A 62,153-nucleotide genomic window follows, 5' to 3' on the forward strand; every position below is an offset into this window, starting at 1 on the left:
CTGTGGCACATGGGATCCTCCTGGACCAGGGCTCGAACCCATGTCCCCTGCATTGGCAGACAGACTCCCAACCACTGTGCCACCAGGGAAGCCCTTGTTGTCTTTTTGATGAAAGCTATTCTGACAGATGTGAGGTGATATCTCATTGTGGTTTTGATTGGCATTTCCCTGATGACTCGTGATGACTATACGTTCTTGATTACAACACAAGTATGGCGAAGATTTTATTTTCTTTCTTTGCTCAGAGCCCATTTTGTGTTTGACTGGCTTCCATGCTCTCGGGCAGTGTTTCTTAAACTTTATTGTGCCTACAAGTCACACAGGGATCGTTTTAAGATGCAGATTTTGGTCCCTGGGTCTTGGGCGAGGCTGGAAATTTTACATACAAGCTCCCTGGTGATCCCAATACTGTGGGCATGTGGTCCATACTTGGAGGAGCAAGACATGCAAACAGACAAGCAAACAAGACCAGAAGACCCAGTCTCTGCCCTCTATAATCTGGTTTCTAAATAAGGGGGAAAGAAATATCTAATTTCATGACAATGCTACTCAGTGTTTTTGTGTTTTTTTCTAAATCCATCTTAGAGTCTGTCATACAGAGTGAAGTAAGTCAGAAAGAGAAAAACAAAAACAGTATGCTAACACATATATATGGAATCTAAGGAAGAAAAAAAAAAAAGGTTATGAAGAACCTAGTGGCAAGACGGGAATAAAGACACAGACCTGCTAGAGAATGGACTTGAGGATAGGGGGAGGGGGAGGGGTGAGATGTGACAAAGTGAGAGAGTGGCATGGACATATATACACTACCAAACATAAAATAGATAGCTAGTGGGAAGCAACCGCATAGCACAGGGAGATCAGCTCCGTGCTTTGTGACCACATAGAGGGGTGGGATAGGGAGGGTGGGAGGGAGACACAAGAGGGAGGAGATATGGGGATATATGTATATGTATAGCTGATTCACTTTGTTATAAAGCAGAAACTAACGCACCATTGTAAAGCAATTATACTCCAATAAAGATGTTAAACTAAATAAATAAATAAATAAATAACTCCATCTTTAAAGAGCTGTTTTCACTGCCCTTTCTTTCTGAATCACGTTCAGTTTCTATTTCCAAAGACGCTGGAACTCCTTGCTTCAGCTAAATGAGTCATCTGAGATTGGAAGTTTGTGTGTCTGAGTGAAACTCAACAAAAGGTCCATAACACCCCAGGGCAGTCGATTGGGCCAACAAATATTTGTGTTTGTATAAGTCAAGAGCACATTGTGTTCTAAAAGCTGTGAAGGTCACAGCTGGGGTCACCCAGACAATGGCTACTTTGGGGCTAGTCAGAACATGCTGCTTACTTGAAGGAGAGCCTTAAGCCAGGTGGCAAACACGATGAGAGGGAGGTGGTTGCAGTGAACAAAGCTTACGTCTCCAGACAGCCATAGCGCGGAGCAAAGACTCAGGGGATTAGCGTTCCGGTTCTGCCACAAACTTGCTGAGCCTCAGCTTCCCCATCTGTAAAATAAGATGACTGCACTCCATTCTAGTTAAGGGTGCTTCTAACTCTGCATTCCTTCTTTTTATTCTAAGCACATTCATTCCAAATAAGGGCCTGCATCTTCCTTTTCCAGGGCAAAGGCTTCAAGTTTCCAGTTGCATCCTCCACCCCGTTCCGCACTGCCCCACCTTGCTCATCCCACCTTTGGTCCATTGAGCAGCAGACAGATGAGGGTCTGGCCTTCCAGATGCCTGACTTCATGTCTCAAAAGCAAGGGGAATCCAGTCCCGGGACAGGTGGCCTCTCCTGGGCAGACCCCAGGATGCTGATCGCAGATAGAATACCTCCAACCACATTTTCCACTGACCTCAGATGGCCTGAGGGACATCTGGCTGGAGAAGTTCCTGGGTCCATCCTGGAACCAAAGAAGATTTTGCTACAATTGAATAGATTCAGAGAGTCAACTGAGGAAATGACGGGAGAGGCAGCTGGCTCAAACCAGAGCCCTTATTTGCTATGGGGAAATCAAACTCTTGACTTAAACCAAACCATGGCTTCAAGAAGCCATGAGCGGGCATTTCCTGAACCTTCCTTGGATCTTCTCAGCTGCCTCAGGTCCTGGGCCTCTAGAAACTTCAGACCATAGTTCTGTCCAGGTGTGAGCCAACTGTGACCCAGACAAGCAGCTTATCAGTCAGCTCAGAGCCTCCCTCAGGCGGGGCCTCGAGTTAATCTTGTTGCCCTACTACTTGGTGTCTGGGATGGGCCCTCTGTACTGTTGACTGAAAAAAAAATGCACAACCTAAAAGTTGAGAGTTATGTTTTATTTGGCAGACAAAACTGAGGACTTAAGCCTGGGACACAGCATCTCAGATAACTCTGAGAGACTGCTCCAATGAGGCAAGGTGGGGAGCGAGGATAGACAGGAGTTTTTGTAACAAGGACCAAGTAGTTGGAGCATCAAAAGATTACTGTTAATTAAAGAAAACCAGATATCTCAAGTTAAGGAATTTAGCGAATTTAGCGCTTTTCTATGTAAGGGAAGATGCAAGAGTTGGGCTCACTGGAATCTTTTCTTTGATACGCACCTCAGCTATCTGGGGCCAGTATCTGGGCTTCTCACTCTGAGTCTCCACAGGGTACACCACTGGGGGTGGCTGCAGCAGCTGACTGCTAGTTGGGGGGGCAACCTGCCTCCATCCTGGGTTCCCTCAAGGCTGCTGTAATGTGATGGCTTGACGGCTGCAACGTCCTTTGTTTATTGATATGGCAGGCAATGTTTTTCATTCACAGTACCCACATACTTACTGTTCATTCATTCATTCACTCAACACATGTTTATGGACCCAAATTCAACAGGTCCTGTGCTATGTGCTAGGGGAATGAGATCACAGTAGCTGACCACCTCACCTTGTCAGCCCATAGCAAGTCCCCTCTGAGTTTTCAGCTCAGGAGAGAAGGGTATGCTCAACTTGATCTCCCTAATGCTGACAGAGGTTTTACTCTGCACAGGACTTCCCTGCTCACTCTGGTGTCCTGGCATTCTTCATGTGGTTTGAATGGAAGGGACAAGTTTCTTACACCTCCTTGGAGCACGACACAAGGAAATATAAGACTATGAGATGCAGGGAGTTTCATGTCTGATGGGAAAGTCATTCCATATTCCCAAGGGTTTCTCAGTCATCAGGGAGATACACAGCTCTGTGCTTGGAGAGCTCCCAGACTTCAGAGAGCTCTTTGTTTGGTGGAAAGATTGGATACATAAATACTAAAATCCAAAGATTTGCAACACCTTATTAAAAAGCAGTGGGCTGGCTTACTGCTGAGGGAAGGAAAGGAGGTGACTAATCCCTAGGTGAGGTCCTTTGACATAAGATATGTGAAAACAGGGTTTCTTTTAGGCCCTGCTCAATTCAGGCATGAAGGAGAAGCCCACAATCATACTTGTGCTGAGAGATTTATAAGTGCAGCAGGCAGGCCAGGGTGGAGCAAATGTGAGATGACCATTCTAAGTGCCAACATTTTAAAGTGGAACACAGAATGAAGTACGTTCTCTGGAAAAGAGGTGGTTTTATCTGTGTCCCTGGATCAAACCCCAGAGAGAGGTCTGAGCAATGGAGAGATGTAACCAACCCAGAAGAGAGGTAAGGAAACACCAAGCTGCAGGGTCCATGAGGGGTCATTAAATCCAGCCCCCTGCTATAATGAAAGACTTGCTTTATCTATCTCCCAAATGGGCTCTTGGCCTCTTTCTAAATGTCATTCCAACACTAGCCATCTCCAAAATGAGAGTCACATCTAGCTTAAACCTGTCATTATACTGTATCTGCCTCTCTCTTGAAAATACTGAATTGGTTGAAGATAAAGGCGGATCGATAATTCCATCTTCTACAATAATTCTATCTTTTACAGTATGGCTTCAAAGTGCCATAGGTTGAGCCAAGAAGGCCAGAAGAGCGGCAGTAATCTGGCCCCTTCTGACCTCTCCACCATTATTTTTCTCTCTGAGCTTTGTCCATCTGGCCTTTTCTCACTTCCTCCAACAGCATACTTTCTCCTGAACATAGTCATAGTGCTTACAGCTTCCTCTGCCTAGACTGGCCCCAACAAACCACCCTTAGGGCTCCACTTAAGATTGGAGGTCTAATTTATTTAGAAACCTAATTCCAGAAGGGCAGTGCATCCTGCAGTCATTGGGAGTGGTGCTGGAAAAGCAGGTTGAGTTTCCAGAAAAGACTCCCAGAGTCACACCACAGAACTAATCTGCCAAGGGAGCTGCTGCTTCTGCCACAACAGGAAGCTGTTTGTCAAATGGTGAAGCTGTCATCACAGCTTCCATCATCATGCCTTCACTAGAACACTCTGCCAGCAAATTGATGCCTTACATCTTGCTCTTTTCCCATTCATTCAGTTCTGATTTCAAATCTCAGACAAATATATCTGATAGGCAGAATCTTAAAACACATGGAATCTTACCTGCAAGGAAGTCTTATTTAAGTTTTCCAGCCTCTGCAGTTCACTAGAAGGAGATGAAATAGATGCTGAACAAGCCAGTTCATAGATATCTTCTACAGTCTGTCTTTTTGTTTATTCAAGTGCTATACACACCCTTCTTCCCATATCTGTACCTCACTTTCAACTAAGTGGTCTCCCTTTGAGCCTATTGTTCCAGTGGCATAAGGACCCCAAAATGGCCATGTGGTAATTCCATATGCAATTAACTTCCAGTTTAACTGAACCAATTTTTTTTTTTTAAAGACAGCTTTCCATCTTTTTTTTTTAAATTATTATTATTATTATTATTTTATCTTATGGCTGTGTTGGGTCTTCGTTTCTGTGCGAGGGCCTTCTCCAGTTGTGGCAAGCGGGGGCCACTCCTCATCGCGGTGCGCGGGCCTCCCACCATCGCGGCCTCTCCTGTTGCGGAGCACAGGCTCCAGACGCGCAGGCTCAGTAATTGTGGCTCACGGTCCTAGTAGCTCCACGGCATGTGGGATCTTCCCAGACCAGGGCTCGAACCCGTGTCCCCCGCACCGGCAGGCAGACTCTCAACCGCTGCGCCACCAGGGAAGCCCACTGAACCAATTTTGCATACCCTAGTGAAGGTACTCCTTACCTGGACACTAATATCTTTAATCTCCCAACAAGGCCACAGAGGGAACTGCAGCCCCAGACACAGTCAGGAAACTGACTTGTCTGATCGAGAAGCTGCTGCTGGAGCTACAGTTCCCAAATCACAATGCCCCTGCTACAAGCTGCTCCAGCCACATGGTTGCCACAGATCCCAGCTCTCTCTCCCATTAAATCCGCTCTGAATTAAAGACTCATATGATTGTAACTTATTTACAGAACCTATATCTAATTCAGAAACCTAGCTGCAAAAGAGACCAGGAATGTTGTCTACAAAAACCCACTTTAAAGACATACAGGTTAAAAGTAGAGGGATGGAGAAAGATACACCATGCTAACACTAATAAAAAGAAAGCAGGAACAACTATATTAATTTTAGACAAAGTACACTTCAGAGCAAGGAAAATGATCAGGAATAAAGAGGGGCATTTACACAATAATAAAGAGGTTCGTTCTCTAGGAAGATATAACAATCCTCATTGTATATGTCCCTATCAACAGATCAGCAAAACTGAACAGCACCATCAATCAACTGTATCTAATTGACATCTATAGAGTACTTCACTCAGCAACAGCAGAATACACATTCTTCCCAAAATCCTGTGAAACATTCATCAAGATAGACCACATTCTGGGCCATAAAACACACCTTAAATTTAAAAGAACAGAAATCATACAACATATGCTCTCTGGCCACACCAAAATTAAACTAGAAACGAACAACAGAAAGTTAGCTGAAAAATCTCAAAACACTTGCCGATTAAACAGTGCAGTTTCTAAATAACACATCAGGAGAAGTTAAAAGACATTTTGAGCTAAATGAAAATGAAAACACAACCACTCAAAATTTGTGGGATACAGTGAAAGCAGTGTTTGGGGGAGAATTTATAGCATTGAATGCATACATTAGAAAAGAAGAAAGATCTAAAGTCAATCGTCTAATCTTCCACCTTTGGAAATAGAAAAAGAAAAGCAAATAAAACCCAGAGTAAGCAGAAGAAAAGAAATAACAAAAATGAGACAAATCAATGAAACTAAAAGCAGGAAATCAGTAGAGAAAAGCAATGAAACCAAAAGCTGGTTCTTTGAAAAGATTAATAAAATAGGACTTCCCTGGTGGCACAGTGGTTATGAGTCTGCCTGCCAAGGCAGGGGACACGGATTCGAGCCCTGGTCTGGGAAGATCCCACATGCTGCGGAGCAACTAAGCCCGTTTGCCACAACTACTGAAGCCCATGCACCTAGAGCCCGTGCTCCGCAGCAAGAGAAGCCACCTCAGTGAGAAGCCCGCACACCGCAACAAAGACTAGCCCTCACTCACTGCAAGTAGAGAAAGACTGCATGCAGCAACGAAGACCCAACACAGCCAAAAATAAATAAATAAATAAATAAATAAATAAATTTATTTATTTTTAAAAAAAGAAAAGATTAATAAAATCAATAACCTCTAGTGAGGCATCTAAACAAAGAGAGAATATACAAACATTAATCTTAAATGAGGAGGCGGAGTCAAGATGGCAGTGTGGGAAGACGTGGAGTTAGCGTCTCCCCAAAACTAGGGTGCCTGCCGGCCGCTGGTGAGGAACTCTGACAGCCAAGGAGATGCGAGGAACCCCAAGGTAAACCGGTAGGATGTAGGGGGACTGAGGGGGGAGGAGAAGTGAAGGCCAGACAGGATTGGCACCCCTGAGGCTGGGGAGATCAGGAGAGGCAGGTGGGAGGGACTCTCTGGGAAGAGCAGGAGAGGAGCTGAGGGCAACAGCCCCACCCACTCGGGCCCGGGGAGCCTGCTGGGCTCCCAGGTGAGGTCCCCTGTCCTCTGAGACCAGGGGTGGGGGGCACGCCTGGGCCGCTTCTGTTCCTTGAGCCTAAGCCACACCCCCCAGAGCCCCCAGGGCCTTTTCCAGCCCTGTGAGTCCTGAGCATTGGCCCCGCCCACCACCCAAACCTCACCCTTGCTTAGGCCCTGCACTCCACAGCCAAGGCCTTTCCCCCCCCCACACTTTTTTTTTTTTTCCTTTCCCTCCTCCTCCTTTTTACTATTGTGGTACTGTTGTACCTTCCAGTGGTTGATTCATCTATATTTTTATTTTTATATTCTTCCTAACACATCTGTTAGTTTCCTAGTCTAATTTTATTTTTTACTTTGTTATTGTTTATTTTGTTGGTTTTTTTGGTTTTTTTGCCACTGCAGGTGGCTTGCAGGATCTTGGTTCACAGGCCCGGGCTCAGGCCGAATCTCCTGCGGTGGAAGCTCTGAGTCCAAACCACTGGGCTAACAGAGAACCTCAGACCCCAGGGAATATTCATTGGAGTGAGGTCTCATGGAGTTCCTCATCTCAGCATCAAGACCCAGCTCTACCCAGTAGCCTACAAACCCCAGAGTTGGAAACCTCAGGCCAAACAACAAGTAAGACAGGAACACAATCCCACTCATCAAAAAAAAAAAACAACAAAAAAAAATTAGGACGTCAAAAACATATGTCACAGATGAAGGAACAAGATAAAAACCTACAAGACCAAATAAATGAAGAGGAAATAGGCAATGTACCTGAAAAAGAATTCAGAGTAATGATAGTAAAGATGATCCAGAATCTCAGAAATAGAATGGAGGCACAGATTGAGAAAATACAAGAAATGTTTAACAAAGATTTAGAAGAACTAAAGAACAAACAAACAGAGAGGAACAACATAATAACTGAAATGAAAAATACACTAGAAGGAATCAGTAACAGAATAACTGAGGCAGAAGAATGCATAAGTGAGCTAGAAGACAAAATGGTGGAAATAACTGCCAAGGAGCAGAATAAAGAAAAAAGAAAGAAAAGAATTGAAGACAATCTCAGAGACCTCTGGGACAACAATAAACACACCAACATTCAAATTATAGGGGTCCCAGAAGAAGAAGAGAAAAAGAAAGGGTCTGAGAAAATATTTGAAGAGATTATAGTTGAAAACTTCCCTAACATGGGAAAGGAAATAGTCATTCAAGTCCAGGAAGCACAGAGAGTCCCATACAGGATAAACCCTAGGAAAAACACACACAGACACATATTAATCAAACTAACAAAAATTAAATTCAAAGAAAAAATATTAAAAGCAGCAAGGGAAAAACAAAAAATAACACACAAAGGAATCCCCATAAGGTTATCAGCTGATTTTTCAGTGGAAGTTCTGCAGGCCAGAAGGGAGTAGCAGGATATACTTAAAGTGGTGAAAGAGAAAAACCTAAAACCAAGATTACTCTACCCAGCAAGGATCTCATTCAGATTCGATGGAGAAGTCAAAAGCTTTTCAGACAAGCAAAAGCTAAGAGAATTCAGCACCACCAAACCAGCTCTACAACAAATGCTAAAGAAAGTTCTCTAAGCAGGAAACGCAAGAGAAGAAAAAGACCCACAAAAACAAACTCAAAACAATTAAGAAAATGGTAATAGGAACATACATATTGATAATAACCTTGAATGTAAATGGATTAAATATCCCGACCAAAAGACACAGGCTGGCTGAATGGATACAAAAACAAGACCCATATATATGCTGTCTACAGGAGACCCACTTCAGACCTAGGGAAACATACAGACTGAAAGTGAAAGGATGGAAAAAGATATTCCATGCAAATGGAAATCAAAAGAAAGCTGGAGTAGCAATAGTCGTATCAGATAAAATAGACTTTAGAATAAAGACTGTTACAAAAGATAAGGAGGGTCACTACATAATGATCAAAGGATCAATCCAAGAAGAAGATATAGCAGTTATAAATGTTTATGCACCCAACACAGGAGCGCCTCAATACATAAGGCAAATGGTAACAACCATGAAAGGAGAAATCGACAGTAACACAATAATAACAGGAGAGTTTAACACCCCACTTACACCAATGGACAGATCATCCAAACAGAAAATAAATAAGGAAACACAAACTTTAAATGAAACAATAGCCCAGATAGATCTAATTGATATTTATAGAACATTCTACCCAAAAGTGGCAGAATACACTTTCTTCTCAAGTGCACATGGAACATTCTCCAGGATAGAGCCATCGTGGGTCAAAAATCAAGCCTTGGAAAATTTAAGAAGATTGAAATCATATCAAGCATCTTTTCCAACCGCAACGCTATGAGATTGGAAATCAATTAGAGGAAAAAAACAGTAAAAAATACAAATACATGGAGGTTAAACAGTGTGCTACTAAATAACCAAGAGATCACTGAAGAAATCAGAGAAGAAATTTAAAAATACATAGAAAAAAATGACAATGAAAACACGACAACCCAAAACCTATGGGACACAGCAAAAGCAGTTCTAAGAGGGAAGTTTATAGCAATACACTCTCACCTCAAGAAACAAGAAAAATCTCAAATAAACAATCTATCCCTACACTTAAAACAACTAGAGAAAGAAGAACAAAGAAAATCCAAAGTCAGTAGAAGGAAAGATATCATAAAGATCAGAGAAGAAATAAATGAAATAGAAATGAAGAAAAGAATAGCAAAGATCAATACAACTAAAAGCTGGTTCTTTGAGATGATAAACAAAATTGATAAGCCCTTAGCCAGACTCATCAAGAAAAAAAGGTAGAGGATGCAAATCAATAAAATAAGAAATGAAAAAAGAGAAATCACAGCTGACACTGCAGAAATACAAAGGATTATAAGAGACTACTACAAACAATTATATGCCAATAAAATAGACAACCATGAAGAAATGGACAAATTCTTGGAAAGGTACAATTTTCCAAGACTGAACCAGGAAGAATTAGAAAATATAAACAGACCTATCACAAGTAATGAAATTGAAACTGTAATTAAAAATCTTCCAACAAACAAAAGTCCAGGACCAGATGCCTTCACAGGCGAATTCTATCAAACGTTTAGAGAAGAGCTAACACCCATCCTTCTCAAATTCTTCCAAAACATTGCAGAGGGAGAAACACTCCCAAATTCATTCTACAAAGCCACCATCACCCTGATACCAAAACCAGAAAAAGATATCACAAAAAAAGAAAATTACAGACCGATATCACTGATGAACATAGATGCAAAAATCATGAACAAAATACTAGCAAACAGAATCCAACAGCACATTAAAAGGATCATACACCATGATCAAGTAGGATTTACCCCAGGGATGCAATGATTCTTCAGTATATGCAAATCAATCAATGTGATACACCACATTAACAAATTAAGGAATAAAAACCATATGATCATCTCAATAGATGCAGAAAAAGCTTTGGACAAAATTCAACACCCATTTATGATAAAAACTCTCCAGAAAGTGGGCATAGGGTACCTACCTCAACATAATAAAGGCCATATATGACAAAAACCACAGCAAGCATCATACTCAATGGTGAAAAACTGAAAGCATTTCCACTAAGATCAGGAAAAAGACAAGGATGTCCACTCTTGCCACTATTATTCAACATAGTTTTGGAAGTCCTAGCCACAGCAATCAGAGAAGGAAAATAAATAAAAGGAATACAAATTGTAAAAGAAGAAGTAAAACTGTCACTGTTTGCTGATGACATGACACTATACATAGAAAATCCTAAAGATGCCACCAGAAAACTACTAGAACTAATCAATGAATTTCGTAAGGTTGCAGGATACAAAATTAATGCACAGCAATCTCTGGCATTCCTATACACCAACAATGAAAAATCAGAAAGAGAAATTAAGGAAACACTCCCATTTACCATCGCAACAAAAAGAATAAAATACCTAGGAATAAACCTACCTATGAAGGTGAAAGACTTGTACTCAGAAAACTATAAAACACTGATGAAAGAAATCAAAGTTGACATAAACAGATGGAGAAATATACCATGTTCTTGGATTGGAAGAATCAATACTGTGAAAATGACTTTACTACCCAAAGCAATCTACAGATGCAATGCAATCCCTATCAAACTACCAATGGCATTCTTCACAGAATTAGAACAAAATATTTTACAATTCTTATGGAAACACAAAAGACCCTGAATAGCCAAAGCAATCTTGAGAAAGAAAAACAGAATCAGGCTCCCCCGACTTCAAACTACCACAAAGCTACAGTAATCAAGACAGTATGGTATTGGCACAAAAACAGAAATATAGATCAATGGTACAAGATAGAATGCCAAGAGATAAACCCACACACATATGGCCACTTAATTTACAACAAAGGAGGCAAGAACATACAATGGAGAAAAGACAGTCTCTTCAATAAGTGGTGCTGGGAAAACTGGACCGCTACATGTAAAAGAATGAAATTAGAACACTACCTAACACCATACACAAAAATAAACTCAGAATGGATTAAAGACTTAAATGTAGGACCAGACACTATAAAACTCTTAGCGGAAAACATAGGAAAAACACTCTTTGACATAAACCACAGCAAGATCTTTTTGACCCACCTCCTAGAGTAAGGGAAATAAAAACAAAAATAAACAAATGGGACCTAATGAAACTTAAAAGCTTTTGCACAGCAAAAGAAACCATAAACAAGACAAAAAGACAACCCTCAGAAAGGGAGAAAATATTTGCAAATGAAACAACAGACAAAGGATTAATCTCCATGATATACAAACAGCTCATGGAGCTCAATATCGAAAAACAAACAATCCAGTTAAAAAATGGGCAGAAGACCTAAACAGACATTTCACCAAGGAAGACATACAGATGGCCAAGAGGCCCATGAAAAGATGCTCAACATCACTAATTATTAGAGAAATGCAAATCAAAACTACAATGAGGTATCACCTCACGCTGGTCAGAATGGCCATTATCAAAAGAGCTAGAAACAATAAAAGGGTGTGGTTAAAAGGAACTCTCCTGCACTGTTGGTGGGAATGTAAATTGATACAATCACTATGGAAAACAGTATGGAGGTTCCTTAGAAAACTAAAAATAGAACTACCATATGACCCAGCAATCCCACTACTGGGCATATACCCTGAGAAAACCATAATTCAAAAAGAGTCATGTACCACAATGTTCATTGCAGCACTATTTACAATAGCCAGGACATGGAACCAACCTAAATGTCTGTCGACAGATAAATGGATAAAGAAGATGTGGCACCTATATACAATGGAATATTACTCAGCCATAAAAGGAAACGAAATTGAGTTATTTGTAGTGAGGTGGATGGACCTAAAGTGTGTCATACAGCGTGAAGTAAGTCAGAAAGAGAGAAACAAATACCGTATGCTAACACATATACATGGAATCTAAAAAAAAAATGGTACTGATGAACCTAGTTGCAGGGCAGGAATAAGGAGATAGACATAGAAAATGGACTTGAGGACATGGGTTGTGAAGGTGAAGCTGGGGCAAAGTGAGAGTAGCATCGACATACATACACTACCGAATGTAAAATAGTTGGCTGGTGGGAAGCAGCAGCATAGCACAGGGAGATCGGCTCAGTGCTTTGCAATGACCTAGAGGGTGGGATAGGGAGGAGGGGAGGGAGGCTCCAGAGGGAGGGGATATGGGGACATATGTATGCATGTGGCTGATTCGCTTTGTTGTGCAACAGAAACTAGCATTTTGTGAGTATTTTTTTACTTTATACTTTATTGGAGTATTGTGAAGTAACTATACTCCAATAAAGATCTATTTTTTAAAAAGTCTTAAATGAAAGAGGGGCCATCATTACTGATCCCATGGATATTAAAGGGATAATAAACAAATATTATGAACAATTCTATGGTAACAACTTGGATAGATTAGGAGGAATGGACAAATTCCTTGAAAAACACAATGTATGAAAACACACACAAGAAGAAACAGATCATTTGAATAGGTCAATATTTATTAAAGAAATTGAATTAATAACTAATAACTTCCCCCCCCCAAAAAAAAGCCAGGTCCAGATGATTTCACTGGTTAATTCTACCAAATATTTAAGGAGGAAATTATACCAATTCTCTACAATCTCTTCCAGAAACTTCTTCCAGAAAATGTCTTCCAGAAACTCCCTAACTCATTCTATAAGGCCAACATTATCCTGATACCAAAACCAGACAAAAGCATTACAAGAAAGGAAAACTACAGACTGACATCTCTCATAAACATAGGTGCAAAGTTCTTTAAAAAAATTAACAAATCAAATCCAAAATGTATTAAAAAAGAACTGTACCTCACAACCAAGTGGGATTTATTCCAGATATGCAAGGTTGGTTCAATATTTGAAACTCAATTAATGTGCTCCATCACATCAACAGGTTAAAAAAGAAAATCCACATGATCATAACAATAGATGCAGAGGGCATTTGACAAAATCCAACACTCATTCATGATAAAAACTCTCAGAAACTAGGAATAGAAGGGGACTTCCTCAGCTTGATAAAGAACATCTACAAAAAATCTACAGCTAAAATCATACTTAATGATGAGAAACTAGATGCTTTCCTACTAAGATAAGGAACACGACAAAAATGTCCCATCTTACCATTCCTATTCAACATCATACTGGAAATCATAGTTAATGTAATAAGAAAAGAAAGAAAAGTATACTTATTTGGAAGAAAGAAATAAAACTGTCTTTTTTCACAGATGACATGATTGTCTAAGTAGAAAATCTCAAAGAATCAAGAACAATAGCAAAAAACTATTAGAACTGATAAGCAGTTATAGTAAGATTGTAGGATACAAGGTTAATATACAAAAGTCAATTGCTTTTCCAGGGAATTATAGCCATTATCTTGTAATAACTTTTAATGGAGTGTAATCTGGAGAAATACTGAACCACTATGCTATACACCTGAAACTAATATAATATTGTAAATCAACTATACTTCAATAAAAAAAAGTCAATTACTTTCCCTCTATATCAACAATGAACAATTAGAAAATGAAATTTTAATATCACTTACAGTAGCACTCAAAAATGAATACTTAAATATAACTCATACTAAATATGCAGAAGACCTATGTAAGGAAAACTACAAAACTCTGATGGAAGAAATCAAGTAATTAAATAAATGAAGAGATATTTCGTGTGCATTGATAGAAAGTCTCAATACTGCTAAGATGTCAGTTCTTCCCAACTTGATCTACAGAGTCAGTGCAATCCCAATAAAAATCCCAGCAAGTTATTTTGAAGATATTGAAAAGCCGATTTTTTTTTTTTTTCTTAATACGGTATAAGAAAGGGCAGCTGGGCAGCAACTGAACTGAGATGATGGTTTTTTTGGGTTTTTTTAAAAATAAATTTATTTATTTATTTATTTATTTATTTATTTATTTATTTATGGCTGTGTTGGGTCTTTGTTTCTGTGCGAGGGCTTTCTCCAGTTGCGGCAAGCGGGGGCCACTCTTCATCGCGGTGCGCGGGCCTCTCACTATCGTGGCCCCTCTTGTTGCGGAGCACAGGCTCCAAACACGCAGGCTCAGTAGTTGTGGCTCACAGGCCCAGTTGCTCCGCGGCATGTGGGATCTTCCCAGACCAGGGCTCGAACCCGTGTCCCCTGCATTGGCAGGCAGATTCTCAACCACTGCGCCACCAGGGAAGCCCGAAAAGCCGATTTTAAAGTTTATGTGGAGACGCAAAAAAATCCTGAATAGCCAACACAATATTGAAGGAGAAGAACAAAGTTGGAGGACTGACACTACCTGACTTCAAGACTAACTATAAAGCTGCAGTTGGACTTCCCTGGTGGCGCAGTGGTTGAGAATCTGCCTGCCAATGCAGGGGACACGGGTTCGAGCCCTCGTCTGGGAAGATCCCACATGCCGCGGAGCAACTGCATGAGCCACAATTACTGAGCCTGCGCATCTGGAACCTGTGCTCCGCAACAAGAGAAGCCGCGATAGTGAGAGGCCCGCGCACCGCGATGAAGAGTGGGCCCCGCTTGCTGCAACTAGAGAAAGCCCCCGCACAGAAACGAAGACCCAACACAGCCAAAAATAAATAAATAAATAAATAAATGAAGCTACAGCAATCAAGACAGTGTAGTATTGCCAAAAGCATAGACAAATAGATCAGTGATACAGAATCAAGAGCTCAGAAATAGACGCATACAAATATAATCAACTGACCTTTGACAAAGGAGCAAGGCAACTTAACGGAGAAAAGATAGTCTTTTCAACAAATGGTGCTGGAACAACTTGACTTCCACATGAAAAAAAAGAATCTATACACAGACCTTACATGCTTCGTAAAAATTCAAAATGGATCATAGACCTAAATGCAAAACACAAAACGATAAAACTAGAAGATAACAGAGGAGAAAATCTAAATGATCCTGGGTTTGGAGATGACTTTTTAAATACCTTGGACTTCATTAAATTAAAAACTTCTATACTGCAAAAGACACAGTCAAGAGAATGGGAAGACAAGACACAGACTGCAAGAAAATATTTACAAAAGCTAATAATTTTTTTTCTCACAGAGGCATAGGTTTGCAATTCTGAAACTACTTGACTTGTCCTAGAATTGAACAAGTAAAGTAAATATGTTGTGGATAATGAGGCTCCTGTTAGAGAAAGGAGTTCTAAACAGGGAAAAGGGGAAAGTTACATTGAACCCTGTGGTGTCGGATTGAAATTGGAGATATCAGTGTAAACTAATTGTGTGAGTGCATGTGAGTGTGTGTGTGTGTGTGTGTGTGAGAGAGTGATTTCCCAACTTTGACTGCTGAGAAGGCCCAGAAGCAATGATATCCCAGTAGCAATGGTCACCCAGGTTATATGGAGGAGGAGGCAGTTTACCTGTCTTAGAAACAACAGTATTCCGAAGCTAAGGTGCTTATAAAAAGGCCAAGGTCTAGCCCATCACCTCTGAACCTTCATTTAGGCCTAAAACAAATGGCCATGGGAGCAAATATCTGTTGACTGAAAAAAAAATGCAGAACCTAAAAGCTGAGAATTCTATTTTATTTGGGGCATTACTGAGGACTTATGCTCAGGATACAGCCTCTCAGAAAGCTCTGGGGGACTGTCCTGAAGAGGTAAGGGAAGACCCAGGATAAATAAGAGTTTAAAAACAAAAGTAGTCAAACATCAGAAGATTACTGCTAATTAAAGAAAAACCAGACATCTCAAGTTAATGAGCTTAGTGCTTTTCTCTGTGTTAGAAAATACAAGAGTCTATGCTTAATGAAATCATTCTTGTGATATGCACCTTACCTATCTAGGGCCAGAACCCTGTTTTTCTCCATCCTGAATCCCCTCAGGATGCACCGTCAGGGGAGGCTGATGGCTTGATGCCCACAACATCCTTTGTTTGTTGAGATGGTCGGTAACATTCCTTGTCCACAAATCCCAGATTGTGAAGGCCCACAGAGATCCCCGGAAGTTGTATCAATTTGCTAAGAATTTGAACCAGGTGACAGGTACCACAAACTGAGTAGCTTAAACAACAGAAATTTCTGGTCTCACAGTTCTGGAGGCCAGAAGTCTAGGATCAAGGTGCCACTGGGGTTGGTTCCTTCTGAGAGCTGAGAGTGAGAGTCTGTTCCATGCCACTCCCCGGGCTCTGGTGGTTTCCTGGCCATCTTTAGGATTCCTTGGTGTACAAAAGCATCCCCACCCAGATCTCTGCCTTCATCTTCAAGTGAAGATGTGTGTGTGTGTGTGTGTGTGTGTGTGTGTGTGTGTGTGTGTCCAAACTTCCCCCTTTTAAAGACACCAGTCATACTGCATTAAGGCCCATGCTAATAACAGTATCTTAACTAATCACTTCCACAAAGACCCTGTTTCAAAATAAAGCCACATTCTGAGGTCTTACTGGATGTTAGGACTTCAACATAGGAATTTGGTGGGGGACACAAGTCAACCCATAATACAGGTCTAGCACTTCAAGGAAATTGTATCTTCAACATGAAAGCTGCCTGGGGTGACGGTTAGTCGGTGTAGATTAGGTTATTGTAGTGTAAACCCTGACAGTTGTTTTGGGGGTTTGTTTGGTTTTTTGTAATGTAAGGGCCTGACTTAACCTTTGATTAGTGCCTGACAACCTTGATTAGTGCCTGATAACCTCTGATTGCCAGGCATCCACTTCAAAGACGGCTATCTTGAATAAACACATTGCCAGCCACGTGACTACATAAGGAGCCAGGCGGCCTCCCCTCACTGAGGCTCCTTTGTTTTAGAGATTTTGGTTAATCTGAATATTTGGGCCACCTGTTTTTTTCTCATCCCATGCTTTACATTACCACTCATTTGTTTTAAATTCACCAGTAAAGAGAGAACACACAAAACCCTAGGCCCCCACTCTCAACCCCAATAAAAGCAGAACCCCAGGCCCATGATCTCCTGCTCTCTACCGAAGACCTCGGTGTGGGGAACCAGGTGTACCGTGTAATTTCCAGGTCCTGTAAGTAATAAACATTTATTCTATCAAAGCTTTTTGATAGTTATTGCTGAGGGGCATCTTGCAGTCATAACAACCATAAGGGCTGGTCCAGCCAAAACACTGGTTATTGATAGGCTGAAACCACCATGCAACAGTTTACTAGTCACTGATCTCAATATCAGTGGTTTAAAACATCCAAAGTGTATTTCTCACTCACACAAAGACTGCTGAACATCTGCGGGAATTTCCCGGACAGGTGTCCTCCATGCTGTGACTCAGGGATCCAAGCTGCCTCCATCTTCTGGTTCCACCATGAGGGGCAGAGAAAGACTGGGGCATTGCACGTGGTTTTTACCTTGTTTCAACCTGGCAGTGGACATCAGCACTGATGCATACGTTTTGCTGGCCAGATTCACTCTCCTGGGCCTTGTTACCTGGAGGGGGGCCTGGAGAATGTGGGGAGCAGGTGGAATGGTGACAGGTACCACCATAGCCTCTGCTACACTGGCTGTTTGGGGACGGGTGTTGGGGAGTGTTAACTGAGGGCCATGGGAGCTAAATTCTTAGCACTATTGAAGGGCAGGAAAAAAGGCATCTGTTTTAGAAATGAAAGCTAGAGTCACTGTCTCCCTGAGGCTGAAGAAGAAAGAGCAATAGATCCAAGGAGCGTCAATCAGCTCCGTCTCCAAACAGGTGAGGCCTGGGGATGAGGTGGCGGTTGTACATGGAGGGGAAACTCCAGTACAGTCTCTGGCTTTTTCCAGAAGGGGAGGAGGAAGAAGAGGAGAAGAAAGAGGAGCAAGAAGAGAAGGTGGAGGTGCTGATCCAAGTCAATGGGAAGGGACCCCATCTGCCCCATTGCAGTCCTTCCCCTGCTGGGGTCCCCGGGGTCCCCGGGGAAAGGGCAAGTCTCATCACCTCCTGAGAGGCTCTCATGGGTCCTGGCACTTTGTGGAGGCTTAGTATGTACTTCCTGTGAATGACTGATAGATTGAATAAATGAATAACACTAAATGCCCTGTTTCTTATTCCCGAATAAAGTTTAGCAGAAGAAAGGAACCGATCAACAGCAGATGGCCCCTGCCCTCTCCTGGAAGTGGGTTCAGGAGGGTCATACCCAGAACTGGTTACAGGGCTTTACTCACTCAGGAGAGAGGCCCACGGGAAAGATTACAAAATAATCTAAAATTTTGGCATCAGCTAACAGCACGTAAGGTTTTTCCGTCCTCAGCTCTGTCCTGCCAGCTGATGAGAGGGAAAAATGAGGATTGCCTAGGGGCAGAGGCATGCCAAACTCTGAGTCCACCAATGGCCATTCCCCCACCCTATTCCCCTACACTACCAACCCCTAAGATCCCAGAGGGATCAGCTATTTAACTGGAGTTCAGAAGAAACAAGGTAGTCGCTTGGAGATATCAACTTGGGATCCTCTGAGAAGTAAATACCCGGAAATTAATACCCAGTCCCTGATCACTGGCTGCCTTCAAGAGTGGCTGTGTCCTGGGTGAGGGGAAGAGGAGTTCCAGTGGGAGCATGTTGAGTTTGGAGGCTTCCAGAACACCCAGGGAGATGGGCAGCATGCAGCTGGATGAAGGAACTCGCAGCTCAAGGGAAGGGTCTGGACACACATTCAGGAGGCGGCAGCAGAGAGCTGAGAGTTGGATGTACCCATCTATTTGATGTTTAAAGGCCCAGAAAGGAGACAGAGGAGGGACAGTCAGAGAGAGAGGAGAAGAACCAAGAAGGTCAAGGAGTTGGCAAGAGGAGATGATTAACGGCGGCCAGTTTAACAGAGGAGTCCTCCAGGATAAGCGCTGGGCCGGCTCCTTGGATTTAGAGGCAGGAAGACCACTGAGGACCTCAGTGGGCGCTGTTTCCATGGAACAGTGAGGGCAAAGCCAGATTAGAGCAGGTTGGAAGGTGGGTGGGAAGTGAAGCAGAGGTAGTAAGTGTAGACACCCTTCTGGAGCAAGTTTGGCTGTGAAGGGGAGGAGAGAGATGGGTGGTGGCCAGAAGGGATTGCTCAGTGCCCCCAGACAGCTGACACATGAGTAGGATTTTGAGAAAGCGTGAGTTCCCCAACAGCCTGAGCTCTCTAAGATCAGACATAATGTCTCCCCATCATGACCTTTCCATAAGGTCATGTGTCTTTAGCAGGCTTTGGGTGGCAAGCGATAAGATGTCCAACTAACAGAGGCTCAGACATCGAGGAAGTCTGACTCTCCCATAACAGAAGTCTGGAAGAGGGCAGTGCCAGGGCTGGCGCACCTTCTCAACTATGTTGCCAAGGACCCAGCCTTTTCCCAGCCTTCTACTCTGCCATGTTGGCAATGTGATGCCAAGGCACAGGCTGCAGCTCCAAGGGTTATGGCTTCACCCTACAAAAGAGGATTTCCCTTTGCATATCTCTCTTTCTGAGGGAGGAAATTAATCATTCCCGGAAGCCCCCAGCAGACTTTCCCTTGTGGCTCAATGGCCAGAGAGCAAGGTCACATGCTACCCAGAGACTAATCACTGCAAAGGAAATGGGATGACCATGACTGGCTTACACCAACCAAGACCCATTCCCAGACCCCAGGGGCCAGGGGCTTTGCACCTGAACACATCTTCTAGGGAGAAGAAAGAGACAATGGCTAACAGGAAGGCTTTTATTCATTTATTTATTTTAATTTTTTTTTTAAATAAATTTATTTATTTATTTTTGGCTGCTTTGGGTCTTTGCTGATGTGCGCGGGCCTTCTCTAGTTGCAGCAAGCCAGGACCACTTTTCGCTGTGGTGCACGGGCCTCTCATTGCGGTGGCTTCTCTTTGTTGCAGAGCACGGGCTCTAGGCACACGGGCTTCAGTAGTTGTGGCTCGCGGGCTCTAGAGTGCAGGCTCAGTAGTTGTGGCACACGGGCTTAGTTGCTCTGCGGCATGTGGGATCCTCCCAGACCAGGGCTCGAACCCGTGTCCCCTGCATTGGCAGGTGGATTCCCAACCACTGCGCCACCAGGGAAGTCCCAGGAAGGCTTTTAACAGAAACCCAGTGCACGGCTGCAGGCGTCCTCATCAGACTGGGTGTGGGCTTCCTGAGGGCAGGAATTCTGTCTCCCCATCAGTCAGAAATATCTGGGACATAGGTGCTTGTCCCAGACTAGAAACCCTGGGAGAAGAGGGGCTGTGTCTTCTCCCCCAGAATTCCCACAAGAAACCATAGACTATTAACGAACCCCTCTCCCGTGTTTATTTTCTTGTGATTTCAGAGGATCAGGACTACTGTCAACTGTGTCAATGTGATAAAATAGCTGCCAATTGTTTTGTGAGAAACCAGAAGGCCTATAATAAAAAGCTCCAGTACTACAACCTGCTGTGCAAAGGGGTGGCCCCCCAGTGCTGAGAGGCCCCTGATCCCTGACACCTTGCCACCCAATGCTGAACTTCCTTCTCTAGCACCCCACTCCCCACCCTAGCCAAGTTCCCTGGCAAATGAAGGAAACCGTCTCTCCCATCCTAAAGACAAGCCAGGAGCCATTCTCTCCCCAGATAGAAGCCTTCTATCCAGAAGGAGAAGCCCAAATTCTGGGCATGTATGCCTGGCCCCTTCCCCCCGCTTCCTTGGGCAGCAGGAGATTTTTTTCCCCATTTCCACTCTTCTTCAAGTCCAATGTCATGTTTAGCAGTAGCAGCTACAGTCCTGGTGGGCTCGTCTGAATAAAGCAATTCATTTGGCAAACTGTATGTGACTCTGTGTGTGTGTGTGTGTGTGTGTGGTGCACACACTGCCCCAGGCACTTCTGGTGTGAGAACAAACTAGTAAAAGACAATAGAGTGTGGGGGGTTAAATATACAAACCTTAGAGTCAGACTGGCTGAGTCAAAACTGCACCACCTCCACTTCCCCAAGCCTTAGCGCCCTCATCTAAATGGAGATGGCTTTGGTACAAAGTGCACGGGCTTGTTGAAGAAGTAAAAAGGATAATGGTTGTAAAGCACTGGGTCTGGCATGTCTGCATCTGTCCTTATTATTACAAGTAAAACCCAGCCATCTACCTCTCCTTCCCTGGGCAAGAGCAGCTCCTGCTGGCCTGTTGGAGAAAAACAGCAGTGCTGTTCTTGACGTTTGGGGGTGCTATAGTCCACATGTTCTGTGTGGTACGTTCTTCTCCTATGTTGCCAGGCTGGTGAAGGTGGGTCAATGTAGTGCTGGCCACCAGCAGGACTCTCATGGCATTTATCCCCTCACCCAGGGCTGGCTTCCTGGGCTTGTGACCCATGCAGAGTCCCAGTGGGCACTGCACCTAGTTTACTGCTCTGCCCCAGCCATCCCAAAATTCTTCTTTTTTAAAAAAACTTATTTATTTATTCATTTATTTTTTGGCTGAGTTGGGTCTTCATTGCTGCACGCGGGCTTTCTCTAGTTGCAACAAGCAGGGACTACTCTTCATTGCGGTGCACGAGCTTCTCATTGCGGTGGCTTCTCTCGTTGTGGAGCATGGGCTCTAGGTGCGCGGGCTTCAGTAGTTGTGGCACAAGGGCTCAGTAGTTGTGGCTCACAGGCTTTAGAGCACAGGCTCAGTAGTTGTGGCGCATGGGCTTAGTTGCTCCACGGCATGTGGGATCTTCCCGGACCAGGGCTCGAACCCGTGTTCCCTGCGTTGACAGGTGGATTCTTAACCACTGTGCCACAAGGGAAGCCCTCAAAATTCTTAATGACGTAGAATCCTACATTTTATTTTGCACTGGGACCCACAAATTAGATAGCTGGTCCTACCCTTACCTGGATGCTACTTCCCCTCTTGTCATCCAGGGTTCCTCTGAGATATTCCCACTGTGACCAGCCACACCTAATTCTTTAATAATCATCATCAGGGCTGCTGGCTGTGGATCCCACAAAGGCACCCTGCTTACGGGGCATGGATGGGAGCTGAACTTTAGCAAGCTCTGCATTCACCCAAAGATAGTGCCTTTCTGTAATTCATCTTCTCAGAATGGGAGTCTTTTTTTTATTGGAGTAGAGTTGCTTTACAATGTTGTGTTAGTTTCTGGGAGCCTTTTTCTAATTCTGCAAAAAGAGGCTGCATTTGCTAGTGGTAGCCCTGATCACATTCACTCTCACTCATAATAAGAGAAAAACAAATGAAATCTCCACTGAGATACCATTTTGATTTATTAGAATGGATAAAAATCCAAAAGTGTGACTACCTGCTCTATTGGCAAGGCTGTGTGGGGAACCAGCCCTCTCATAGATTGGCTGGTAGCAGGGCAAGATGCCTACAGAGGGCAAGTTGGCAATATCAATCAAAATTTGAGATGCATTTATCCTTTGGCTCAGCAACTCCACTTCTGGAAATGTACCCTATGAAGGCACACACACACACACACACACACACACACACACACACACACAAGCACATGCACAGTGATTCATGAGCAAGTTTTATTATTGCCACATTGTTCTGAATTGGGTTGGAAGTACCGCAAGTGTCCCAGATGGAGAGAACAAACGTATGGACACCAACGGGGGAAAGTGGCGGGGTGTGTGTGTGTGTGTGTGTGATGAATTGGGAGATTGGGATTGACATGCATACACTAATATGTATAAAATGGATAACTAATAAGAACTTGCTATATAAAAAAATAAATAAAATTCAAAAATTCAAAAAACAATTTTTTTAATAAAAATAAAAAATACCGCAAGTGTCCATGTAGAGAGGACGAGTTGGATTAACAATAATACAACCTCAAAATAGAATATAATACACCTGTTTAATGAGGGAAGTTTCCTCTGTCACAGTATAGAAAATCTCCAGGATATGGCAGCAAGTGAAAAGAGCAGGGTGGAAGAGTATAAATGGTGTGCTACATTTATGTAGGAAAGGGTGGAAATATGAATACGTATTTGCTAATATTGACATAAACAGTTATAAAAGAGACAGGAAGTTCATTTCAATGGTTGTCTATAGGGAGCAGGGCTGGCTATAGGGAAATGTGGGGGGCACAGATGGGATAAAGGGAGATTTCTCATTATGTAGTTTTTCATATTGTTTTGCTTTTTTAGCCCTATGAATGTATTTCCTAGTCAAAAAAAATTAGGATCATCAAACACATACAAACATTCCTCTCCCTAAGACAGACACTAATTATTAGAGACAATATAGTCTAATCCAGGGACTGGAAAACTACAGCTTGCTGGACAAATCTATCTACTGCTTCTTTTTGTATAGCTTACAAGCTAAGAATGGTTTTTACATTTTTAAATGGTTGAAAAAAATCCAAGGAGGAATAATATTTGTCATACATTAAAATGATATGAAATTTAAATTTTAGTGGCAATAAATAAAGTTTTATTTGGTTTCATACTGTCCATGACTGCTTTGATGCTACAATAGCATAATTGAATAGTTGCGACAGAGAATGTGTGGCCTTCTGCAGGAAAATTGTGCCGATCCTTGGTCTAATCTGGTGTTTCCCAAACTATCCTTGGTGAAAGACCAGTTCTTTTGGTCTTTGATCTGCTCAGATCACTTCTTTTGTGAGATAAAATACACACAAAATATCAACCCAAATATTCTACTATTTGATTCAGTGAACATAAAATTATGCTGTCAAATTGCTAAGACCAGATAGTTTCAGAGGTGAATTCTACCAAACATTTAAAGAAGAATTAATACTTATTCTTCTTAAACTATTCCAAAAAATTGATGAGGAGGGAATGCTTCTGAACTCATTCTATGAGACCAGCAGCATCACCGTGATACCAAAACCCGACAAAGATACCACAAGAAAGGAAAATTACAGACCAATATCACTGATGAACAGAGATGTAAAAATCCTCAACAAAATATCAGCAAGCTGAAATCAATAATACATTTAAAAGATCATATACCATGATCGAGTGGAATTTATTACAGGAATGCAACGATGGTTCAATATTTGAAATTCAATCAAGGTGATATACCATATTAACAAACTGAAGAATAAAAATCATATGATCATCTCAATAGATGCAGTGAAAGCTGCTGACAAAATTCAACATCAGTTTATGATAAAAACTCTCCACAAAGTGGGTATAGAGGGAACATACTACAACATAATAAAGCCCATGTATGACAAACCTACAGCCAACATCATACTCAACAGTGAAAAGCTGAAAACATTTCTCTAAGGTCAGGAACAAGACAAGGATGCCCACTCTTACCACTATTATTCAACATATTATTGGAAGTTTAGCCACAACAATCAGACAAGAAAAAGAAATAAAAGGAATCCAAATCAGAAAGGAAGAAGTAAAACTATTACTGTTTGCAGATGGCATGATACTATATATAGAAACCCTTAAGAGTCCACCAAAAAACTATCAGAACTGATAAATGAATTTGGTGATGTTGCAAGATACAAAATTAATGTACAGAAACATGTTGCATTTTTATACACTAACAATGAACTATCAGAAAGAGAAGGGACTTCCCTGGCGGTCCAGTGGATAAGACTTCGCCTTCCAATGCAGGGGGTGCGGGTTCGATCCCTGGTCAGGGAGCTAAGATCCCACATGCTTTGGGGCCAAAAACCAAAAAGTAAAAGAGAAGCAATATTGTAACAAATTCAATAAAGACTTTTAAAAAATGGTCCATATCAAAAAAAATCTTAAAAAAAAGAGGAATTACTAAAAACAATCCCATTTACAATTGCATCAAAGAATAAAATACCTAGGAATAAATCTAACCAATGAAGTAAAAGACCTGTACTCAGAAAACTATAAGACATGGATCTAAGAAATTGAAGACAATACACACCCAAAGAAAGGAAAAAATATGGTGCTCATTGGATTGGAAGAATTAATATTGTTAAAATGACCATACTACCCAAGGCAACCTACAGAATCAATTCAATCCCTATCAAAATACCAATGGAATTTTTCACAGAACTAGAACAAATACTTTTAAAATTTGTATAGAAACACAAAGACTCTGAATAGCCAAAACCATCTTGAGAAAGAAGAACAAAGCTAGAGGTATCACGCTCACTGATTTCAAACTATACTACAAAGCTACAGTATGATAAACACTGTATGTTCCCAAAAGTATGATACTGGCACAAAAACAGATGCATATATCTATGGAACAAAATAGAGACCCCAGAAATAAACTTACACTTATATGGGCAATTAATCTACAACAAAGATGGCAAGAATATATAACAGGAAAAAGACAGACTCTTCAATAAATGGTGCTGGGAAAACTGGACAGCTACATGCAAATAATCAGACTGAACTACTTTCTGACACCATATACAAAAATAAACTCAAAATGAATTAAAGACTTACAGTTAAGACCTGAAACCATAAAATTCCTAGAAGGAAATAGAGGCAGTATGTACATGGACATACATACAGTCTTAGCAATTTTTTTGGCTATGTCTCCTCAGACAAAGGAAACAAAAGCAAAAACAAATAAATGGGACTATATCAAACTAGAAAGATTTGCACAGCAAAGGAAACTATCAAAAAAATGAAAAGGCAGCCTACTGAATGGGAGAAGATATTTGCAAATGACATATCTGATAGGGAGTTAATATCCAAAATATACAATGAACTCATACAACTCAACATCAAAAAAACAAACAACCTGATTTAAAAATGGGCTGACAACCTGAATAGACATTGTTCCAAAGAAGATGTACAGATAGCCAACATCACTAATCACAAGAATGCAAAGCAAAACCACAATGAGAGATCACCTCACACCTGCAAAATGGCTATTATCAAACAGACAACAAATCAAGTGTTGGTGAGGATGTAGCGAAAACGGAACACTTGTGCACTGTTGATGGGCATGTAAATTGGTGCAGCCACTACGGAAAATAATATGGAGGTTCTTCAAAATATTAAAAATAGAGCTACCATACAATCCAGCAATTCCACATCTGGGTATTTTTCTGAAGAAAACAAAATGACTAATTTGAAAAGATATTTGCATACCTATGTTTACTGAAGCATTGTTTACAATAGCCAAGATAGGGAAACAACCAAAGTTCCCATCAGTAGATGAGTGGATAAAAAGGATATGGTATATATGTACAATGGAATATTATTTGGCCATAAAAGAGAGTGAAATCTTCCCATTTGTGACAACATGGATGGACCTAGAGGGTATTATGCTAAGTGAAATAAGTCAGACAGAGAAAAACAAATACCATATGATTTCACTTAAAAGTGGAATCTAAAAAACAAAACAAATGAATAAACATAACAAAAACAGAAACAGACTCATATACAGAGATTGCCAGAGGGTAGCGGTGTGTGTGTGGGGCGGGGGGGGATGAGTGAAATAGTGAAGGGGACTAAGAGGTACAAACTTCCAGCTACAAAATAAATGAGTCATGAGGATGAAATATACAGCATAGATAATATAGTCAATAATACTGTAATAACTTTGTATGGTGACAGATGGTGACTAGATTTACCATAGTGATCATTTAGTAACGTATAGTAATATCAAATCAGTAGGCTGTGCACCTAGAGCTAACATAGCATTGTAGGTCATTGTAGTTCAATTAAGAAAAAGAATTTTTGATGTTCTTAACTTTCACTATAATATGTCTAGTTGTCAGTTTTCTTTTATCTGTCCTGTGTGCATTCTTAGGTCCTTTCACCTTTTAAATACAGGAACTTTTTTTTTAACATCTTTATTGGAGTATAATTGCTTTACAATGGTGTGTTCGTTTCTGCTTTATAACAAAGTGAATCAGCTATACATATACATATATTCCCATATCTCCTCCCTCTTGCGTCTCCCTCCCACCCTCCCTATCCCACCCCTCTAGGTGGTCACAAAGCACTGAGCTGATCTCCCTGTGCCATGTGGCTGCTTCCCACTAGCTGTATGTTTTACATTTGGTAGTGTATATATGTCCATGCCACTCTCTCAATTTATCCCAGCTTACCCTTCCCCCTCCCCGTGTCCTCAAGTCCATTCTCTACATCTGTGTCTTTATTCCTGTCCTGCCCCTAGGTTCTTCAGAACCTTTTTTTTTTTTTAAATTCCATATATATGTGTTAGCATACGGTATTTGTGTTTCTCTTTCTGACTTTAAGTACAGGAATTTTATATTGTTTCTTTGAATATTTCCTTTTCTCCATTTTTCCCTCTCTCCTTCTGAGACTTCTATTACCCGGATGTTGGCACATCTGTCCTCCACAGCTCTTAGATTTGATTTTCTATTTTCAACATTTTCTCTTTACAATTTCTCCTTGGAGGATTTCTCAATCTAAAATCCCTGTGTCATTTTTCAGCTGGCTCTCCCATTTCAACGACTATATTCTTCATAACTAACTTTTACACTTAAATTTTGTTTGAATGATTTCTTGTTCTTGACTTAACAGTGCTAATATATTCCCTTATCTATATACGTATATATAACAGGCTTATTTTAATTTCCTGCCCATCTATTCTGACAATTCTGTTCGGATGTTCTGTGTTGTCAAGTATGTCTCCTTTTCTTTATTGGGTGTGGTCTGTGTGCCTCAAGGTGAATTTAGGGTGAAAGGAGGGGATGCCTCCTAGATTTGTTGCATGTCATTTGCTGCCACCCCAGGCAGGTGCTCTGGTCAGGATTTCCTCATTAAACACCTGGGAAGTGGCAGCACTGGCAGAAAGCCACATCCTGAGGCTGAAATCAACCATCCCTGGGATTGGAGAGTGTGGTGGAGGAGGAAGTAGGGAAGGATGAGATAAAAGAATGAACACCTGATGGTAGCTGAGCAGCCTGCATTGTTTTCAACAATTCCTCACCCCAGCAGGGTTTTGGAACAGCCCTGCTATTCCCTCCAGAACTTGAGCATCTCAGCTCTGGCTTCTGGGATGAAGAGGCAAAGGGAGAGGAAGAAGAGAGCTTAAGAACCTAACCAGTCCTTGCCAAAACTGGCCATCCTCTGCTCCAGGGCAGAGCCGGCCACTTCTCCCAGACACCCACGGCCAGCCGTCACGACCAGCTTCGTACCTCCTTGCAGGACCCTGCATAGGTTCTTTTGTTAGTTCTTCAAATCCACATTTCTCCCTCAGATCTGTAGTTTTGCCAGACAGGTTTTGGCGAAGAGAGCCAGCAGCCTATGCCACTTTGCAATCTTGGCAGAAGAAAAAGGGAAATATACAGTGTAATATCTTGTGTATAATTTAAAAGCACACACGCAAAGACACTAAATATTTTTCAAGGAACCATAGATTAAAAAAAAAACATATGAAAGACAACTGGTCGTGGAGATGGAGGAAGAAGGGGAAAAAAGGAATAAAATAAAACAAAAGCGGTATCTTGCACAAATCAATGATAAGTGTGCTATGAGGAGAAACCATGGTGCAATTGGTCAATTACGAAAGCATTTATCCTTTGACTCAGCAAAACCACTTCTGGAAATTTTCCCTATAAACACACACACACACAGAGTGATGCCTGAGCAGTGTGTAATTGACAGAGTGAGAATTCAAACCCAGAGCTATCTTGATCCAAAGTCTGTTCTTTCTACTGTCCATGGTATTAGAAAGCTTGCCTGGGATGTCGCTGTGCGTGCCAGCTGACACACAAACCAGCTGGGCCCCCAGGTCCTAGTTTATACCATCTGGCCAGAATGAAATACCCATTTCTCAACTACTGCTGTTTCTTGGCTATATTAACAGAGATTGTCCCTAATCCAAAACCCAATCTTATTTTGCTTTTGTCTTCAGTTTTAAGATGGAGTTAAACGGGCACATACTGCCGGATAGGAAGTAGAATAAAGTCAGGTTGATGCTGCGTGGCAGAAAGGTGACCATCTGAGACTTAAAATATTCTATACATGATGAAACAGGACATTAATTAAGTAAATAAATGAGTGAATGGTAATAGAAACCACACCTGGTTCACCGTTAGCTTGGGGCCTGGCCTGGACGCAACAACTGCTGAGGGTCCTGGACACAGGTGGGCTGCAGGAATCTGGGGAGATACATAAGTGGTGCCTAACACAGTTCACCCCCTTGGGCCACTCAGATCCACTTACGCCCTTCCATTCTACCCCGCTTCCTCGTTACAACACGGGGCCTCTGTTCTCTTGTGATCACAAGATGCCCTCACTTCTACACTGAAAGGGAGATACAAGGCCAATGGTCACAGAGTTCTTCAAATCCAGATCTCCTAAAACGCCTTCATTAAGAAGGTTAGTGAAGTAGCCACTGTTCCCGCTGCTTCAGCTGCTTCTAAGGCCTTAACTGATATTCATCATGCCCTTCTTCCCACACCTGTTTCAGATTACTCTCATTCTCAGCCAACACTTTGGCTTATTTCTTGCTCATGTAGCTAGTGTCACCTTCACTCAAAAGGATGGGCAAGCAACACACACAGGTCCTGGAGGTGACTTAGGGCCATTTGGGCAAGGCAATGCCAGAGTCACAGGCACCCAGATCAGAGCCTAGAAGGGGGGCCACAGGCTCTGGGCAGGCACTTCAGTGGTCTGCAGAGTCCTCACCCTAAAGTGAGGGCCCTGGCTACCCAGGTCTACTAATGGCACTGCTACCCGTCTCGGCTCAAGAAACTCTGGGAGTGGACTCAGAGAAAAGGATTTGTCTCAAAGAAAAGGCTCTTTTAGGAAAGGCTAAACCTTTAAGGGAAAAAAACAGCCCTTTTTATAGTCACCTTCCCAAAAGCACATCTTTACTTATCTCCATGGCTTTTATTTGGCCAATGAAGTGGTGAGGCTTCTACTGGTCTCTGAAGACCTGGAAAATCAAATCTAGACCATCTGGGCTTCCCACATTTAGTTCAAACCTAGCCTACGAGGCTTTTCAAGGGCAAAGCTGCTGATGAATTCCATTCCTTAAGGGAAAGAAATCACATCAACCACATTATGCAGCATAGAGGAGATGAAAGAGCCAGCTGGCTGACTGAGTGGACTTTCCCAATTTTCAACTGGGTCACGGCCTGGGAGTAATTTCCATCCAAATGAGAGTGTGATGGAGGAAGGTGCTCAGAAGCCAGGATACTGACAACAGCAGCAAAAACAACGTGTCTCAACAACTCTCACTTGCTGGCTTTTATTTTGTGGCAGGTCCCGGGCCAAGCATTTTAAGTGCATTTTCTCATTCAATCCTCTTAGCAACCTTATAAGGTAGATAATCTTGTTATTTCCACTTTCCATTCATTCATTCAACAGGACATTTATTGAGCTTTCAATGTTCCAGGCACAGAACCAGGCACTAAGGATTTAGCAAAAGCCAATCAGGCAAGGTCCCTGCCTTTGGCACTTACAAGCCACTGGGAAGAGACAGATGCAGCCAATAAACAGACTGCAAGGAAAAAAGATATTAATACATAATATAAAGAAACTAAAACAGGAGACTAATAGAGGGGAGGGAGAAAGCAGGCTATGTATTTGAGATAGAGTGGCCATGAAAGGTGCTGCATAGGAGAAGGCATTTGAAGTGAGATCATGCACGATACGAAGAAGTCAGCCCTAAGATGATCAAAGAGAAAATGTCCAGGCAGAGGGAACAACTAAGTCAAGGGCACAGAGGTAGGACCAAGCTTGACATATTTGCAGACAGAGAGAAAGAAATTGTGGTTCAGAACAGAAACAGAAGGAACTAAAAGAAGGTGTAGTTAGCAAGCAGGAGAGTATAGGAAATGAAATTGAGGATGCCTAATCTTACCTATGTGTGAAATCTCTTCTCAGGCAGATAAGCAAGACGAAAGAAGGAGGGGAGGAAGAGGACGAGGGGGGAGGGAAAGGAGGAGGGGAAAGTCCTAGGTATCTGGAATAAAATATGGAGAAAAATGTATAGCTGGAGGCTTTGGGAAGTAATAGTAACAATAAGCATGTGCGTCTGGATCAAACCTTACCTGAAAGCCTCTTGTGTTTTCCTTACACAAATTCAATAGACATCTTTAATTGTTTAAACCAGTTTGAGTCAGGGTTTCTGTTACTTGCATTAAAAGTATCCTAAAGGAAGAATCAAGATGGCAGAGTAGGAAGACCCTGGGTTCACCTCCCCCCATGAACTCATCAAAACTACATCTACATAAAAAGCAACTCTCTCAGAGAACAATCTGAAGACTAGCAGAACGGCTCTTCCACAACCAAGGTTATAAATAAAGAACCACACAGAGTCTCATAGGAGGGGAGAAACCATCTAGTCAGGATCTACACCCCTAGTGAGTGACCCAGAAGAGAAGGGAGATGTCAGAGGCTCGGGGATCCTCCCTAAGGACTGAGGGGCTCGAGCCCCATATTGGGCACCTCAGCCCTGGGATCTGGCACTGGGAAGACGAGCCCTCTTGGCTGGTCTGAAAACCAGTGGGGCTTACCAGAGGGTTGTAAGGAGCTGAGACTCTGCTCTTGAAGATTGTGCACACAGATTTGCTTACTCCCAGTCCCGGCACAGAGGCAGCAGATTGAAAACTGCCTGGTGCTCTGGCCGACCTTCCAGGACCACAGCAGTACACCCCCAGCCCACACCAGGCTCCTACTCCAGCCCTACCTGCTCTGGCACTGCTCCCCATCCGGGCAGAGACCATCATCACACACACCAGGGAGAAGCATAACCAGCTCAGAAGTGCAGCTCTAACCCCTCAGGTGGATCCCATCCCCACCAGCCAGGGCAGAGACTGCCATCACTTGCACAGGGAGAAGCGGGGCCAGCTCAAAACAGCTGTTCCAGCCTCTTGGGCCCTGCCTCTACCCAATCCCCAGTCAAAGCGGATACCTTCATCTTTCTGGGGAGAAGCCCCACTCCCTCAGGGCTCCTACTCTAGCCCCTCAGGGCTCAGTCACACACACCCCCAACAAGGCAGTGACTGCCTTTGAGCCTGAGAGAAGCCCCATCTTGCACCAGGCTCCAGCTCCAGCCCCTCCAACTCCAGCCTCACCTCCCACCAAGGCACTGGTCACCAGTGCACCCCAGGAGAAGACACCGCCCACGCTCACTTCAGATCCAGCTCTCCCACCGAAGCCACTGGGCACACACAGACTGCATAGGGACTCTCCTACACAAGAACACACCTTCAAGACTGGGGTAGGTAACTGGTTCTCCTAATTTCATAGATACAAACAGAGAAAGTCAAACAAAATGAGAAGACAGAGGAATATGTTCAAAATGAAAGAACAAGATTAAAAAACCTAGAAAAAAGCCCTAATGCAATGGAGAGAAATAATTTACCTGATAAAGAGTTCAAAGCAATAGTAATAAAAATGCTCACTGAACCCAGGAAAAAAATGGAGGAACACAGTGAGAACTTCAACAAAGAACTAAAAAACATAAAACAGAACAAATCATAGCTGGAGAATACAAAAACTGAAGTGAAAAATATACTAGAAGGAATTACAGCAGATTAGGTGATGCAAAGGAATGCATAAGTGATCTGTAAGACAGAAAACCAGGAAATCACCCAGTCAGAACAGCAAAAAGAAAAAAAAAGTTTTAATGAGGATAGTTTATGAGAACTCTGGAACAATATCAAGCATACCAACATTCACATTATAGGGGTCCCAGAAGGAGAAGAGAGAGACAAAGGGGCAGAAAATGTTTTTGATGAAATTACAGCTGAAAACTTCCCTAACCTGAACACGTAAACAGATATCCAGGTACAGAAAGCATAGAGTCCCAAACAAGATGAGCCCAAAGAGACCCACACCAAGACATATCATAATTAAAATGGCAAAATTTAAAAATAAAGAAAGAGTTTTAAAGGCAGCAAGAGAAAAGCAGTCACATACAAGGGAACCCCCATAAGGCTATCAGGTGATTTTCCAGCAGAAACTTTGCAGGCCAGAAGGGAGTGGCATGATTTATTAAAGTGCTGAAAGGAAAATATCTACAAGCAAGGATACTTTACCCAGCAAGGTTATCATTCAAAACTGAAAGAGAGATAAAGAGTTTCCCAGACAAGAAAAATTAAGAGTTTATCACCACTAAACCAGCCTTACAAGAAGTGTTAAAGGAACTTCAAGTGAAAAAGAAAAGGCTATAACAAGAAATTAAAAAATATATGAAAGGAAAAATCTCATTGGTTGAGGTAAATATATACTAATGGCAGTGGATCAACCACTTAAATAAGCTGGTACAAAGGTTAAAAGACAAAAATTGTAAAATCAACTATAACTATGATAAACAATTAAAGGATATATATAAGGATGTAAAATATGACATCAAATACATAAAACATGGGGGAGGGAGTAAAAAATGTAGCGCTTTTAGAATGTGTTTGAACTTACATGACTATAAGTCTAAAACAAGTAAATATATAGGTATAAACCTTATGGTAACCACCAGTCAAAAACCTACAATAGATACACAAAAAACAAAGAGAATGAAACCCAAACATAACATTAAAGAAAATCAAACCACAAGGGAAGAGACTAGAAGAAGAAGAAAGGGAAAGAGAAGAACTATCAAAATGACCAGAAAACAAGTAACAAAATGGCAATAAGTACATACCTATCAATAATTACTTTAAATGTCAATGGACTAACTGAAGAAAACAGATAGGTCTCAGATGACAATAACAGATTCCACAAATTCAAACAAGAAGTTGCTCCAATGGAATAAACTGGGCCAGAGGTGTCTCCTTGGTAGAGCATATTAACATGGTATTGGGTGCAAGTATACAGTCCTCAATCTGGTGAATGTGCTCTTTTTCATCCCTATCAAGAAATTAGATCAGAATGAATATACATTCACTTGGAGCTGACAATAATATACGTTATTTGAGGGCTATTTTAGTTCTTTCACCTTCCATCATAATATAGACTGAAGAGAACTGAATTATCTGTACATCCTGCAGGACATCACACTGGTCAACTATATCAAGGACATCATACTATTCAGACCATAAGAGCAGGAAGTGGGTAATACATGGAAGGTCTTGATAATACACATGTGCTCTACATGGTGAACAAGAAACTCTATAAATATTCAGAGGCCTGACCCATCAATAAAAGTTTTAAATGTTAAAATAAAATGTCAATGGACTAAATGCTCCAATCAAAAGACATGGGGTGGCTGACTGGATAAAATAACAAGACCTACCTAAATGCTGCCTACAAGAGACTCACTTTAGAGCTGAAGACACAAACAGACTGAAAGTGAATGGATAGAAAAAGACAGTCCATGTATATAGAAACAAAAAGAAAGCTGGGATAGCAATATTCATATCACACAAAGTAGATTTTAAAACAAGTCTATAATAAAAGACAAAGAAGGGTATTATATAATGATAAAGGGATCAATCCAAGAAGAAGATATAACATGTATAAACATATATGCACCTAATACAGGAGCACCTAAATATATAAAACAAATATTAACAGACATAAAGGGAGAAGTCAACAACAATACAATAATACAATAATAGTAGGGAACTTTAGCACCCCAATTACATCAGTGGAAAGATAATCCATACGGAAACTCAATAAGGAAACGGTGGCTTTAAGTGACACATTAGATTAGATGGACTTAACAGACATCTATAAAACATTCCACCCAGAAACAGCAGAATACACATTCTTTACAAGTGCACGTAGAACTTTCTCCAGGATAGATCACATACTAGGCCACAAAACAAGTCTCAATAAATTTAAGAAGATTGAAATTATATCAAGCATCTTTTCTGACCACAATGGTATAAAACTAGAAATCAATTACAAGGAAGAAAAATGAAAAGAACACAAACATGTGGAGACTAAACAACATGCTATTAAAAAACCAATGGTTCAACAAAAAATCAAAGAGGAAATCAGAAAATGCCTTGAGACAAATGAAAATATAAACATAACTTTCCAAAATCTATGGGACGTAGCAAAAGCTAAGAGGAAAGTTTATAGCAATACAGGCCTACCTCAAGAAACAAGAAAAATCTCAAATAAACAACCTAAATCTCATCTAAGGGAATTAGAAAAACAAATAAACCCACCCTCCCACCTACTACTTCATGGGCTCCACCCCCATGAAGTCAAAAGCCTGAGCCCATCAGCCAATCCCTTCTCCTGGCTCCTGTGATTGGTTCCGGGGGTTGGGCAGTGAGCCAATCTGGGCCAGTGATGGTCAGACCTGGACTTTTGTTCCAAGGGTTTGGAAGGAACTCCCTCTGTGGATTTGAACCTAGAGGGTGTAGACCAACAGCTGCTGGCAGCCATCTTGCCACCTCTCAGAGATGGAGAATAAAGCAACACAGAAAAAAAGGAGTGCTAACGATGGGGAGAGACTGGAGTTTTTCTGGATACTCAAGTCTATATAGGCTCTTTTATGGCCTAAGGCAATCTGAGTTGGGTTTGCTGTCATTTGCAATTGAAAGAGACCTACCTCAAACAAAATGATTGGGACCCTCAGGGAACCTTTTGATAAGGGCTGGGAGGTAAGGGTCTCAGGATGAGCCCCTGCCAGTTCCCTGAACCCCTGAGGGTCTCTCTCTTCCCTCCCTTCCAGAAAGAGAGAGTTTTGTCTTCTAGGACTGTGGCCATTTTGCTGTAGTATCTTTATGTCTTTCAACCCCACATATTCTCACTTCACAAAAGCTGCACATTGTGGTAAAAAGAACAAGTATACTTCTCAAATTCTGGCTGCCACTTACCAGCTGTGCCATCCAGAGTAAGTTACTTAATTTCTCTGAGACTCAGTTTTCTTATCTGAAAAGGACAATACTACCTCCTGGACTTTTTGTGAGAATTAAATGCAATACCACTTCTCCCCTGTGGGTGGAGCAGCACGAAAGCAGTTGGAGCCCGCGGGGGGTGGTTGACAGATGCTGGGCTTCTATGACCCCTTTCTCTTTCCTCCTCACCCTCAGCCTTTATGGGGAGGGGATATTTGACACAACAGATATGTCATATTATGAAGACATGAGCGGTAGGATGAGAGAGATTTATTTATCTCATAGATGTTTCACTGTGAGATATATAAACATCAGTGCTGCTCTCTCAGGATGGTACCAGGAGTGAGTCTCCCCAGCCTCAGACACGAGAGGTGCATGCGCATTGTGCTGACCTCCACCGCGAGGCACGCAAACTGAGCAGGTGAGGACCCTGCATGACTTTCAGCGAGTCGGAATGCCTTCTCAGAGGCCAGGGGCAGCAGAGGGCCAGGGGTGGTGATAGCAGTAGAGCCACTGGGGCAGGGGAAGACTTCGGAACGGACACTTCAACCAGGAGCAGGGACTCCGCCTTTAGGTCGGAATTGATGGGGCAGGATAATGCCCAGCCCTACTCAAGGGAAGGTCCCTGAAGGATTTCAAGGGAGGCAGGGGCCTGTGAAGAACAGTGCTTACCTCTGCAGCAGGCAGCCTGGAGGAAGAAGAGGTTCATGAGTGGGATACGGCAGAGCTGGTGCCAGGACCTTAGCCAATGTGGGATCAGACTCCGCCCACACAGGGGCACTGGGTGGACAGCCCAGGACAAGAAAAGGACCAGCAGCACAGCTTGCACTGAGCACCCCACATTTGGACAGGTTGGGGCTCGTGGGAGATTAAGGCAGGTGTCAGGGCAAGAAAAACTTGCCTCAACGGCTGAACACCCTTGTGAGAAGTCACAGTGATGGAAACTGTGGTAGGCTGAATATCCCAAAGATATCCAGGTCCTAATCCCTGGAACCTGTGACTGTTAACTTAGGTGGCCAAAGGGACTTTGCAGAAGTAATTAAAATAAGGAATTTGAGATGGGGATATTACCCTGGATTAGGCAGGGGAGACTCTATATGTAATCATGAAGTATCCTTTATTATAAGACGAAGGCAGAGGGAGATTTTACCAAAGAAGAAAAAAGTAAAGTGACTACTGAAGCAAGATATCGCGCTGTTGGCTTTGCAGATGGAGGAAGGGGCCACTAGCCAAGGAATGCAGCTTTAGAAGCTGGAAAGGCAAGGAAACAGACTCTCCCCTACAGCCTCCAGAGGGAACACAGCCCTGCCTACACCTTGATTTCTATGCAGTGAAACTGATTTTGGACTTCTGACCTCCTGAGCTATAGGAGAATAAAGTGTGCTATTTTAAGCCACCAATTTTCGAGCAGTCATGGGAAACAGAGACTGATAAACAAAGGTAGGTAATGGTGAGCCTCAAGGACCAGGAAGGAGGTGGGAGGTCCCTGCACTTGACTGGCAGCTGGAGCTAGAGCAGGCCTTAGGCAGTTGAACAGAAGGCCAATTCCCAATGGCTCAGTGCCTGCTGACTGCCGCCCCAAATAACATGTGTGAGGGGAGGTGGTGAAGGCACCTCGGCAGGTTCCTGGATGGGCAGCTCGGAGACGGGGCCTTGCAGAGAACTGTGGAAGCAGCATCGCCGTGGCTGGTGGTAGACTGACCCATCACCCTGCCACTGTACAAAGTTCACCTGGACGCTGACCCCACCCCTGCTTTGCTCCCTCTTCTGCTGTCACTGTTGGCCTCATTCTAGTCTTGAACGTGGGCTCAAATTCTGAGTCCTCTGTCTTAAGGGCTGAGGAAGGACTTCCTGATTCCCAGGACTACTAAGCAGATTCCCCAACACCCCCAAGGTTGGGGGTGGTGAATTTCACTGTGTTCCCCACCCCAGGTGTTGCCTCTCCTCCACAGCACACAGACCAGTTCATTCATGCTCCATCACCTGGTCAAAGAACTGGGGGGAGTCTATCCAGTCCCAAGACAGAAACAACCAGGGCTGGACAGCAGGAAACTCCAAGCCTCTCTAGAGAGGACCCCCTAACGCCCACTGACTCAGGGACAAAGAGGCAGTGGCGGACGGATGGACCCTGTCTGGTGGCAAAGGGGAGAGGCAACACCCAAGGCAGAAATCCAGTGACATCTCTGGGGGACTTAAGGAACCTGCTCAGTTGTCCTGGGAGACAGGAAGCCTCCCTGAGACCTTAAGGAGAAGACTTCACATTTGAACCCTTATTCGAGACCAGAATGAGACCGATGGTGACCATGGAAGAAACAGCAAGGCAGGGGGCAGGTTTGGTGTTCAACGTGGAGAAGCCAGGCACAGCTACCTGCAAGGGGCATTGGGAAATCCACCCAGTGTTGCAACTGACCCCTGAGAAGCTGGAGAACCTCATCTCAGTGGTTCAGCTGTGGTTCAGTGGTGACTGGCCTTTGGGGAAAATGTGCCCACCCCCCAACCCTAGGAGAGGGGCAGAAAAAATGTACCTATCGCTGCTATATCCGTAGTTATTTCTTTTTCACACTTCTGATTTTGTACACTTGCTCTGTCCCCATTTTTTTTTTTTGATCAGACTCATAGATTATATTATTAGGTATTTTCCCCTCTTGAATCAGCTCTTTGACTTGTCAGTTCTGCTACTTTTCTCTTTTTTTACTTATTACAATCTGTTCTTATCTCTCTTGTTTCCTTCCTACACTCCTTTCTGTGTATTTTGTCATTCTTTTTCTAACTTCTTGCATTGAATGCTTAATTTATTCATTTCATTCTTCCTCGCTTATGAATGCATTTAAGACTACCAATTTTCTGTGTATGGTTTAATCTATAACCTGTAACCGTGAAATGCTGTTTTCTTTATTCTACAATATTAAAAATGTCTTCATATATATGAGAGTCATTTAGAAGAATTCCCTTTCCCAGTGATAGAGGCTTTTCTTCCTTCTTTTGTTAGTTATTACTGCTTCTTATTGTGTTGTAGACCAAGTCTGTACTATTTCTACCTTTTTTGTTTAAATTAATTGATGTTTTCTTTGAGACCTAACATGTGGTCAGTTTTTGTTTGCATCCCACACAGACTTGAGTAGGAAGAATAACCTCTGTTTATCGGGCATAGAATTAGACCTATTAGATTCTTTATACAGTCATTTAATAAACATTTCTTAAGCATTTGTTATGTTCCAGCACTGTTCAAGTGCACAGATCACACCAGATAAAACAGATGTCTGGCCAAGGTTCCTGCTCTGGGATGGTGGGGGGCAGGGAGGAGGAGGGGGGAGACAGTCAATGAATGTAAACATAATTAAAAGTAAATTATACAGAAGGAAGAGAAGATGGAAAAGATGCTGAAGATAAATAAAAGCTATGTAGCTTGAAAAAAATTTTAAGCACTAATAAAAAATATCTAGAATTTTTTAAAAAAAGTAAATTATATAGTATGCTAGAAGGTGACAAATGCTATGAATATAGAAAAAGTACAGCTGGTTAAGAGGAATGGGATGGGGGAGGGGTTTTAACTGTAAATAGGGTCGGAGGGGGAGTCACTGAGAAAGTAACATTTGAAAAAAAAATTGAAGGACATGAGGGTGTCAAGCAAACAGACATCTGGGGGAAGAGCCTGCCAGGCAGAGAGACAAACCAGGGCCAAGGCCCCAGAGCAAGGGTGTGTCTGGCATGTTGGAGGACCAGCCAGAAGACAAGGGTGTCTGAAGCATGCTGAGCAAGACAGCATAACAGGGATTGGAAACAGGGCGTTGGACCATGGGACCCTGTCTCCCACAGTGAGATTTTGTCTCATTCTGAGACAAAGTGAAGTGATGTGACTTGCACATAAAGTGATCACTCTGGCCAATGTGTTGAGAAGAGACTGTAGGAAGCAAAGGCGGAGGCAGTCATACAGGTGAGGGAGTCATACAGGTGAGGGTGTCATACAGGTGGCAAGATGGCGGCAGCTCAGACAAGGCAGGAACCATGGAGGAGGTGAGAAGGGGTCAGTTTCTGGATATAATTTGAAAGGAGAAACAATTGGATAAAGGGTGTGAGGAGTCAAGGATGACTCCAGGGTTTTCAGCCTAAGCCCCCTAGAAGTAGAAATCGCCATCGACTGAGATGGGAAAGACAGAGTGAAGCAGTGCTCCGGGGGAAGGTCAGGAGTTCAGTCTTGGTCATGCTGACTTTGAGATGCCTGTTAGACATCCACGTGAGCGTGTTGAGTAGGCAGTTGAATAAAGGCATCTCCATTTACAGAAGTGCATACCTGAGCTGCAGGTATAAACTTGACAGTCATTAGCCAACAGATGGTACTGAAAAGCCGTGGGAGTTGATGGCATCACCAAGGGAGTGAGTGTGGAGAAGGGAAGCTGGGAAGGAAGATGAGAAGGAGTGGCTGGGGAGGAAACCAGGAGAAGGTGGTAGAAGCCAAGTAAAGAAAACGGGCCGAGGAGGTGGAAGGGTCAGCGTGTTAAATGCTGCGATAGGTCCCCTAAGATGAGTATTGAGAATTAGCCATTGGACCAGCAATGTGGTTATCACTGGTGACCTTAGGAAAAGCCATGGGGCGAAGTTCTGGGAGTGAGGCTGATTGATCAGAGTGTGTATCAGTCAAAGTCCTGACGGAAAATAGGTAGCCCCTTCAAACTGTAACTCAAGGAGACTTTCATAAAAGGACTTTCAGCAAAGATGTGGGCAGGTGTAGGGAAGTCTCAAGGAATTTGTAATGGTGGGGTAGTTGTTACCATCTCCATGCCTGGAAAGTTGGGGGGTGGGGGGGCGGGAGGGTGGGGAGTGAGGAGAGGAGCCGGGGGGTGTGGCCTTCAGTCAAGGGACACACCCATACCCCTCCCCAGAGAGGGGCCCAGAGGAATAAACATCCTGACCTCACTCTCCTCCCTCCTCTGATTCTTCAGCTGGTCCTCCCTGGGGCCAAACCCAACAGGAAGCCACAGCTCAAGTGGACCTGTTGATGCAGCCACAGGGGTCAGCCTCCCAGGATGCAGGCAGGGCAGGAAACAGAACTGGAAGGACAAAGTAGTTTGGAGAGAACAACATTTGCTGTGTTTGCATTTTCCCGGCATTTTTAATTCCCTTGTGCCCAATACTTGCAATAGGTGTAAGAGAAAGTATACACTATGACTTAAATGAAAGGAAGGAGACTTTCTTAAATTAAAAATGATGAGGTCATGAGAAATGTTACATGTTTCTATGGGATGAATCTTTCAACCAAATGTTTTTCAAGAACAGAGAGCAAATCAGGCAACAAGAGAAGAGTGCAGTGGCCCTAAACAGAAACAGAGGCCTTCATCCTCTTTCCCCAAACTCTCTCCTCCCTTTTGGACCACATTCTCCTGGTTTTTCCTCATCTCACTGGCCACTCCTCCATCTCTACTGCAGACCTCTTCCTTGACTTGATCAGAGTTCCCCCAGGCTTGGCCCTGGACCCTGTACATGGAACTTGGGCACAATGGCTGGCACTCAAGCAACCATATTTAACCATGAGGTACTACACGTAGAATACCAGAGCAGCAAGACAGAGGATGCTAAACAGTCCTTGATGATTGTGGACTCACTTTTACACTCAAGACTGCCTACTTCCGAACTTCTTTTCTGTGAGAGAGAAGTAAACTTCCATCTTGTTTAAGCCACCATTATTTTGAGTTTTAATCATTCACAGTGAAACCTAATCCTGATACACCACCCCAAAACCAAAGCTGAAAATCCATTTCACATTCTGTTTTCCATTTCGCGTTCAGCCTCATTGTCCAGCACAGCCTATTAGAGGTTCTGCAGTGAGTACAAATGACATCAGAAAGATACTGCAATAACAAATTCCAACCATAAAGTGCCCCTCATTTGAATGTGAATCCTCTACCATTATCAAATTCCCAGGAAGAAAGTAAAATCTGAAAACTACCCTAATTCATTTATTCTAAAATGTACACTTGCCCCTCGCTTTAATGCATCCAGATTTAATGCAATTCAGATACATCTTAAAATCAATATCATTTTACAATTGTCTGACAGGATTCTCGACCTAGTTGTGTAAAAATCTTCCATTGGCCACTTCAGATACGAAGAACCAACATTAAAGCATACTAGATTAAAAAGGTTATTTTACCTTGCAAGCTAAAATCCAAGGCAATTATGGTTGAAAATTTATCCTCCCCAATTCTTCATTGGCTCAGTCTCAGCTAGAGGACACAAGATCTCATTTTTTCCTTTCATGTTTCTAGGCAGTCTCCCAATATCTCAGCCTTTCTCTGAAGGCAGTGGTTCTCCAACTGCAGTGAGCGTCAGGATTACCTGGAGGGCTTGTAAAAAAGAGTTCCAGGGCCCTATCCCTAGAGTTTCTGGTTTAGAAGGTCTGCGGTGGGGCCTGAGAATGTGCATTTCTAGCAAGTTCCCAGCTGATGCTGGTGCTGCTGGAAGCGACCACATTTTGAGAACCGCTATTCTAAGGAAATCTCACCCCTAAATTAACCTGCAGTCTTCCTTGATTTTGTTTTCCTTCTTCTACTGCTCCTGTTCAGACTAAAAACAAAAAACAAACAAGCAAAACCCCTGAGGCATACTTCTCAAATAGCTCTGGCTCCTTTTTTAATCTCCTGAGCAATTGGACTCCTAGAGACAGAGTATTACAAATGCAGGCCACTTTAATTGCCTTAACCCTCAAGTTGACAATAATTTAGTTGTATCACTTCTATACCTTACTACAAGTAGATGGCATGTTATGTTTATAGTAAAAGTATCCATTCCTTTTTAATTTTTTTTCTCTGTTATAAAATCTACCACCTTTCCATGGGTGGATCTAAAATTTGACCATGGCCTGACTTCTGTCATTGATAAATTCAGAGCTAACTTGAGACTTTGTGTGGGATTGACCACATTGGACAAGCCATCTAAATCCAAGGCTGATCCCTCTACAGCAGGGTTTTCAACCTCAGCACTATTGACATTTGGGGCTGGGTAGTTCTCTGTTGTGGGGTCTGTCCTGGGCATTGTAGGCTGTTTAACAGCATCCCTGGCCTGTACCAACTGGATCCCAGTAGCATCCTCCCAGTTGCAACAACCAAATACCTCTCCAGACATTGCCACATGTCCCCTGGAGGCCAAATCACCCTTGGTTGAGAACGGTCCTCTACAGTTTAGTGCCTTGGCTCTGAGGCCATGCAAAACAACGTAAAGGGAAAGGAATTTGGGCGATCCATCTATACCGACCACATAAGCCTTTAATGCTAAAAGCTAAAGCCTTCATGCTCTAGAGCAGCACTGCTCAAAATGTAACGTGTCTGAAAATCTCCCAGGGAATCTTGTTAAAATGCAGATTCTAGTTTCCGGCCTTACATTTAGGGCCACTATGGAAAACAGTATGGAGGTTCCTCAAAAAACTAAAAACAGAACTACCATATGATCCAGCAATCCCACTCCTGGGTATAAATCTGAAGAAAACAAAAACACTAATTCAAAAAGATACATACACCCCAATGTTCATAGCAACGTTATTTACAATAGCCAAGATATGGAAGCCACCTAAGTGTCTATCAACAGAGGAATGGATAAAGAAGATGGGAGCTATATATACACACAATGGAGATACACACACACACACACACACACACACACACACACACACACACACACACACGAGTATACTACTCAGCCATAAGAAAGAATGAAAATTTTGCCATTTGCAGCAACATGGATGGACTTAGAGGGCATTATGCTAACTGAAATAAGTCAGACAAAGACAAATACTGTATGATATCACTCATATGTGGAATCTAAAAAATAAAACAAACTAGTGAATATAACAAAAAAGAAACAGACTCACAGATAAAGAAAACAAACTTGTGGTTACTAGTCGTGACAGGTACAAACTACTATGCATAAAATAAATAAGCTACAAGGATATATTGTACAGCACAGGGAATATAGCCAATATTTTATAATAACTTAAATGGAGTATAATCTATAAAAATATTGAATCACTATGTTGTACACCTGAAACTCATAAAGTATTGTAAATCAACTATACTTCAATTTCAAAAATAATTAATTTTTTAAAATGCAGATCCTGATTCAGCAGGTCTGGAATGGGACCTACCTGGGTACTCAAAGTCAAGTCCAACTCAGACTAAGTGAATCAGAATCTGACTTTTCAGAAAACCCCAGGGGATTCATATGCACACTAAGGTTGAGAAGCACTATCCTGAAAAAACACACACGAATTTAGCTGAAGCTAAAGTCCTGGTCTGCAAACCTGGCTGAAGAAACACAGGAAATGCAGCAGATCATCGTTCTGCCCCCAGTGTCTGCAGGACGTGCCTACAGGAAGCCTCGTTCCCCCATCATGAATCCTTGCCTCAGCTGTGCACACTGCCCGAAGCTCCCACAGCCCTCCGGCATCTGCTAAAGACCTCTGCTATCTCAGGTACCTGTGCTAAGGCAGGCTCCTAGTTCAAGGTCAAGGTGAAGTTGCTTGGCCCACACTTTTGCTAAGTCCTTCCCCATGAACCTGCCCATATTTGCTTAAGAATGTCACCTGAAGCTTCACCTATATGGAAACAGCAGCTTGCATCAAATGCCACCTGTATTGTGCTTCCCTAGTTCTAGTCCCTATTTATTTCTTACGTTCCTAACAGACATCAGATGTGGGTTTTGGAGGAAGGTCATTAAATAATATTTTTCCCTTCCCATGTAGGTAGCTTTCGTAGTGAACTTTAAATTCTGTCTCTTATTAACCCAGATGCAGAAGAACATCTTATCTCACCTGACTCAATTTTTTTTAACATTTTGAAACATTTTAACACAAATACTGTAGAATTTTATCTCTAAGTTTATGGCTCCTATGCCACGTATTTCTTTCTACTGGATCAAAGTTATTTCTTCACCTGCTTATCTCCCCTTTGGGACAACAGACCTGCAGGATGGGCTACATATCTGGTTTGTTCTTGACCAGGACATAACCTTACTCATAAGAGATGTTCAATCAACATTTATATAATGAATGGTCACGACTATTTTGCTCCTTAGGCCATTGTATTATAAATTAAGTAATTAATTCAACTCCTTCTAGACGTGGCATAGAGCCTAGTTCTGTGGGGTAGCCCTCCCTGATCGGACCCACTCCCTCATATCGGAACTCTGAAACTGTCTTGCAGATCTTATGCCATGTTGACGAACTCACTGATAGATTTCTTTTTCCTTGTCTAGTTCTGGCCTTTTGTTAATGTTTGAAGACACTTAGTTGCTTTCATCTGTTCTCGGATCACCTTTGTTCTGTTATCTCAGCAGCTAAGGACTTGATGGACAAATTATTTCAGATCTTGATCTGAAGATGTTCTGTGTCTAACATCAAAGTATAACAAGGTGACCCTGGGTGGGAAAAGACTTGAACCTGTTTTAACCCTTGGTGAGGAACAATGCGAAAGGGATGGGCCTGAGCTTGGCTATTAGTATTTCACACATGGTGTCACTTAACACGGAGCAGCGTAGACTTGGGAGATGAGATGATGGGGATGGTGATAGGTGGCTGATGATAATAAGGAGGAAGAGGGGGAGTCATCAGTACGATCTCTTCCATGACACTCAAGTACGTGAAATGTCACAATGCTTTAACTTTTCAAATCAAGTCAATTTAGTTCACCTGACCCAGGTTGGTGGGCAATTTAAGTCATGTTTTGGAGGAATCTCTTCCCCCTCCCTTGAAGTTGTACCATAGTCTTCAGGATTTACCCAGCCCAGGACACTTGGGAAAGGGTCTTGGTACACCATGGCTGCACTTCCTGGTGGTCACCTGGCCCATTTGAAAAGCTGAGGCTATTCTCTTTCCAAGCCATGGTTGAGCCCATGGATCTTTGTTGAGGTTTCCAACCTCTGCACCTGGTGTTCAGCCTCACCTCCATGTACCACCCAGATACCCATCCTGGGGTCTCCTGAGTACAAGTAGGACCAGATTTCTGCTACCCATAGAAACCTTCTGGGTTAGTCTTGATCCTTCTCAGTTTCAAATGACAGAACCCAAGTCAAACTAGCCTAAGTCACAAAGAGAATCTGTTGGTCTACCTAACTTGAAGGTTCAGAGTAGAAATCAAACGATGTTAGATCCAAGAATCTCAACATCTCTCTCTGTCTCTCTGTCTATCTCTCTGCCTGCCTCCACCAGCACAGTGGCTTCATTCTATAGGAAGCTTCTCCCATGTAGTCAAGAAACATGGTCACCGACAGCTCCAGGCTTGCATGGTCTTTATAGCTCAAGGCCCCAGAGAAAGGGGAGACCCATAAATCAAATCTAAGGAAAGATTCTGATTGGTCCATTTTAGGTGCCTATTCCTGGAAATACCCCTGTAGCCAGGAGAAACAACCTGTGCTTGGACATCTTGGGTCACAAGTCTACCCTAGTGGTGGAAAATGCAGGGCACCATGATGAATAATTGTACATGATCACATAGAATGGAGGGGAGAGATGGTTTTCGAAGTAAAAAGTGGTTATTACCAACAAAATGGAGAGGAGAGGTTAAAACAAACCTTCCCCACCACACACACACACACACACACACACACACACACACACATGCACTCACATAAACACATACACACACATAGAATGTCTAGTGGTTGGGCATCCCATCTCCCCACCCCCAGTCCCCACTACACTCCTAGCAAAAAAAAAAAAATCAGAGGACTTCTATTTCAAAAAGTTGTCTAAGAATAATTAGGGTAACTAATGTGGCCTTTCATGCCCAAAATAAAAGAGCTCCCCGTGATGCCATAAAGGCGGCTCCCTGCCCATCCATCTGAAAGCACTGGATGACAGGCCCCACCCACATGCATGGAGATGTTTATTGTCTTGTTTATAAATATCAGCAGACCATCAAGGACCACCAGAAATGTAAAGAAACATTACAAAATGAAGGAGGCCAACATAAACAAGGTGAGGGGGATGACCCAGTAGAAATAGAGATAATTCAGAGAACAGAAGATATATTTTTTAAATCTCTAATTGTTACCCTCAGAAAGATGCAAGAAAATAATGCATTCATAAAGCACCAGAAAGTTATGTTAAAACAGTAAGTGGAAAACAAGAAAGAAGTTTTAAAAAAAGATATGATTGCTGGAATTTTTAAAATCAAAGAAGGGTTGGAAGAAAAAGTCAAAGTAAGTCTTAGAAAGTAGAACCAAAAGACTATAAAAGAAAAAAATAAAACAGAAAAGAGACTCAGAGAATCAATCCAAGAAGTCTAACAATCATCTTACAGGAAATCCAAAAAGATAAAACAGAGCAAAAGGAATTCTCAAAGAAACATGAGGATCCCCCAGAGCTGAAGAATAACAGTCCTCAGATTGAATGACCTCACTTGAGTGCTTAGAAAATCAGATGGGGAAAACACTCATGCCTAGCCACATCGCTGTAAAATTTTAGAACACTAAAGATGAACAAGGGATCTTATAGCTTCTGAGAAAGAGGGGGAAATAAACAGGTTATCTACAAAGGAATAAGAATTTGGCAAAGGGCTGGATTTGGTCCATGGGCCATAATTGCCAACTGCTGGGATAGAGTTCTACATCCAGAGAAACTGTGAGGTAACCATGATATTTGGGGACATGGAAGGATTTAGAAGTTGCTTCTTTTTCCTAGAAAATTATCTGAGGATGCATGCCAACAAAATAAGAATGTAAGTTAAGGTGAAGACGTAAAGCCCAAAAAACAGTGCATCAAACTCACAAAGATAATAATAGGAAGTCCCAGGATGAATGACAGCTGTACCTGATGGAAGTCTATGCCAGTCTGAGTCTCCTTCTAATTTAGAAGGGATATCCTGACAGGCTCCTGGACCCTAAGGAACTTCACTGAAGTTGAGATGCTGTATATTCAGTATCCTGTCATTCGGGTGTGTCAACTACTCAAATCAAACATGATCTGAGTGGGATACCAGCCCATTTCATTTCTGGTGACTCCAAAGTAGATGTGCCCATGCTCTGAGATCTCACCACCTCACCCACCAACTATTGCCAGGGTGACCCCCACTCATTTTGCTCCTGATGATTGCCTGCTGCCTCCTGGCTGTGCCACCCTGGGCATCCCTCAACCCCACTGAAATAATTTCACCTGTTTCATTCCTCTCTCTTGTGAAAGGAAAATCAAAATGGAGTTGGTACTGGTAAGAGAGCTCTCTAAAATGGAACAGGGAGGGAGGCCATTGAGGAAGGATGACCTAGGTACATCTCAGCCTGGATGGAATCTGACCTTTTGACTGCTTATTATCCTAACAGAGGCATCCAGAACATCTGGCAAAAACTCAAGATACTGATTGGACCTTACCCTAAAACAACCCACGATAGCCATCCCTTAAGGACAAATATTTCCTTTCTTGTATCAGAGTACAGCTTCATGGCTTTTGCCTTTATAAGCCCCTGACTCTTTCTCTTCCCCAGAACACTCTTTCCATTTTACCGGAATCTGTGTCTCCTGACTTGCAATTCTATTCTTTTGTTTTTTTTAGTTTACTTTTGGCTGCGTTGGGTCTTTGTTGCTGTGTGCGAGCTTTCTCTAGTTGCAGCGAGGTGGGGCTACTCTTTGCTGCGGTGTGCGGGCTTCTCATTGCAGTGGCTTCTCTCGTTGCAGAGCACAGGCTCTAGGCGCACGGGCTTTAGTAGTTGTGGCACGAAGGTTCAGTAGTTGTGGCTTGCGGGCTCTAGAGCGGAGGCTCAGTAGTTGTGGCCCACGGCCTTAGTTGCTCCGCGGCATGTGGGATCTTCCCAGACCAGGGCTTGAACCCGTGTCCCCTGCATTGGCCGGAGGATTCTTAACCACTGCGCCACCAGGGAAGCCCTAACTTGCAGTTCTTAAGACCCCAAATAAACTCTTTTCTTATTTGCAGCCTTCTGTGGTTTTCTGGTTGATACTCCATGTTAAGACAATGAGCTCTGACTTTCCACATGCCATGAACCAGCATATGAATTCGCCAACCCAGGCGACATTAGACTCACAGAGCTGCCCAGATTAGCACAGTGAATTACAGAACCTTGGGCTAGGGCATCCATAGTAATAAGTTCAACCTGACACAACATTCTACTCTTGGTGGAGGAGCCTCAACATCTTTTCTCACAATTTCTCTCCAGATTTTTTTATAATACGAATTAGCAAATTCTTTCGAGTCTTTCTGGGATTAACGCTTCTATTTCTTACTCTAGAAATTCTAAACTAGAGCTTGCTGTTTAGTCACGCATGCATTTGCTCACTTAAGTGCCTACCTTGTGCCAGGCATTGTTCTAGGCACTAGAGGAAGAACAGTGTTCAAGACAAAGTGTCTGCCCTCAAGGAACTCACATTCTATTAGGGGAGAACGGAAGAAATAAACAAATCTGACATATAATATGTTGCGTGGTTCTGTGTATGATAAATATCTCCCTCTTTAATTAACCAAATGCTGTCAAAACAATCATCCCATCATGAGGTCTTTCTATTCCTCATCCCTCTTAAATTGCTGTATGTCAGCAAGCACCCAGCACGCCAAGCTTTGCCCTTGTGAGCAGGTGGCTGTTTAATGACTATGGGTACCATGGGCAGCCGGCGTGCGAAAATCATGGCCCCGTCTGTGCCCATTAACCTATCCCAGGGCCTATTGCTTACAACCTTCTTTCTGGTGCCAATTTCTAGATGAAATAAAGGCTTTTGTTTGCAAGCACATTGAACTGTTACAGAAACCTACTCTGGTTAACCAAAGCCAAAAAGGAATTTGGTGAAAGGAAACTGGATGACTCATGCACTAGAAGAGCTCAGGGCGGAGTCAAGATGGCAGACTAGGAGGACGTGGAGTTCGCATCTCTGCACAGCTAGGGCACCTACCAGGCACCGGTGGGGGACCACGGACACCGAAGGGGTCAGGAGGAACCCCCAGCGACCTGGTAGGATGTGAGCGTGGTGGGGAGGGAGGGGGGAGGAGAAGTGGAGGCAGGAGAGGACTGGCGCCCCTCAGGGGCGGTGGGGGGAGGGGAAGGCATCTCGGGCCCGAAGTGGGAAACTGGGAGGGCAGAGGATCAAAAGGGAGCGTGGCCAGGTTTCCCCTGCCCACTTGGGCCCCAGGGAGCCTGATGAGATCCCGGGCTTGATCCTCTGCCCACCAAGTCCCCCTCCAGCCGCGCGGGTCCTGAGGGAGTGGGAGGGAGGGAAGGGGGAGCAAAAGTAAAGGCTGGACCTCCAGGATCGGCACCCCTGAGGGGCGGCTGGGGGAGGGGAGGAGTTCCTACACCCAGCGGGACCCACCCACGGTTAGGGGTCCAGCGGGGACGGGGAGACCCTGGGGGGGACCGTGCGGGGGTGGGGCGGGTGGAGGAACGGAAGGGAAGGTGGCCAGCGCTTTCCCTGTGCACTTGGGCACCGGGGAGCCTGTTGGGACCTAATCCTCTGCCCTGAGAGCCTCCCTCCTGCCGTGCAGAGCCCAAGCCCCGCCCCTACACCCCCACCCACCCAGGGCCCACCTCTACACTGGGAGACCGCCTCCAACTCGCTGAGCCTAAACTCCACCCACACCCCCTCTCCCAGGGCCTTAGCTCCCAACTCCGGAACGTCACACTCCGGAGGCCCTGCTTTGGAGGTGCGGCCCCTCCCCTTCCACACAGGTCCTAAGCAGGGCCCCGCCCCACGCCTGAATGTCACCCCCCCCACCAGCCTAGGTCCCGCCCCACCCTAAACCCCACCCCTGCCTAAGTTCCACCCCTGCCTAAACTCCACCCCCCATGGCCAAGGCTTTTTTTTTTTTTTTTTTCTGTTGTGGTTTTATTTTACCTTATTGCAGTTGTTTCAATTACATTTTTATCTTTCTAATTTTATTTTGTTTTTTATTCTTTGTTATTGTATTGCTCTTTTTTTTTTTTTTTTTTTTTTGCCATGCCACATGGCTCGTGGGATCTTGGTCCCCAGGCCAGAGGTCAGGCCCAAGCTCCTGTGGTGGGAGCTCCAAGTCCAAACCACTGGACTAACAGAGAACCTCAGACCCCAGGGAATATTAATCAGAATGAGGCCTCCCAGACGTCCTCATCTCAGCACCAAGACCCAGCTCTATCCAACGGCCTGCGAACTCCAGTGCTGGACGCCTCAGGCCAAACAACCAGTAAGACAGGAATACAGCTGCACCCATCAAAAAAAAAGAAAAGAAACAACAAAAAAATATGTTACAGATAAAGGAGCAAGGTAAAAACCTACAAGACCAAATAAATGAACATGAAATAGGCAACCTACCTGAAAAAGAATTCTGAGTAATGATAGTAAAGATGATCCAAAATCTCGGAAACAGAATGGAGAAAATAAAAGAAACATTCAACAAGGATCTAGAAGAACTAAAGAGCAAATAAACAGTGATGAACAACACAATAACTGAAATTAAAAATACTCTAGAAGGAATCAATAGCAGAATAACTGAGGCAGAAAAACGGATAAGTGAGCTGGAAGAGAAAGTGGTAGAAATAACTGCCAGGGAGCAGAATTAAGAAAAAAGAATGAAAAGAATTGGGCTTCCATGGTGGCGCAGTGGTTGAGAATCTGCCTGCCAATGCAGGGGACATGGGTTCGAGCCCTGGTCTGGGAGGATCCCGTGTGCCGCGGAGCAACTAGGCCCGTGAGCCACAGCTACTGAGCCTGTGTGTCTGGAGCCTCTGCTCCGCAACAAGAGAGGCCACGATAGTGAGAGACCTGCACACCGCGATGAAGAGTGGCCCCCACTTGCCGCAACTAGAGAAAGCCCTCGCACAGAAACAAAGACCCAACACAGCCATAAATAAATAAATAAATAAATAAATAAATAAATAAAAGAATTGAGGACAGTCTCAGAGACCTCTGGGACAACATTAAACGCACCAACATTCAAATTATAGGGGTCCCAGAAGAAGAAGAGAAAAGAAAGTGTCTGAGAAAATATTTGCAGAGATTATAGTCAAAAACTTCCCTAACATGGGAAAGGAAATAGTCAATCAAGTCCAGGAAGTGCAGAGAGTCCCATATAGGATAAATCCTAAGAGAAACACGCCAAGACACGTATTAATCAAACTATCAAAAATTAAATACACAGAAAAAATATTAAAAGCAGCAAGGGAAAAACAACAAATAAAATACAAGGGAATCCCCAGAAGGCTAACAGCTGATCTTTCAGCAGAAACTCTGCAAGCCAAAAGGGAGTGGCAGGACATATTTAAAGTGATGAAAAGGAAAAACCTACAACCAAGATTACTCTACCCAGCAAGGATCTCATTCAGATTCGATGGAGAAATCAAAAGCTTTACAAAGCTACGAGAATTCAGCACCACCAAACCAGCTTTACAACAAATGCTAAAGGAACTTCTCTAAGTGGGAAACACAAGAGAAGAAAAAGACCCACAAAAACAAACCCAAATCGATCAAGAAAATGGTAATAGGAATATACATATCAATAACCACCTTGAATGTAAATGGATTAAATGCTCCAACCAAAAGACACAGACTGGCTGAATGGATACAAAAACAAGACCCTTATATATGCTGTCTACAAGAGACCCACTTCAGACCTAGGGACACATACAGACTGAAAGTGAGGGGATGGAAAAAGATATTCCATGCAAATGGAAATCAAAAGAAAGCTGGAGTAGCAATACTCATATCAGATAAAATAGACTTTAAAATAAAGAATGTTACAAGAGACAAGGAAAGACACTGTATAATGATCAAGGGATCAATCCAAGAAGAAAACATAACAATTATAAATATTTATGCACCCACCATAGGAGCACCTCAATACATAAGGTAAATGCTAACAGCCATAAAAGGAGAAATCGACAGTAACACAATAATAGAGAGAGACTTTAACACCTCACTTACACCAATAGACAGATTATCCTGCTTTGGGTAGTATAGTCATTTCCACAATGTTGATTCTTCCAATTCAAGAACATGGTATACCTCTCCATCTGTTTGTATCATCTTTGATTTCTTTCATCAGTGTCTTATAGTTTTTTGCATACAGGTCTTTTGTCTCCTTAGGTAGGTTTATTCCTAGATATTTTATTCTTTCTGTTGCAATGGTAAATGGGAGTGTTTCCTTAATTTCCCTTTCAGATTTTTCATCATTAGTGTATAGGAATGCAAGCAATTTCTGTGCATTAATTTTGTATCCTGCTACTTTACCAAATTCATTGATTAGCTCTAGTAGTTTTCTGGTAGCATCTTTAGGATTCTCTATGTATAGTATCATGTCATCTGCAAACAGTGACAGCTTTACTTCTTCTTTTCCGATTTGGATTCTTTTTATTTCTTTTTCTTCTCTGATTGCTGTGGCTAACACTTCCAAAACTACGTTGAATAATAGTGGTGAGAGTGGACAACCTTGTCTTGTTCCTGATCTTAGTGGAAATGGTTTCAGTTTTTCACCATTGAGAACGATGTTGGCTGTGGGTTTGTCATATCTGGCCTTTATTATGTTGAGGTAAGTTCCCTCTATGCGTGCTTTCTGGAGGGTTTTTATCATAAATGGGTCTTGCATTTTGTGGGACCTCAACATTTCTGATCACGACAGAGCTGGTTCCTCTCCTCCATCCCACGAACATCCAGCCAAGCTTTGAAGTCCGACCTCAATGTTCTGACCCGACGATGGGGACAGCAGCTCTCTCTGGGGGCCAAGTTGGACCAGGAGGCTACTGTCTCCCCGACCCAGGCCCTAAGATGACATCAAAAGGATGGAAGTTTCCAGCTCATGCTGGAATGTGGGTTTTCCAGCTGAGTCAGATGGAGCCTGTTTCTATGGCAGCCACGCTCCACCACTGCTCAAGGGTTTGGGGAGACAGAATTCTTAGCTGGGAGTATTTTCGCTACCTGTCAAACAAGCAGGAGCCTGCCCAGGAAAGAACAGTAAAGAAAAACCCCTAAGCCCAGCTGGCTGAGCGCCCAGCCTTTGGATTCTACGTTCTTGGACAAATGGCCCCCTGCTATGTAGTCAAGTTGCCATCACCACTCTCCATCTGGGTAACACAGGGGCTGGTTGAGGGGCAGGGAGGGGAGTCGGGGCCATGCTGAAGTAGCTAGCATCACGGAAACAGGACAGACTTGCCCTTGGTGCTCCCTGGCGAAGGGAGCTGAGCACTGAAGTTTCTCAGCCTCTCTAGTCTGCATCAGTAAAATGGGAATGAGAAAAAGACACCAAGAATGAAGAGCACCTAGCACAGCCCAGACATATAGCTCCTCGGTGGGACCAAGCACGGTGATTTGGGGAAAGGGGGAGGGGAGGGGAAGGGCGGTGAGAAGAAAGCCCACAGATCGACCCCACCTTCCCCAAACTGCCTGGAAGCAGAGCCCACAGGCCCCAGGCTGGACCCTCCCCTGGAGACTTGGCCACAGTGTCAGACCAGGAAGTATCATTACGTCACTGGGCATTCAGGGGTTAATGATGGGGAGTGGACAGGACCCGGGTATTTAACTAATGCGGAGACGCCTTGAGATCAGAGGCACCCCTGCTGACTTCCTTCTCCTGCAGCCCAGCTTCTCTACTCCCTGCACCCCTCCCCTCCCCCCAGAATGAAGCTTCCCCCTCTTCAGACCTTACTTTGCCTCATGGGTAAGTAACCTTCCTGCCTTTACCCCTCCCCTGCCCCAGCTAGGAATCCCCAACTCCCTGGAGGCCCCTGAGCTGGGCCCTGAGGAGGGTGTGATTGGACATCCTGAGGAGGCCAGTTCTTCCTGAGCCATCGCTCGTCAGTGGAGTGGGGGAGAGGGGAAGACTGCAGCCTGGATGGCCCGGTGGGGCGGGGGAGAGGGGCTGGCAGGGATCCCAGACAGCACACGAGCTCCTGCCACCCACGCTCCATCCCCCACCTAAGTTTCCATTTTGGGCTCTAACCTGCCCCGGTCAGCAGCCCCCCATTGCTGCATCATCAGGACCTAGAGGAATTTGGGGAAGTCCAGGTGGTTAGGAAGCTTATCCAGTGACATCTGATGGGACTTGACAGGGACAGAGTTCCTGCGGGGATGGGGCTGACACCTGGGGAGGTGATCAGGAAGGGTTGGGACCCGGGAGGATGAGTGGGGGTGTATTCTGGGAGATGGTGGAAGGAGAGCAGGATGGGGGTCACGTGTGCTGACACGACGCGGGTGAGGACTAGGGGATCAAGGTGCGATGATGTCATGGGGATATTATTACTGCTTAGCATTGTTATTATTGGGAATGAGGTGCTTAGGGAGGTGAGGTTACCTAGACAATCAGATGTCTGGACTCAGATTTGGGGGCACATCAGGGGCAGCTGCCTGCAGACGGTGGGGCCCTGAGGGATCTGACCTCCTCCACCCTCCCTCCCAGCAGTGGCCCTCACTGTCGGGAACCTGGTCCAGTTCGGGGTGATGATTGAGAGAATGAAGGGGAAGCCTGCGCTGCAGTACAATGACTATGGCTGCTACTGTGGTGTCGGCGGCTCGCACCGGCCAGTGGACCAGACAGACCGGTGAGCAGGCGGCCCAGCAGGTGGACCACCTCGCTGGAGGATGGAGAGGCTGGGGGGGCATCCTGGAGGGTGGAGGAGCTGGGGGAAGCATCCTGGGAGGAGGGAGGGGCTGGGGGCACCTAGAAAGTTGGGGCCGACCTCCACTTTGAGCCCCTTTGGGCACTGAGCCCCCCAGGCAGCTCCTGGTCCTGCCCAGCCTGGCTCACAGGCCCCTCCAAGCCAACCGTGACCCTTACAGGTGCTGCCACGCCCATGACTGCTGCTACGGGAGTCTGGAAAAGCTGGGCTGTGAACCCAAATTGGAAAGGTATCTTTTCTCTGCCAGCAGACCCAGCATCTTCTGTGGTAAGTGAGCAGCCCTAGACTCGCCCAGACACCAGGATGGGGGAGAGCTTCAGCTAGGAACCCTCTCCTGTTGGAGACCCTTGAGCCTGGTCACCTGGGCTGGGGCGGGGGGTGGGATCTTCCATCATCACGGAAGTGGGGAGAGACCTGTCCATCTACCCAGATGCTCCTGCGGCACCCAGTCTAGAGAGCACGTGACCCATCAGCTCCTGCCCTGACCCCAGGCACTTTCCCCAGCCAGAGCCCTCCCAGCTCCAGCCTCTGGGGAGAGGAGCAAAGTGGGTAGAGCTGAGCCGGGCCCCAGAGCAGCTGTACCCACACAGCCCTCCCCAGGGCCTGGGTGGCAGCTAGAGGCAAGGTTCCCAGGACAGAGCCTTGAGGGCAGAGCCCCAGACAGGGAGAGCTGGAGCTTGGATTTGGGACAGCAGACCCTGCTCCCAAAGGCTGACTGCACCGGTGCTCATCTTTGCCAGGCCCAGTGCCCACTTGGACCAATTAGCTTTCCTCTGGTCCCCGGCCTGGGGAAGCAGCCTGCCCCGAGTCAGAGTGCGGAGGGCTCCACGCAGCCCAGCCCCGTGGAGGGAGCTCAGATCAGAGAACCAAACCTTCTTCCTGCTGCAAAGCCAGGAGCAGCCTGGAAGGAGGGCAGGCCCAGGGTGGGGCACAGCAGGAGGGTCTAGGAGGGTCAAAGAAGACTCAGCTCAGATCTCTAAGGTCTGCCCTGGGGGAGGGGCAGAACAAGGACCAGAACCACGGGAGGCAGATTCGGCTCAGAGGTTCCTGTTCCCAGTAAGGCAGCTTTGACAGGTAGTAAGCGCCCCATCCCCGGGGGTTCAGGCAAGGCTAGGAAGCCACCTGTTAGGGACGGCACTAAGAGGATGAGTGAGGGGAGGGGTTAGGTGAAGAGGGACACAGGGTCAGGGAGTCACCTACCTACTGTATGACTTTGGGCAAGTGACATAACCCCTCAAAAGCCTCTACTTACTCATCTATAAAATGGAGACAATCACTCACTTCCCTGGCTTAGTCCAGCTTCTGGTAAGAACCCCACAAAGGAGCTGACGTGGCTGTTAAGTCCCTTCCAACTCTGATTTCTGCTGAAAGAGCAGGTGACAGCAGAACCCGGATGGGAAATGAGGCTGACCTTTGCGAAGGACAGTGAGGAACCTGGACATTTCTGAGCTGGGGGATGTCTCCGTGGGGACAAAAAGGAGCCAGAGCCACTCAGGGCAGACAGAGGCAGTGGAGGGAAGAGGAGGCTTTGGGGCCCCTGGTGCCTGCAGAGCTGACGCCAGCTCTGCTCCCCAGGCAGGGTGTGGCCACGTGTGGAGGGGGAGCCCTAAAGCTAATGCTAGGAAAATAGGCTCCGTCCGCTCTGAGGGAGAAAGGCACGGCCGAGCAGGCCTCAGTTTCAGTCCCTCTGGGGCACACCATCTGGGGTTGAGCTGCTGTAAACTTCCCAGCTTTCCTCTCTGGTTGATGGCTGCCTCACTATCAGTAACGCATTACATGGGAGAAGGAGTTGCCTGGAAATGCACTCTCCCTGGGCTGAGGCGGACGACAGTTAGTGAACCAGATGGTCTCCCCATGGGGGAAAGGGCTAAGGGCAGTGGAGTGGGCTTGGGAAAGAACAGGAGAACAAACTCCCAGGCTTCCCAGCATCCTGGGCCCCAGCAGGCCCTCCAGTACTCTGCCCTTTCTCTCACCCATCCCTGGAACATCCCCCATAAGAATGGGCTTCCAGCAGAATGGGGCTGAGAACAGGGACCCCAGAGCAGTCCCCTGCATGTCTGAGAGTGGCAGGACCGAGGCGCCCAGGCCCTGACTCACCTCATCCCATCCAGCCGGCAGAACCGCCTGCCAACAACAGACCTGCGAGTGTGACAAGAGGGCTGCTCTCTGCTTTCGCGACAACCTGGGCACCTACAACCGCACATATGCCCATTACCCCAACAAGCTGTGCACCGGACCTACCCCACCCTGCTAAGGCTGTGCTCCGCTTCTTCCCTGCGGCCCCCTGCCCTCCAGCTGTTGGAGCCCCAGCCCTCCGGAACGTTGGCACCAAAGTCCCTGCCTCTGGAAAATTCCTTTCCTGCAAACCCATCCCTCCCCGAGAGCTCCCAGACGAGGAAGAGCCATGCCTGGGGGCCCTTTAGCACCCAGAAGATTCTATAACCCACCCCCTGGGATCTCAGTTCCCTCTTCTGAATATGTGAATGATATTTTCCCATAATTCTAATACTGATCCTCAGATTCTATCATTGTAGGGCTTAATTAGTCTACACTTTTCATTCATTCATTCGTTTTTTTGAGCACCCACCCCGTGCCAACAATGTGCTAAGCACTGGGACACAGCGTGGGTCTGACATGGGTGGCCCCTGTGCACAGTTCTGACATTCTGTCCTTTTAATTTCCCATTACAGTGAGTTTTTGTGATTCTCTTTTTCTAACATTTCACCATCTTATCCAAGATAATAATGGCAATCTCTAGAAGGAAGGTTTCTGGCCATATGGCATAATGTGAGAAGCACACAAAATACCAACCTAAAAATATTGTCCCCACCATGTCATCAGGCTTCTAATCCCTCCCATCAGAAGACTGGCTCAAAGTGAAAAGAAGCTCTCAAATCACCTTTTTCGAAGCCCTCCCTTGACAGATGGGCATCCGGGGCTCAGAGAGGGAAAGTTCTACCTGAAGGGGTGTCCTCACTCCCATGCCAGTGTGCCTTCGTTTCTTCACGAGTGAGTATCAGTCACTGACACTCTACCCCTCTGGTTGTCATCTTGGACAGCCTAGGGTGCCCAGGGAAGGTCAGCTGTGAGGATGCCCAGGCCAGGTCAGGCTCCTGATACAGGGAGGGGAAGAGGAAAGGTTTCAACATTCCAACACCCTAGGGCCAACTCTGGAGCCAATTGAAAGCACCAAAGGATTCCCATCAAATGGAATGCAGCCTATCTGGGAAGCAATGAACTTCAGCAGATTCTACTCCTAAATAGAGATATGATATCTCCTCTATCTATAACATGCTGATAAAATCTTCCGGTATTGGGATGAGCCTATTTAATGAGATAAAGCATGTAAAAAAGCATTGCACAGGCAACACTCACAGCGGCCAGGTAATAAACATCCACTCCCTTTGTCCATTTCATGGCACGTGTGCAACTTTCAGGACTTTGAGGGCAGGAAAGAGCCTGAAGCCATCAAAAGGATGATCATCACAAATTTTAAAAGGTGAAGAAGTTCTGTGCTAGCAAAACAAACACAAACAAACAAACACACAGAACGAGAGGGGCAGATGTGCGTGCTTTGTTGCTGTGACTTGACTCAAATCCTCGGTGAAGAATCACGGGGAGACCAGGTCTTAAAGCACAGCGTGGGTGGATGGGGAAGAGAGCAACGTGTTTGTTGAGAAGAGTGGTCCTGAGGCGCCCTCTGGTGTCCATTTTGTTCAGGCTAATAGGTGGAAACAAATTTGACTTAAACCTGAATTTCCTTTCATCATGGGGGCAAAGTATGTTTCTGGGCTAGTGAAATCGGTCCCTTCGCATTTTCAGTAATCATATGCTGAGAAATAATCAATAAGTCCTTACAGACATCTTAGAATGATGGTACGACTGCATACACGAGAAACACAGGAAGAAGGAACTGACCTGGGGGAGATGGAGAGAGGTGGTGCTCTGGGCGTTATGGATTCAAGGCAGCGATGGAAGGAGTACCTTGTGATGTTACAGTTGCTTAACCATCTGACAGGGTGAAAATTGGAACTTAAGAACAAGCCCCGGTGCAGCCTGTTTTTCGAAGAATCAATAAATATTTGGTGAATGCATCAATGATTCTGTCTAAATCCTGTTTGTGTGTGTCTATAGTACACACGCTTGATTTCCAGCGCAGACTTGGTGGAAAAGGCTGAAAAAAGGAAAGGAGAACCCTGAACTTGACGTCGGAGCTTCCAGGTAGAGCCCTCTGCTCTGCCAGTCAGCAGCGGTGCATCTGTTCTAGACCTCGCCGCTCAGGGAGCTTATTAGAAATGCAGAATCTTGGACCGGACCCCAGACCCCCCGGTTAACAAGACCCCCAGGTGATTCGTGTGCACACTGAAATCCAAAAAGCGCTGATATATGGCCACAGACAGCCTCAGTGTCTGCACTTGTAAAATAGAACAATGACATTTCCCTGGTAGGTTGATTGTAGCAAGGTTTTAATAAATTAGCATGTGTGAATGTACACAAAATAATGCCTAGCACATTATAAGCATCCCATAAATGAATGAATGATAGTCATAATAACAAAAATATCTAACATTTATTAAGCATTTGGCATTCACCAGGCACTGTTCTAAATGCTTTATGTTTATTAATTTATCGAATGAATGAATGAGTGAATGAATGAATGGATGAATGAGGCATGGGGACTAAATCAAGGCTGGGGAGGGGACTTTGTTACCTGAATGTTTCATAGCTTGCGTCTCCAATTTTGATGATAGGATTTGGATGGTTTTTGCTTTTGTTCCCACTTAGCCCCTAACAAAAGCTATGAACCAAGTGTTCAATTAAATAACTTGCTGAGTAAGCGATTAGAAATCAAATCACATTGGAATGCCAGAGTTAAGTCCAATTATTATTTCGTGGACATTCGTCCACTTCTTTAGGGTTCTTTGCAGTGTCACTGCTGGAGAACTGAATACTGTATTAAATTCCTTTCTTTCCCTCAATACACTTTCATACAAACCATGCTCCTGGCCCCTTGCTGAAACCTGGAGACAGAGCCAAATCTGATGTGGCCAAGCTATAGACAGACAACACCAATTACTCTACACTAGTAAGTGTCATAATAGAGCTAAGATCAGGCTCTCAGGACCTAAGGTTCTTCAGCCCTCCGTTCTCCATCCAGTCTCCATCCTGTCCACGATACCAGCTTCATTTTCCCAGAGATTGATTTCCATCATATCACTCTTCTGCCCCTGAACCATCAGTGGCTCCCCATTGTCCACCAAGCCCTGGCATTCAAGCTTGGTATCATCTGCTTTTCCAGCCATATATCTCTCTCTATGCTCCTCACCACTGCCAGAACACGCCCACCTGTTTTCACACCTCTGTGCAATAGCTTCCTTCAACCCGGCAGCCTCCCTCTCACAGGCTCCTTATCACCACATTCACATCCATGTGCTTTGAGGCACATCTCACATGCCACCTTTCCCATGATGCTTTTCCACTTGGAGAAGATTTCACCCTCCTCTCAACAGCCAAGCAATGTGTTTATACTTTTCTTAGGGATACTTACCCCAGCTATTTGGGCTCTTGTTTTGGGTTCCTATATGGTGAAGGCAGACTGCCCTGAGTTCAAACGTGTGATCTTGGACCCATTATTTACTTCCTCATGTGTAAAATTGGGATGGAACCATCAGCCTCACTGGGTGGTTTTAAGGTTTAAATGAGATAACTTATTCAAAGTGCCTGGAGCATCCTAGATGCTCCATCTGTGCTAGGTCACTTTGCATTTTTGCCTCCCCTGTTGAATCCATCACACGGTGGATGCTAAAAAATATCTGCTTAATTGGATCCACAGATACATGACAATTGCGATTATTTTACAGAAGTGGCATCATACACAGGATAAACACTATACGAATTTATTTGAATAGCCCTTTGGCCCACTACTCTGAGTGCCATTTATCTTAAACATTTATCTTAAACGGACAAGTGTTTGGAAATCATTAACCTTCAGTGCCCTGATCTGATGCCCCACAGAGGCAATGAGGTAAAATTGGCTGGAGAGACGGTACACAGCACTCTTCCTAGAGGGTTGTTACCTGTGATGTGTTCCAAGGTCAAAATGCACATACAGGCTGACTCGTGACACTTACATCGGGACAGCACTCTGGTCCTAGCAGATCCTTCAGAAAGATTCTCAGTTGGGTTAACAGAGTCCAGAGTCTGGGCCTCGTGGGCTCAGGAACTGGATAGCATTTGTGCACCCAGAAGTCTCTCGGTCACGGAATGAGGCAAAAATCACACAGGGAGGACAGTGACCAAGGGGGAACGGCCTTGCCAGTAGCTGGAGAATTCTTCTTCCACCCAGGGTGGTACCGGACACCATTCAGTGCCAAGGTTCTGCAGAAACAATTCGAAGGCTGCTTGATGAGCACAAACATAGAACAAGAGCGAGCAGGAGCCTCGAGGCCAAAATCATGAGGCAGCGGAGAGTCTGGTGAGATGGCAGCAATCTTGACCTGTGACTAGCCCTGGTGCCCTGGAGCCCTGGAGCCCGGCGCGAGCGGCGCCCTGCTGCACGCGCCAAGGGGTCCCCTCCCTCTGGTTTTC

At 44.1% G+C, this 62,153-nt stretch overlaps 1 protein-coding gene across 17 annotated transcripts; it reads left to right on the top strand.

Annotated features, from left to right (window-relative positions):
• The first annotated feature begins 42,374 nt into the window (after positions 1-42,374).
• PLA2G2E (phospholipase A2 group IIE) lies at positions 42,375-59,666 on the top strand. Of its 17 annotated transcripts, none has more exons than XR_014260501.1 (6): positions 42,375-49,937; positions 54,527-54,607; positions 55,346-55,487; positions 55,726-55,832; positions 57,677-59,064; positions 59,388-59,666. XR_014260501.1 is itself a non-coding variant. In XM_082449526.1 (6 exons), exons 3-6 carry the CDS (start codon positions 54,568-54,570, stop codon positions 57,817-57,819), a joined length of 432 nt encoding a protein of 143 aa, XP_082305652.1. In that variant the 5' UTR covers positions 49,838-49,937; positions 53,366-53,482; positions 54,527-54,567; the 3' UTR covers positions 57,820-59,666. The 17 variants fall into 17 exon arrangements, 12 of the variants coding, with proteins under 12 accessions (XP_082305655.1, XP_082305647.1, XP_082305649.1 ...); XR_014260502.1 differs by having other exon boundaries at positions 59,426-59,666; XR_014260503.1 differs by having other exon boundaries at positions 59,584-59,666.
• The last annotated feature ends 2,487 nt before the right edge of the window (positions 59,667-62,153 follow it).

This window comes from Balaenoptera physalus (assembly GCF_965194825.1).
Source record: "Balaenoptera physalus genome assembly, chromosome: 1".
Lineage (NCBI taxonomy): Eukaryota > Metazoa > Chordata > Mammalia > Artiodactyla > Balaenopteridae > Balaenoptera > Balaenoptera physalus.

Excerpts from the sequence above, each read along its gene's own strand:
- PLA2G2E (XM_082449521.1), top strand. The coding sequence starts at position 49,787 with ATGACTCATGCACTAGAAGAGCTCAGGGCGGAGTCAAGATGGCAGACT. Across the intron at positions 55,488-55,725 it reads CCAGTGGACCAGACAGACCG|GTGCTGCCACGCCCATGACT; the intron begins GTGAGCAGGCGG and ends TGACCCTTACAG. Across the intron at positions 55,833-57,676 it reads CAGACCCAGCATCTTCTGTG|CCGGCAGAACCGCCTGCCAA; the intron begins GTAAGTGAGCAG and ends CATCCCATCCAG.